The sequence below is a fragment of the Coregonus lavaretus genome, assembly GCF_964263955.1.
Source record: "Coregonus lavaretus genome assembly, chromosome: 20".
Lineage (NCBI taxonomy): Eukaryota > Metazoa > Chordata > Actinopteri > Salmoniformes > Salmonidae > Coregonus > Coregonus lavaretus.
Window position 1 is genome coordinate 13,254,648 of NC_140007.1, and position 72,089 is coordinate 13,326,736.

Below are 72,089 nucleotides of genomic sequence, written 5' to 3' on the forward strand. Positions count from 1 at the left end.
AACCAAAATACATATTCACACGAGATCCTTTAAACATAGAGGAGGACAAAGGGAAAGTGAAATCTAAACTTTGCACACAATACTTTTGTAATGGAAGAATTAATGGAAGTGCCCATCCTACTTCTTCATTAAGGTGCACATACAAACATTTAAAAAACAAATACCAACTGAGTCACGGAAACAAAGACTGCATGGAGCGGAAATCCAAAACAGTGAAAATGGCCGACATGATTCAGTGGCAATGGCAGCCTGTGATTCCCAGAAGAGAAAGAAACAATGACATGCACAGTACAGTACTTTTATATTATGGTTCATTTGGGCTGTTGGAAGTCATGTGTGTTCAAAGGTTTATAAAACATTAGAAACTTTTTTTTCAAGAGATTGGATGTGTAGGTAGGTAGCAAACAGAAATATAATCACCACAATTTTCAAACTGTCAAATGAGAGCATTATGCACAAGGACGGTAAGTTTGTTCTCACGGGACAGAATCTTCCCTAAGATTTCATTTCACATCCATACAGTCTATGGAACTGTATGGGAGTCTGACACTTGTCCTATTCACTATCCAGTACATCATACACTCCGTTCAGAGTACTGGTCATATTGTTAATGTCACTGCTACCCTCAGAATCTCATTGTGAAAGATGAGAGTAAAGTCATATGAAGTCTGGTCCCAACCTTCTCTTAATAGCCCTTTTAAAGGGCAGTCTGTTGATGAGTTTTAGTCTGGGGACTATTAGAAATCATATCCAACCAATAGACTGTAAACAATGTCTTACTACAAAAACAGGGAGGGGCTGCAGCCGTGCAATCAACACAGACAGACTGCAGTTGGAGACTGGACAAAGTGTGGACACAGTCATAGACTCAGCACAGCTAGAGACAGACTGAACATAGGAGGGGGCAGTGGTTGTGGACTGACCAGACTGACCATAATGTACGGGCTGCCGACTTGACTGAACACATGGGAGGGCGGTCTAGATAAGGGGGTCTGATGGGGGTGGGGGGTCAAAGTCTGACAGGGAGACCAGGCTGGGGGTCCAGTCCAGTGTCCTCCCCGTCTAGACATCAGAGGTCAGACCTCAACGGAGGTGATCTGATTCATCTGGGCCCGCATAGACTGGACACTGTTCAGGATCTTCTTCTGGTGGCCCGCTAGGGTCACCCCTACTCGGAGGATGTCCCTGTGGAGAGAGAGAGCAGTCAGTGACACAACACTGTGTCTATGACACATTTAGCACAGTCCAGGACACATTTAGTACAGTCCAGGACACATTTAGCACAGTCCAGGACACATTTAGTACAGTCCAGGACACATTTAGCACAGTCTAGGACACATTTAGTACAGTCCAGGACACATTTAGTACAGTCCAGGACACATTTAGTACAGTCCAGGACACATTTAGCACAGTCCAGGACACATTTAGTACAGTCCAGGACACATTTAGCACAGTCTGGGGAGGTTTACTTACTCCATGGTAATTTGGGAGACCACGTCGAAGCTGGTGAAGTCCTCGTTGGCAAAGTTCTCCTTGTACTGGCCCATCTTGATGGCATCCAGCCACTCGTCCACGGTGCTGAAGCTGGAGAAGTCAGGCGTGCTGCGGTCCAGCAGAGGTAGGTGAACACTAGGAACAGGAGAGGAACCCAGTGAGAACCCAAACAAACCCAATGACAACCCAGTAGAACCCAAACCCAATGACAACCCAGTGAGAACCCAAACAAACCCAATGACAACCCAGTGAGTACCCAAACAAACCCAATGACAACCCAGTGAGAACCCAAACAAACCCAATGACAACCCAGTGAGAACCCAAACAAACCAGTGAGAACCCAAACAAACCCAATGACAACCCAGTGAGAACCCAAACCCCAAAAGACAAAGAGAAAAGACTAATAAACAGTGAATCAAAGGACTGGATAGGCCTCTGAGATTAATGGTTGTCATTGAGGAAAGGAGATGAGGAAAAGGTAGATGCCATTTCAGATGACTGACATACAGCCTGTGAGTGCCTTACCTTGATGACAGCGGCGTCATGGCCTTCAGACTGTTGGGGTTGCGGATCATCTTGTCTAGGTTGTTGACAATCTGGCTGAACTTGGGCCGATTGTTGCGGTCCTTCTGCCAGCAGTCCAGCATGAGCTGGTGCAGGGCACTAGGGCAGTCCATGGGCGGGGGCAACCGGTAGTCCTGTTCTATGGCATTGATCACCTACAGGGCATTGGCACAGATTGATATGAACATTTATATCAATGATGATTTAGAAATCACAGAGGCCTTGGCCTAAGTTGTTGGTCTCCCCATGTGGTTTATACTGTCTGAATCAAATGTATAATAAGTATAGTGAGACTGTCTCTATCTGTATGTGTCTCGATCGCTCCCTCCCTCCAAAAGTGTTGGGACAGCGACATATTTTAAATGATACAATGACTATGAGGTTCAAGTGCAGACTGTCAGCTTTAATATGAGGGTATGTTCATCCATATCAGGTGAACAGTTGAGAAATTACAGTACATTTGTACATAGTCCCCCCATTTTAGGGAACCAAAAGTATTGGGACAAATTCACTTATGTGTTTTAAAGTCGTAGAAAGTTAAATATTTGGTCCCATATTCATAGCACGCAATGACTACATCAAGCTTGTGACTCTACAAATTGGTTGGATGCATTTGCTGTTTGTTTTGGTTGTGTTTCAGACTATTTTGGTAAATGATGTATTGTGTCATTTTGGAGTCACTTTTATTAGCAGACACTCTTATCCAGAGCGACTTACAGGTAGTGAGTGCATACATTATTCTTTTTTAATACTGGCCCCCTGTGGGAATCGAACCCACAACCCTGGCGTTGCAAACGCCATGCTCTACCAACTGAGCTACGTCCCTGCCGGCCATTCCCTCCCATACCCTGGACGAATTGTGCGCCGCCCCATGGGTCTCCCAGTCGCGGCTGGCTACGACAGAGCCTGGATTCAAACCAGGATCTCTAGTGGCACAGATGCAGTGCCTTAGACCACTGCACCACTCGGGAGACCAATAGCTTACGGATAGTCCTGAATTAATCGTGAATAATGATGAGTGAGAAAGTAACAGACATACAAATACAGTGCCTTGCAAAAGTATTCATCCCCCTTGGCATTTTTCTAATTTTGTTGCATTACAACCTGTAATTTAAATAAATTGTTATTTGGATTTCATGTAATGGACATACACAAAATAGTCAAAATTGGTGAAGTGAAATGAAAAAAATAACTAAAAAAATTCTAAAAAGTAAATAACGGAAAAGTGATGCGTGCATATGTATTCACCCCTTTGCTATGAAGCCCCTAAATAAGATGTGGTGCAACCAATTACCTTCAGAATTCACATAATTAGTTAAATAAAGTCCACCTGTGTGCAATCTAAGTGTCATATGATCTGTCACATGATCTCAGTATACAGTGAGGGAAAAAAGTATTTGATCCCCTCCTCATTTTGTACGTTTGCCCACTGACAAAGAAATTATCAGTCTATAATTTTAATGGTAGGTTTATTTGAACAGTGAGAGACAAAATAACAACAACAAAATCCAGAAAAACGCATGTCAAAAATGTTATAAATTGATTTGCATTTTAATGAGGGAAATAAGTATTTGACCCCCTCTCAATCAGAAAGATTTCTGCCTCCCAGGTGTCTTTTATACAGGTAACGAGCTGAGATTAGGAGCACACTCTTAAAGGGAGTGCTCCTAATCTCAGCTTGTTACCTGTATAAAAGACACCTGTCCACAGAAGCAATCAATCAATCAGATTCCAAACTCTCCACCATGGCCAAGACCAAAGAGCTCTCCAAGGACGTCAGGGACAAGACTGTAGACCTACACAAGGCTGGAATGGGCTACAAAACCATCGCCAAGCAGCTTGGTGAGAAGGTGACAACAGAAGAACTGTCAATCTCCCTCGGCCTGGGGCTCCATGCAAGATCTCACCTCGTGGAGTTGCAATGATCATGAGAACGGTGAGGAATCAGCCCAGAACTACACGGGAGGATCTTGTCAATGATCTCAAGGCAGCTGGGACCATAGTCACCAAGAAAACAATTGGTAACACACTACGCCGTGAAGGACTGAACTCCTGCAGCGCCCGCAAGGTCCCCCTGCTCAAGAAAGCACATATAGAGGCCCGTCTGAAGTTTGCCAATGAACATCTGAATGATTCAGAGGAGAACTGACCAAAATCGATCTCTTTGGCATCAACTCAACTCGCCGTGTTTGGAGGAGGAATGCTGCCTATGACCCCAAGAACACCATCCTCACTGTCAAACATGGAGGTGGAAACATTATGCTTTGGGGGTGTTTTTCTGCTAAGGGGACAGGACAACTTCACCGCATCAAAGGGACGATGGATGGGGCCATGTACCATCAAATCTTGGGTGAGAACCTCCTTCCCTCAGCCAGGGCATTGAAAATGGGTCGTGGATGGGTATTCCAGCATGACAATGACCCAAAACACACAGCCAAGGCAACAAAGGAGTGGCTCAAGAAGAAGCACATTAAGGTCCTGGAGTGGCCTAGCCAGTCTCCAGACCTTAATCCCATAGAAAATATGTGGAGGGAGCTGAAGGTTCGAGTTGCCAAACGTCAGCCTCGAAACCATAATGACTTGGAGAAGATCTGCAAAGAGGAGTGGAATGAAATCCCTCCTGAGATGTGTGTAAACCTGGTGGCCAACTACAAGAAACGTCTGACCTCTGTGATTGCCAACAAGGGTTTTTCCACCAAGTACTAAGTCATGTTTTGCAGAGGGGTCAAATACTTATTTCCCTCATTAAAATGCAAATGAATTTATAACATTTTTGACATGCTTTTTTCTGGATTTTTTTGTTGTTATTCTGTCTCTCACTGTTAAAATAAACCTACCATTAAAATTATAGACTGATCATGTCTTTGTCAGTGGGCAAACGTATAAAATCAGCAGGGGATCAAATACTTTTTTCCCTCACTGTACATACATTTGTTCTGAAAGGCCCCAGAGTCTGCAACACCACTACGCAAGGGGCACCACCAAGCAAGCGGCACCATGAAGACCAAGCAGCTCTCCAAACAGGTCAGGGACAAAGTTGTGGAGAAGTACAGATCAGGGTTGGGTTATAAAAAAATATCCAAAACTTTGAACATCCCACGGAGCAACATTAAATCCATTATTAAAAAATTGAAAGAATATGGCACCACAACAAACCTGCCAAGAGAGGGCCGCCCACCAAAACTCATGGACCAGGCAAGGAGGGCATTAATCAGAGAGGCAACAAAGAGACCAAAGATAACCCTGAAGGAGCTGCAAAGCTCTACAGCGGAGATTGGAGTATCTGTCCATATGACCACTTTAAGCCGTACACTCTACAGAGCTGGGCTTTACGGAAGAATGGCCAGAAAAAAAACATTGTTTAAAGAAAGAAATAAGCAAACATGTTTGGTGTTCGCCAAAAGACATGTGGGAGACTCCCCAAACATATGGAAGAAGGTACTCTGGTCAGATTAGACTAAAATTGAGCTTTTTGGCCATCAAGGAAAACGCTAACCCAACACCTCTCATCACCCCAAGAACACCATCCCTGTGCATCATGCTGTGGGGATGTTTTTCATTGGCAGGGACTGGGAAACATGTCAGAATTGAAGGAATGATGAATGGTGCTAAATACAGGGAAATTCTTGAGGGAAACCTGTTTCAGTCTTCCAGAGATTTGAGACTGGGATTGAGGTTCACCTTTCAGCAGGACAATGACCCTAAGCATACTGCTAAAGAAACACTCGAGTGGATTAAGGGGAAACATTTACATGTCTTGGAATGGCCTAGTCAAAGCCCAGACCTCAATCCAATTGAGAATCTGTGGTATGACTTAAAGATTGCTGTACACCAGCGGAACCCAACTTGAAGGAGCTGGAGCAGTTTTGCCTTGAAGAATGGGCAAAAATCCCAGTGGCTAGATGTGCCAAGCTTATAGAGACATACCCCAAAAGACTTTCAGCTGTAATTGCTGCAAAAGGTGGCTCTACAAGTTTTCTGTTTTTTTTGTCTTATTTCTTGTTTGTTTCACGGATAATATTCTGCATCTTCAAAGTGGTAGGCATATTGTGTAAATCATATGATACAAATCCCCCAAAAATCCATTTTAATTCCAGGTTGTAAGGCAACAAAATAGGAAAAATGCCAAGGGGGGTGAATACTTTCGCAAGCCACTGTATCATACCTCCAAGACATGGGGGGGGGGGGGGGGGGTATGATATTTGTGCATATGTAACTTTCTCACTCATCATTATTCACGATTCATTCAGGACTATCCGTAATCATGGAAGCAACCACTTTAATATAGATGCGTTTATAAACATTCTATTCTTATTTACAATAAAAGTGAGAGAGAGAGAGAGAGAGAGAGAGAGAGAGAGAGAGAGAGAGAGAGAGAGAGAGAGAGAGAGAGAGAGAGAGAGAGAGAGAGAGATGACGACCATGATGACTCCTGGATACTCACATCTTGATTACTCATATCCCAGTAAGGCCTCTCTCCGTATGACATCACCTCCCACATGACGATGCCGTAGCTCCACCCATCACTGGAGGAGGTGAACTTCCTGTACTGGATGGCTTCCGGAGCAGTCCATCGGATAGGGATCTTCGCTCCCTGGAAAGACAGACAAGTGTTGCGTACTAATTCTCTACCCTTCAGTCAGGACCGTGCACTTGGTCACTCTCCTCATCCATTTAGAAGTATTGGATTGGTGCAAGTAATTTAGCAGACACTCTTCTCCAGAGCGACTTAATGTCAGTTTCCACCATATTTCTTAAACCAGTCCATTTCTTTTAAAACTATAAGAAGGAGTACAAAAAAGGAGGAAGGAAGTGCTGCTGGATAATACACTAGTAGGTATTGGTAAATAAAAGGTGCTCTTTGGTAAAAAGCGGTTAAATAACACGTATTTAAAAACTCTGACACATTTCGGAGTACTCCATGATGAAGGCCATGCTGCCGAAACGCGTTTTAAAATATTTGTTCCATTGAACATGCCATACAAATAAAAGCTTTTTCATTATATGAAGAGTCCCTTGCTTTTTTTTTTTGAATGCACACTTCAGGAGTACGGTAGAAAATTGGACTGGAGCCTGCAAATAAATCCTAGGTTGTGGGTGGATCTTAATAGTCTCAAGAAGTGATAGTTGTTTCCTCATCTCCATTGTCTTCATCTGCACTGATCTGATAGCACTGGACAGGTGAAAGCAAATTCTTTGTTAAAGGGATACTTTGGGATTTTGGCAATGTTGACCTTTACTTCCCAGGTCAGATGAACTCGTGGATACCATTTTTATGTCTCTGCAGTTTGAAGGAAGTTGCTTACTAGCGTTAGTGCAATTGCTAACTAGCATTAGCGCAACGCTAGTTAGCGTTGGCTCGTGAAACTACCTCTAACTTCCTTCATACTGGATGCAGATACATAAAAATGGTATCCATGAGTTAATTTGACTCTGGGGAAGTAGATAAAGGCCATTGACAAAATCTCAAAGTATCCCTTCAAGCAACTGTGATATTGCTTTCCTGTGTCCATAACTTGCAAATCAGTGGCGATGAAAGGACGGAGACGAGAAGAAGCCACTTTAGACTATTAGGATGCATCCTGTATTTATCATCTTAAACCTGATACATTTCCATACTAGCATACCACTTACAATGCACGCCCAATACATTGCTTCATAATAAGTGGTATTCTAGTGTGTATATTGGAAGCATAGAAATATAATCTATTCCTATGATTGGTACAGAGCCATACTCACCAGGACACTGGTGTTTGTGGGGTCTAACATGCCCAAAATACATTGCTTCATACTACACAGTATGGAAGTATGGATATTGGGACAGAGCCACACTCACCAGGGCGCTGGTGTAAGTGGGATCTGATGTGTCATCCTCCAGAAAGCGTGAGAGCCCGAAGTCCGACACCTTACACACCAGGTTGCTATTGACCAGGATATTGCGGGCGGCCAGGTCCCGGTGCACGTAGTTCATGTCATTCAGGTACTTCATGCCCGCTGCTATGCCACGCAGCATGCCCACCAGTTGGATCACTGTGAACTGCCCATCATTTTGCTAAAGAAATACAGAAATGTTATATTGCTATATGTCTATACTATGCTATGTTATGTTATGTTATGTTTTATGCTATACTCTCTGATATGTGCTCAGGCGTGCAGTACACGTTCTCAAAAAATTATGCTGGTTCTCATATTAGTTTCCAGGCGTTGTTAGCCGCACAACATTTTGCGTCTGGTTGATCCTCATCTGGATCTGTGAGCTCGCCTGATCTAACTAAGCCAACTCTACACACCTCACACCTGGGCCCAGCCCGGAGGGACCCACTACAGCGAATCAAAAACAAGAAAGCTATAAAGTGTTGATGGGGAGGAGAGACAGCCACTGTGTTCTTGAATCCATTGTGTTCTTGATGTTGAAACGTAGTTGAAGTTGAAAAATCTGTAGTTGATAAGAGATACTTATCCACTGTCTGGTTACTGTGTTACAGTACCTTCAGAAAGTATTCATACCCCTTGACTTATTCCACATTTTGTTGTGTTACAGCCTGAATTCAAAATGGATTAAAAACAAATATCTCACCCATCTACACACAATACCCCATAATGACAAAGTGAAAACATGTTATTAGAAATGTTAGCACATTTATAGAAAATTAAATACAGAAATATCTAATTTACATAAGTATTCACACCCTTTTGCTATGACGCTCTAAATTGAGCTCAGGTGCATCCAATTTCCTTTGATCATCCTTGAGATGTCACTACAATTTGATTGGAGTCCACCTGTGGCCAATTCAATTGTTTGGACATGATTTAGAAAGAAACACACCTGTCTATTTAAGGTCCCACAGTTGACAGTGCATGTCAGAGCAGAAACTATACCATGAAATCCAAGGAACTGTCTATAGATCTCTGAGATAGAATTGTGATGAGGCATATATTTGGGGAAGGGTATAAAACAATTTATAGAGTGTTGGAAGTTTCCAAGAGCACAGTGGTCCCCATTATTGGGAAATGGAACAAATATGGAACTACCCAGACTCCGCCTAGAGCTGGCCGTCCGACCAAACTGAGCGTCCGACCAAACTGAGCAACTGGGCAAGAAGGACCTTGGTCAGGGAGGTGACCAAGAACCCAATGACCACTCTGACACTATAGAGTTCCTTGGCTGAGATGAGATAACCTGCCAGAAGGAAAACAGTCTCTATAGCACAACCAATCTAGGCTTTATGGGAGTGCAGCCAGACAGAAGGCACTCCTGAGAAAAAGGCACATGACAGCACGCCTGGAGTTTACAAAAAGGCAAGTGAAAGACTCTGGCAAAAGATTTTGTGGTCTGATGAGACAAAAATGTAACTCTTTGGCCTGAATGCAAAGCACTATGTCAGGAGAAAACCAGGCACAGCTCATCACCTGTCTAACGCCATCCCTTCTGTGAAGCATGGTGGTGGCAGCATCATGCAATGGGGATGCTTTTCAGCGGCAGGGACTGGGATAGAGGGAACAATGAATGGAGCCAAATACAGGCAAATCCTTGATGAGAACCTGCTTCAGAGTGCAAACAACCTTAGACTGGGGCAAATATTTATGTTCCAACTGGACAATGACCCCAAACATACATCCGAAGCAATGCTGGAATGGCTTCAGAACAAGGATGTGAAAGTCCTTGAGTGGCCCATCCAAAGCCCAGACTTGAAACCCAATGAAAATCTGTGGAAATACTCCCCATCTAACCTAACAGAGCTTGAGAAAATCTGCAGGGAAGAATGGGAGAAAATGCAGATGTGCAAAACTGATACAGACATACCCAAGATGACTCAAAGCTGTAATCACCACCAAAGGTGCTTCTACAAAGTATTGACTCAGAGGTGTGAATACTTATGTACATTTCCTCTTTCTGTATTTCATTTTCAATACATTTGCAAAAAAATATGTTTTCACTTTGTCATTATGGGGTATTCTTTGTAGATTAGTGATACTTTTGTTTTTTTAATTCATTTTGAATTCAGGCTATATCACAACAAAATGTGGAATAAGTCAAGGGGTATGAATACTTTCTGAATTTTAAATGCTGTCATATTCATTATCTCTGAAATTCACTCATGAGATTAGGCAGAGATCCAGCCCTTTCCTTTTATTTGCACTGATCCAAAAAGACAAGACAGGGGAAAGCCACCTACTGTGTATGAACCTGATAAGTGTCTGGAAGAAGGAAGGAAAGGAGAAAAGATCTCTCCAGAGTATTGAGATGCCCTACGTTAAGGCCCATTGACCTACTGACCCTGAGGAAGGAGTCCAGCGATCCGTTCTCCATGAACTCAGTGATGATCATGACGGGGGCGCTCTTGGTTACCACGCCCTCCAGGTGGATGATGTTGGGGTGGTCAAACTGGCCCATGATGGACGCCTCAGATAGGAAGTCCCGTCTCTGGCGCTCTGTGTAGCCAACCTTCAGGGTCTTGATGGCCACCAGGATCTCTCTCTTTCCCGGGAGATGCAGGTTCCCGCTGCACACCTCCCCAAACTCTCCTGAACAATAACATGTTCAGGTTTACTGTGCATCAGCAAAGGACTGTTGCAGAAAATTGTAGCGTATTCGAGGTTTAACAAGGCTTCTAAAGTTTGTAATTTCCACTTTAACATTTCAGACTTGATTTGCCCTAACGATTTTTTGTTTTTAAATGTCCATTAATTATAATCCACATAATAATTCACATTTCCTGTTGCTGCAGGATTATTTTCCTGCTGTAGCAAACTGGCTCAAATTAAGATCCTACATCTGTATAAGATTTATCCAAGTGCTATGATATGGGTCTGTAACTTGGATATATTAAATGTAAGACAATCTTACAAGATGAATTATTGGGTTTAATACACATGTGTATATCAATATCACACTTTATGGGCCAGTTTCCCATACACAGATTAAGTCAAGTCCTGGAATAAAAAGTGATTTCAATGGCGAATGTCCATTGAGAATGCTTTTTAGTCCAGGACTAAGTTTAAAATGTGTTATAATGTATATGTTGTAATGTATACAGTGCCTTGCAAAAGTATTCATCCCCCTTGGCGTTTTTCCTATTTTGTTGCATTACAACCTGTAATTTAAATTGATTTTTATTTGGATTTCATGTAATGAACATACCCAAAATAGTCCAAATTGGTGAAGTGAAATGAAAAAAATAACTTGTTTAAAAATATTCTAAAAAATAAATAACGGAAAAGTGGTGCGTGCATATGTATTCACCCCCTTTGCTATGAAGCCCCTAAATAAGATCTGGTGCAACCACCAAAACTCACGGACCAGGCAAGGAGGACATTAATCAGAGAGACAACAAAGAGACCAAAAATAACCCTGAAGGAGCTGCAAAGATCCACAGCGGAGATTGAAGTATCTGTCCATAGGACCACTTTAAGCCATACACTCCACAGAGCTGGGCTTTACGGAAGAGTGGCCAGAAAAAAGCCATTGCTTAAAGAAAAAAATAAGTAAACACGTTTGGTGTTCGCCAAAAGGCATGTGGGAGACTCTCCAAACATATGGAAGAAGGTACTCTGGTTAGATGAGACTAAAATTGAGCTTTTTGGCCATCAAGGAAAATGCTAGGTCTGGCGCAAACCCAACACCTCTCATCACCCCGAGAACACCACAGTGAAGCATGGTGGTGGCAGCATCATGCTGTGGGGATGTTTTTCATCGGCAGGGACTGGGAAACATGTCAGAATTGAAGGAATGATGGATGGCGCTAAATACAGGGAAATTCTTGAGGGAAACCTGTTTCAGTCTTCCAGAGATTTGAGACTGGGACGGAGGTTCACCTTTCAGCAGGACAATGACAGAGACATACCCAGCTGGTAGAGCACGGTGCTTGTAACGCCAGGGTAGTGGGTTCGATCCCCGGGACCACCCATACACAAAAATGTATGCACGCATGACAGTAAGTCGCTTTGGATAAAAGCGTCTGCTAAATGGCATATTATTATTATTATTATCCCAAGAGACTTACAAGCTGTAATTGCTGCAAAAGGTGGCTCTACAAAGTGTTGACTTTGAGGGGGGTGAATAGTTATGCACGCTCAAGTTCTGTTTTTTTGTCTTATTTCTTGTTAGTTTCACAATAAAAAATATTTTGCATCTTCAAAGTGGTAGGCATGTCGTGTAAATCAAATGATACAAACCCCCAAAAAATCCATTTAAATTCCAGGTTGTAAGGCAACAAAATAGGAAAAATGCCAAGGGGGGTGAATACTTTCGCAAGCCACTGTGTAGGGTTATCACCTTCACCGGTTGATTTTTTACCTGCGCCAATGACTTGCTCGATCTTGACACAGGAGGTGTCGATCTCTTTGGCAAACTCCCTCACCGCCTCGTTGGGGTCCTCATAAGTGAAGGGGTCGATATAGATCTTCATTCCTGGAGACACTTGGAAGGAGAAACAAAGAAAACAGAGGCTATGCATAATATACATCCTGGGGATACACATTGGGACTACATACAAGAGTAGCTAAAATGATGCCTGGGCTAAGACCTGATACAGGTAGTTAGGTACAGTAGTAACCCTGAACTCCCAGTATTCCACATCTAACCGTAATATCCCCACTGTCTCCAGGATGATAGTATTATTTCTAAACAAATGTTTCACTCCACCATTCAACACATTTCCCACGGATAGATGGTTGTCTGTTGGAAGGTGAATCTATATAAATCTAAATTAATCCTAGTTCAAAAAAAGATGATTAAAATTGTAAAGGCGTTACTCACTGTGGCCACTGGTGTAGTGCTGGGGCTTGTCTGTGTATTCAGATTCTGGTCTCTCAGAGCTTCTTCGATTGCAGACGATGACGAATACGACGACAGCGATGATGAAGACCACGCCTGCAGCGGCTGAGCCAATGATGAGGGGGAGCTTCTCCTGAAAGCTGGACTTGTACTCCTCTGCAAGTACACAACAAAATAAACCCCATTCCGCTTATTAACTTCTACTAGGTTGGCCTACTCTGCAATGTTGCACTTTTGGGACTATACCATATAGCGGGCAAGCTAAATCAAGTGTTTGAAAAACACTAAAACAAATACTATTCGATGGTTCGAGGTCTAGTTCGAACGGCATACCTTCGGTCATGGTCTGAAAGAACATCTTTCCGCTGAAGCGTCCGAATCCAGCTACGGTCCGAGCCCGCACCTGGAAGACGTATATAGCTCCGGGCTTCAGGCCATGGATAACTGCTGTGTTGGTCTGACTGTGCACCACCGATGAGTTCCATTCTGCCATGCTCTGGAACACACACATGCACATGCACACGCACACACAGAGTGTAAGACTGGATCTGCTCACTGTTTGAATGCTCCCCAAGCTTACAGTAATAGCAATTACAGCAGTAATACAGTAGTAACACCTGTCAACTGACTTTACCTTTTCATAGTACTGCAGCTCATAGTCCAGTATGAGGCCGTTGGGCTGGTCAGGTTGGGACCAGGAGAGAGTGATGCTGTCAGGGGTCCGGCTCACCTGGTGCATAATCGACACGGCCGATGGCGCTGAGAGAAAGAGAGCGAGAGAGAGAGAGAAGAGGGAAGAGAGAAGGAGATACAGGTTCAGATAGACAGGGATAGAAGGGTTAGGGTTAGTGACAATACCACAACACCAGGGAGCAGACAGCTTTAAAATTTCAACTGCCAATCAAGAGATAGACTAATGATGCAGCAGCCTGTACCTGGTCCTGCACCCTGTCTCTAAGGCTGACATCTGTACTCTGCTGAAGGAACGGAGAGCCAGGAACATCAGAGGCGGTTTATTAAGTACTATTACAGTCATCCATGCTCTGAAAATACTAATAGTAATATTGTATTTGTTTTCACTCTGAGGTGTGAAATATTCACTCAGTAGGCAAAGACACAGCCATCCGCACGCACGCACACACACACACACATTTCCTTAATGAGGGCTTAATGAGGCCCTGTTTATGTAATATTAGTGCTTGTCCTTATAGTCTGTAATTGCAGGTCCCAGCGGCCGCAGAGACACTGGGGCTCATGGGAACCTGAGTTTGGTATTTTTACAGTCCCAGCCCAGACAGTAATTGGGACTGACAGCTACTGCACTGGAGAAAAGACTACAGTTTCAAGGGCAGAGAGTTTCAACCGATAGCCTGACCCCAATAACAACACTGCCTAACACCCAGTTCATTGAAACTGGAACCTGAACAAATACGGTGTAAGTCATGTCTGAATACTGTATACCAAGCGCCCTAAATGCAATTCAACTTACTCAATACTAATAAAGGTCACAAATCATTCTGTCACTGAATTGTTCAGGAATATCCTCTATCTCATGCAGACATCATAAATATTACTTAAGCATCCTTACACAGACATGGTTTGTACTACATTAAGTATATATTTACTTATGCAGATCTTGCCCTTGCAAAACACCAGGATGATTGTTTCGTCCATCAAAATGTCTAAACCCATATTTGGTGTAATATTTCCTTTGGCACTCCTTGTCAGACTGGACACACTGCTGACCATTTCTCTCCACTGAACTTCACACTTGAACACAGTACTGTTGGAGAAGATTGAATGAATTGCTGTAGCGGACTGTGTCTATTGGTTCCTTACCGGCCTGGTTGGTGGTGATTTTGACCGAGGAGTACTGTGGCGAGTAGGGGCTCTGGTCGGAGACCCCGTTGACTGCCTGGATCTCAAAGGTGTATTGCGTGTGGGCCAGCAGGTCACTGATGTGGACCCTGGTTTCTGTCAGGCCCAGTTGGCGGGGGGCGAACTGGACGTTGTCCCCGCAGCGTGTGCAGCCTCCCCGGCCCCCTCCACAGTTCTTACAGATGACGTTGTAGACCACGTCCTCGCGGCCCCCGCCATCGCGCGGCGCGCTCCACTCCAGCCTCAGGGATGTCTCGTTCACGATGGAGATTACGCTCTGGGGCGCAGAGGGGATGGCTGTCAGGGAAGATGAGGGAGATGAAGAAGAGTTTAGGGAGGGTCACTGATAATAAGGTCTATACTCCAGACACTGGTCATCATCAACCTTGGTCCTGAGGAGCAACAGGGTGTCCAGCATTTGATTTCAACCCAAGCCACACCCTGTACTATAGCTCTCCAGGATCAGAGTTGTTGACAGCTGGTTAACTCTGTAATAAATTAACTCTATGTGGTTGGAGTAGTGTACAGTAGGTTACAAAACTACAGTCTCCACACTTCAACTGAACAGAAAGTATTCACCTTAGGTGATTATTCGGACACTAAATTCAAAGACCAAATAATTTTCATGAGCTCTATTCAACCCCATCAGGCTTCAGATACAAATTTCAATAGTAGGGAGCGAGAACAGTGAAAAGAGCAGTGAGCTAGCTAGCGTCCTATTGAAATCTGACAGACACAAAGAATGCCCATGCATGCTCATTTCTGCCTCTTCAATCAGAAAAAGACTGCTGAGGGCCACCTCGCCATTGTGGCCCTGGTTGCGTCCCAAATGGAACCCTATTGCCTTTATAGTGCACTACTTTTTACCAGGGCCCATAATAGGGTACCTATAGGGCTCTGGTCAAAAGTAGTCCACTATAAAGGCAATAGGGTTCCATTTGGGACGCAGACCATGTTTTCACATTCTAAACAGCTGCCCCCCTCATAAGGGACAGGCTTATGCAAATCTCTCAGGCTATTTTCTCTGAGGTCCTTGTCGGACTGTTGCACCAATGGAAGAGAATGGAAGGGACATTCCACCAGTTCAGTGCGTATACAAAAGAGGGCCACCACATACCAGGATGAAGCATAACCCGTGTTTTGCCCTCGGGTACGGGGCACCTAGAAGTATGCATTTTACTTCTGCTCTTTTTTTCTCAACACTTTTTTTGTTGTTGTTTTATTTTTACTTTTTTTGTTAAAATAAATGCACTGTTGGTTAAGGGCTGTAAGTAAGCATTTCACTGTTGTATTCGGCGCATGTGACCAATAAAATTTGATTTGATTTGATGTGAAAATAATATACAAGTGGAGCTGGAGTGTTGTTAAAAGAGTGAAAGTTGAATAGGTTAGCATAGGTTTGTTTGTGCTCATTGCATTATGCACAACATGTATCAGATTCATTCTGTCTTTGCTAGACAGGTGCTTTTATCTATAGTGAATGACACATTAGGCCTAAATTATTAGAGGAGAGGTGATGGATTCTGTTAGTAAATTCAAATAACAAATGAAAACTCAGTTCACGAATTGATAATGGTCCATTATGTCCTGAGAGCATTTGTCAATTCATTAGTCAAAATATCAATTTTGATACATGTTTGCATGCTACAAAACGCTATATTCTTAAATACATAAAAAACCTACTAAATAGGCTGTAGTATGAGAATCTCTACTGTCTTTCCTTAACACTGTGCTACAACACCCCCTATGGAGAGTGTGTGGTACTGTAAGGACCAGGAACCTACTGGTGCAGGGCATCAGTGGGGGATCTGAGTTGGTGCGGTAGTAACCGTTGCGGCACACACAGTTGGTGGCCCCTTCATTGGTGATGCGACTGTTGATGGGACACTGGAGACACTGGTGGTTGCCCTGGGAAGGCTTAAAGAACCCTGAGCCACATGCTGCAGAGGAGAAATAGAGAGAAGAAACAGAGGGAGTGGGAGAGAGAGGTTATGAATTAAGTTATTATACTTAAGAGTGACATAAATTCAATACCAGACATTTTACAATATGACGGCATGAGAGAAAAAATACATATTATAAAATGTTGGTCTTGAAATACACAGACACATTAGCTTTGGCATGTCTTTCCACATATGGTTAATAAAATACAACTTCCAGGAATCTGAGGCTTGCTATTCAGGTTTTTGTCTCATGGCATTTAAAACTCTGGGAGAACAGAGTGAGGCATAGTCAAAGAGACTTTGAAATCTGGAGGTCTGGAATTGAATGGCTATACGATAACAGGCGAAGGGTGTGTGATAGGGAGGGAAAGGTGGTTGAGTGTAGAGGACAATATATGGGGTTATACATATTCTACAACTGTATGCACTCACTAACTGTAAGTCGCTCTGGATAAGAGCGTCTGCTAAATGACTCAAATGTAAATGGAGTATGTGTTGAAATAGGGTTAAAGAGAAAGAGGAGAATCTATACCAAATCCTCATATCACTACCATAGGCTAATACACTCCATCATTTATTCTCCTCCATGATTGCCTACATTGAGAATGTCTATGTGTAGAAACCTTTGTTCCAATCAACAAATGCTGCTAACCAATATCCTACCAAAACCATGGAGTGTGTCTTCTAAAGGGGTAAGTGATGTGTGTGAAGGTTACTGCAGCCTCCGGCTTTGCAAGCTAATCCAATCAAAATGGTGTGAAAGTAATTAAATGCCTGTCTGCCACTTCATCAACTCTCTGGATGCGTCCCAAATGGCACGCTATTCCCTATATGGTGCGCTCCTTTTGACCAGGGCGGCAGGGCCCATAGGGCTCTGGTCAAAAGGAGCGCAAAGAGAATAGGGTGCCATTTGGGACACAAAAATTCTGACTGTCTGACACTGGCAGACACGTAGCAGTCTATGCCAGACCACTCTGGAGTGCATTTACCAGTCTGTGACATGACAGTGGGAACAAATATATACAGTAGTATATTTTTTACCCATTTTCGGAGGATAACTTTACATTCTTCTCTTGAATTGAAAGAGTGTTTGCCTCTTGTTGTTATTGAATTCATTTAGTTTTTGTCTCATTTACCAAGAGGTCCAAACCCATCCTTTACTAACTGTCCTATCTTCTTCTTGCCACAATGAGAAGCTATAGGAATCGCAGGCAGTCAAAGGACAGCCAGTGTGATGAAACAAAAGGAAGAGTCTGTTGACAGAGGGACCCAGGGAACACCCATGGCTAGACCCAGACAGAGAGGAGAGGGGATTGACAATTCTATAATAAGGGGTAATTCAATAAATAAATCAACTGTGATACTCAGATATCAATGTTTCAGGCCAGTGCCTTCGTTCCAGCCCCTGGATCCTACCACCATAGAAATAAAATTACTAGAATGGGTTTCCCCATTGCAGTCAATGAGGGTGCACTCCCCTTAAACTGCCTCTAATTGACAATTTTTTTGCTACATCTTCCGAATCCGTTGGAGAGGATCAGCTTGAGCAAAGTGAGATGTAGAATCACTGATCTAAAATAGCATTCCCTGCCAAATAATAAGCGTTGTGCAATTCAGATTTGTAGAGCTACACCTCCACTGTCTTATGGCCCTGCTAAACTACAGCCATCGGGCGTCCAACATTGCCATCAGCCATCAGCCATTGAGGGAACGCTTCCTTTGAAATCAATGAAAGCTGCTATACTGCCCGCGTTGTGTCACGTCCAACGACAGCGTCCAAGCTCAAGAATCGCAGAGGTTCAATTCTCGATGGCTGACGCATTCTATCTTCTATCTTGTTAATGGGAATTTAAAAAAAGTGGATTTTCGGTTGGTTTCTGGTCTAGCAGGTAGAACGTCACATTGACACAATGCTGATGGCAACATGTGTAGCGTAGCTGACTTGTTAGGCGATCCCCCCACCAAACACTCACATACAACCAGACATTGATTGACTGATTGGAGACAGCTTGTGTCAATTAAATAACATTTCCTAGGATTTTCTACCTGTAGCAAACCTAGTGGATAATGCTGGAAATACTGGTAAAAAACAAAACATAAACAACCAAAACAACTGGCCCTAATAATGATAAGGTGCATGTGATACTAAAGAGCCTGATAAGGTTTCTATGTTAAGGTAGCCAATGCTTGGTTACAATATTGTGGCTACTAAATGTGGAATTCTTGTGTAAAGAATTTGTTTGGAAACATTATTTTAAGTTATTGAACCAACTTAATGTCTTGATTCACAGGGAATTTATTTAATATCTTGTAACGCAATTTAAAAAAATGTGAATAGGTAATTCCAAATTAAAAAGTGAACTTCGAACAAGATGAAAAAATGGGTTGTATTTACATAAAATATTGTATTGTATTTGTTATTTATTAGGTTTAACCGAAAAGGAAAAGAGTGTTGAAAGAAATAGGTTGCAACTTGAAATATCAGTTTGGTAATAATCAAATAAACAGTATTTTTCAATTGAGAAAACCTAACTCATTTACTTGTGACCAGTTGAATAACTTTTTTGTTGTTGTTGATTCAAATAGTATTTGTTTTGTGTATATCTATTCATCTGTGTTTGGCATTCTCCAGCGCCTGAAACATTGGTAAGAGGGGGGAGATGCATGGCCATCATATTTCTAATGTTTATCATAGACAGAATGTAACCAGCTACATTTCCTAATGTTTTGTTTAAAATTAATCTTGCATTTTACCAGAGAAAAGTAGGCTGGCCCCCGAGAAAAGTACTGGAGAAAAGTAGCTACACATCAGTCAGAGCGATGTCTTTTGATAGAATGCCCATTCGTGAATTCTCGTTAGTTCTATATATGTATAACTTTATGAGCTGGGTTGTCTGTCTTTGCAATTTGTGTATTTTCGTATGCGCTCGTTAGCATATTTAGCTAGCAGCCTCCATGGAAATTCTCTATTACAAAGTGCTAATTCTGTTACCATTCTGGTAATAGACCCCCTTATGTACTAAGCCGGTAATACCGTAAATCCCGGTGTGAGAGAAGGAACATATGAGGATATGAAAATCTGGATACCTCCCAACCCTAGATTCAAGCATGGCACTATAAAATATCTATAGATTGAAAACAATTTAAAAGTGTTTACACTTTTACACTCTCAAGAGTTGGCTTACATTTTGTGATACTACAGTAGTAGAATATGAAACTGAAAACACCAAAATAATCATGTTCTTTGAGACAATTCTTCTTGACAAAACAAAATAATTATTGAGTCAGCCTGATGTGTCATACTATTGTGGAGCAGTGGAATTTAACTTTGACCTTATCAAGGGCTTAACAAAACTGGACACGCGTAGCAAAGGTCAATTTGTAAACAGTGCCTGACTTTCATCCAGTAGCAGGTAGAGACAACCCAGTGCCATGTATTGACACTGACAACATCGCTAACATTCTGAGGAGCCATTCTCCTAATTAGGGCCAGAAGCTGTTTGTGCTTCCCGACCATATATGCTATAAATAGGACCACGCACACGCATGGACGAGTGCACACATGCATGCACACACAGTCTGCATAAAGAGGCTCTGTCAGAGATGAAGAAGAGACACTTGTATAAGAGAGGCTGAGTTCAGGAGTGGCAGAGGGACTGAAAGCAATATCCCAATATGAGGTCGCCCAACAACATTCCCACTATGTCTCCTCTACACAGCCCTGTGAATCTTTTTAAATTGTGGTTAAGTAAAAATAACATATCAACTGTGTGTGTGTGAGAGGGGGAGGACAAAGAGGGAGAGAGAGAGAGAGAGAGAGAGAGAGAGAGAGGCGGGAGAGGGAGAGGAAGAGGGAAAGGGAAAGGGAAAGGGAGAGGGAGAGACAGGGAGAAAGAGAGAGAGCGAGCGAGAGAGAGAGAGAGAGAGAGAGAGAGAGAGCGTTGTGGATGACTCAGTTTCTGAGGGAATCTAATGCACCATGTTTGTAGGACTGGCGGTAAATTGAGAGGACAGTCTTTTCCCCTCATGCGTTTACAGACCTCCTGACCCATTAGTAAATGCTTGAGCTTGGGGGTCTGCCCTAAAATAGCCCAGAATTCTATTCTCAGAAGACTTCATTTGCAGTGGCTTGATTCAAATGACTCTTTTACACGCAAGAACCATGATGTCCCAATAATCTGAGTGTGGCCCAGCATTACATAGGACCATGTGTCTGCTGGAGGTGGAGAGAGAGAGGGGTAAATACTACAGGGTGTTGCTTATGTTACATGTACAGAGTCATGCACATCTAATCTCTCACATAAAGCTGAGTGTACTCTCTTTGCAAATAACATTACAAATGTTTTTTTTTTTTTTTTTTTACAGAATTGTCATTGTAATTTACAATGTAAGAGTTGTAAATCTGGTGTTGAATACACTGGGGGCAGCAGGTGAGTTCTCTCTCTCTCATTATGTTTAATGACCATTGAATTCTCAAAAGAAGCCAAAACCCAGAAGACAACATCCACTGTTCAGGACATAACTATGGCTTCCCCACTGGACAGAGTAAATGCCTACAGTGTATGTTTACCCAACAAAACAGTGTCTATGTAGCAAATCAGTTAACAATGTGCACAATCCAAACCCATCTAAAGCATGTTGGTACTTTTTTTTAAAGGGACTGGCATTTGTTTGAACTTTGGAAGTTTGGAAAAGGTGCTTTGTACAAGCAAGAGTTTGAGTGTTTGCTTCTTCCTTTTGAAAGAAATCGATACAGCAACAAATATGTGACTAATGAATTTACTCCTCACAAATACAGCAATTATGACTGGAAAGGGGGGAAGTCAGAGATGGGCTGAGCATGAGCGTTGCTAATTTCTCCACCTTGCATTTTCATTCATCCAACTAGACAAATGCATGTAGCTAGTGAATGTATTGTTACAGCAATAAGGTCCCTCTTTTCCCTGCAGGCTATCAGGTCTTGACATTAATCCAAAGGGCTATACTCCCATGATTCACTGCTCTCCATGGGAGAGAGGAAGAGAGGCGAGGTTAGAGGGCTTGACCCTAGAGCATGTTGGTAATCACTAGAGGTGTTATGCCGTTTTTGCTGTGCTATTGTCTTTGGGACCGAGAAGTGGGGGTAATGCAATCTCTAATCAGGTCATTCCCCAGAGCTTAGGGCATTTCTGGTCATAACATGGCTTACATAAACCAGGAAGCATAGGTTATTAATAGATCAGTCAGTTATGGGCTATATATAAAAGTTGGGTGAGTATGAATGTGCCTGGTGATATGAAGTCACTGTCCTCATCCAATCGTCAAATTACAATCAAAATGGACTCTGGAATAATGATTTCCTGAATGACTAAACCAAATGTAACGATATAGGGGAGTCACTGCTGGGTCTGTGTGACAGTATGACTACAGCTCAGTGATATCATTGACTACCTCTGGTTATTTAAGTGTTCCTCCTCCCCAAAGACACAAACCTTCACACCGTGAAACACGGCAGAACAGGTCGTTGAGGGCTTCATTAGCAGTACTTGATATTTCTAATCAAATCGCCAGGGATTTATGTGTGTAAGGTTGTGTGTGTGTGTGTGTCGGACATTTTCCTTGTCTCTTCCTTTCTTCACTCATCACAGAAATACATTAGGGTAAGGGAAGACACTAGGATAGTGCTTTCTTGGCATAAAGTGATATCTCTCTGAATGTAAGGCTGGGACACAGGTCTACGGTTTAAAGACACCTCTAATTACCCTCAACACTCTCCCCCCTACAGCACGTTCTTGACCCATCTTTCCTGGCACTAATTGCGTTCCCTTAGTGATTCTACTGTAGTTAGTAGACCAAAGTAATTATATGCATTAAAGATGTAGGATCTTAATTTAAATCACCCTGTTGAAGGAGAACTTTCTTGCAATGCAGGAAATGTGAAACTTGTAGTGTATTTGACATTTAAAAAGGCTTCTGAAGTTCGTTTTACGAAAAATATATCAGCTGCTACAGAAATGTCCATTCATTATAATAATTCACATTTCCTGTTGCTGCAGGATTATTTTCCGGCTGTAGCAAACTGGCTCAAATTAAGATCCTACATCTGTCCAAGTCTCTATCCTGTGGCTTATCACTAGTCTCAATAAGTAAGTGACCCCAAGGCAAAACGTCCACAGTAGCAGTAAACACATTATATCAGCAGCTCTCACCTCGACACACGGTGCCGTTCTCCACCGCCTCGTGCCCAGCCTTGCACATACAGCGCCCGATGGGCACCATCCACTCCCCGTCCCCATTACAGTAGAGCTTGATGGGCACATCCACCTCCTCCCCATTGGGCACACACACGCCCCGCGCCGCCACCAGGGAGGTGCTCTCCGCCCCCGACAGGGTCTCAGGGAACACAGCGCCATTCTCGACGACGCGGGGGCACTTCCTGTAGAAGACGCGCACGGCGATGAGCGACATGCAGCCGCCGTAGTCCTGGAAGGCCAGGTAGAAACCCTGGCGTGACACGGGGCCGAAGCTCCGTACCTCCCTGTTGATTTTCATCACCCGGCCGCCCAGGTCCACCTGGGAGAAGCTCTCGTCTGCAGCGATGGTGTCCACTTTAATCCAGGGGTTCTCCATCCAGGCCGGGGACACCTTATTGGCCGTGTCAGAGTCCGTCTCGTAGTAGTACAGGTTAAACGTCTCTTTACAGGAGCCGGGGACGCTGGGGATGGAGCTGCAGTCGCGCACCGAGAACTTCATCTCCACGTGGATACGCTGGGAGCCGCGCCGGCGGATGTACTTGGTGCGGACCCAGTTGTTCTGGTTGTTGTCGAAGACGTTGCACACCTGGTAGGTGCGGATGGTATTCATATTCTCGTCGTAGCCACTCACCTCCTCCCACTGCCAGGGACAGACAGAGCAAGAGGTCAGTTTAACATCCATGACCAGTGAAAACAAGTAATCAGTCAACAAATTATTTTAATGGGACATTTGATTACTGATCGTAAAAAACCCAAGAACCCATATCATATGATTAATGTCAAAATAAACGTGGTAACAATATGATATGGCCTCCCGAGTGGCGCAGTGGTCTAAGGCACTGCATTGCAGTGATAGCTGTGCCACTAGAGATCCTGGTTAGAATCCAGGCTCTGTTGTAGCCGGCCGCGACCGGGAGACCCATAGGGCGGCGCACAATTGGCCCAGGGTAGGGGAGGGAATGGCCGGCAGGGATGTAGCTCAGTTGGTTGTGGGTTCGATTCCCACGGGGGGTATGAAAAAAATAAAAAATAATAATATTGTATGCACTCACTAACTGTAAGTCGCTCTGGATAAGAGCATCTGCTAAATATGTAAAATGTAAATGTAATGATATGATTAAATAATATAATTGAAATACATATAAATTATCCAATTGGACACTATTGGACAAGCTTTAAAGTGACCAAATCCAATTGAATATACTGTCAGGTAACATTGTTATCAAAATAACATTGTTATATTTCTGCTTGTATTTTAGACCTTTGTCTATGTAACTTTGTCTGCATGAGACCCCATGTGGAATTACAAACACAGTCCATAGACAATAAATATAAAAGTGGACATTTCCATGTCAGACATTTGTCTTCCTGGGCTGCCTTGTTCTGAGGCCTACACAACGAGCTGACAGTCAGACTATTCAGATGATGTATCACTTGGCTCACGGCTTTCACACTGTTTATCTTCCTGACACCACACACACTTCATGAATTATTGATTTCACTATGACAAGACAATCTTCCTTCAGCAGAGTTAATAAAACAACCTTGCAATTCGTCAGACAGCTCCCACTTTTACATTTTACATGAAAGGCATACGTAAGCAAATTTACCACATTCCACTTTGCTTAGAAGTTTATTTTATGAAATAAATGATTAACTCTAACCACTACATCAGGGGGGTTTCACACATGCTGTTTTGGGGCCTTTTGCAACCTATGACCGGATATATTGCTGCCCCTAATTGTATTCCTAACAACAATGGTGTATGAACATGATGGTAAACAAATAAGGGTATTGATTCCTGATTTACTGTTGTTGTTCTAAATTGGCCTTCTCATGTTGCTGCAGCTAGAGATGATAAAAAAAATGGTTCTGCAAAATGACTAAAAGTTTTTAAAAGGTTTCCAAACTGGTGTGTCATGTAATGAGATGCTTTGTTCTACTGACCCCCAATGCTGGATAGACAGTCCATCCCAGCTCTGCTGTTGCCGTTGTAGAGTCCATGAGCATTTCTACAGAGAAATCAAGAGGAACAAGTTAATGTACTATTAAAAATCCCAACTGCAAAACAGGGCAACCCATACAGCATAGTGAAATATTACTGTCATTGTGAAATATTGTGGTGAGAAAATAGTATTAACTGTGTATGACTGAACCATGTCCAAACAAGGATAATAATTAAAAATCTATTTCTCTAGCCACATATGTACATTCATCCTCATCGCTAGAGGGTTGCAACAATGCTGCCTTCCCTCCCCTCTGTTCTTAGCTCTATATTTGGAGTCTATACCTGTACATCTCTCTCATAAGATAAGATAATGACTTAATTATCCCCATGGGGAAATGTTGGTTGTGGCACTGTGCATACATACAAACACATAATCAAACATAGAGAAGGGCATATGCAGACAATAAATACAGGTTCATGAGCGATCAATGATTAATCTGTACACTATATACACTATACACATCAGTACGCTGTCATTTAAAATGTTGCCATGTGGTGTTTCATGATGCAGTCGTGACACTTCTATTGGTTAATTAGGATACTTCTAACATGGTGTTGACTGAATGGCACAATTATGATCATAACCCACTTTTGGGACTTGATGTAGACTGATATTACAGTGAGGGAAAAAAGTATTAGATCCCCTGCTGATTTTGTACGTTTGCCCACTGACAAAGACATGATCAGTCTATAATTTTAATGGTAGGTTTATTTGAACAGTGAGAGAAAAACAAAAAAATACAGAAAAACGCATGTCAAAAAATGTTATGAATTGATTTGCATTTTAATGAGGGAAATAAGTATTTGACCCCTCTGCAAAACATGACTTAGTACTTGGTGGCAAAACCCTTGTTGGCAATCACAGAGGTCAGACGTTTCTTGTAGTTGGCCAACAGGTTTGCACACATCTCAGGAGGGATTTTGTCACACTTTGCAGATCTTCTCCAAGTCATTAAGGTTTCGAGGCTGACGTTTGGCAACTCGAACCTTCAGCTCCCTCCACAGATTTTCTATGGGATTAAGGTCTGGAGACTGGCTAGGCCACTCCAGTACCTTAATGTGCTTCTTCTTGAGCCACTCCTTTGTTGCCTTGGCCGTGTGTTTTGGGTCATTGTCATGCTGGAATCCCCATCCACAACCTATTTTCAATGCCCTGGCTGAGGGAAGGAGGTTCTCACCCAAGATTTGACAGTACATGGCGCCGTCAATCGTCCCTTTGATGCGGTGAAGTTGTCCTGTCCCCTTAGCAGAAAAACACCCCCAAAGCATAATGTTTCCACCTCCATGTTTGACGGTGGGGATGGTGTTCTTGGGGTCATAGGCAGCATTCCTCCTCCTCCAAACACGGCGAGTTGAGTTGATGCCAAAGAGCTCGATTTTGGTCTCATCTGACCACAACACTTTCACCCAGTTCTCCTCTGAATCATTCAGATGTTCATTGGCAAACTTCAGACGGGCCTGTATATGTGCTTTCTTGAGCAGGGGGACCTTGCGGGCGCTGCAGGATTTCAGTCCTTCATGGCGTAGTGTGTTACCAATTGTTTTCTTGGTGACTATGGTCCCAGCTGCCTTGAGATCATTGACAAGATCCTCCCGTGTAGTTCTGGGCTGATTCCTCACCGTTCTCATGATCATTGCAACTCCACGAGGTGAGATCTTGCATGGAGCCCCAGGCCGAGAGAGATTTACAGTTATTTTGTGTTTCTTCCATTTGCGAATAATCGTACCAACTGTTGTCACCTTCTCACCAAGCTGCAGGGCGATGGTCTTGTAGCCCATTCCAGCCTTGTGTAGGTCTACAATCTTGTCCCTGACATCCTTGGAGAGCTCTTTGGTCTTGGCCATGGTGGAGAGTTTGGAATCTGATTGATTGATTGCTTCTGTGGACAGGTGTCTTTTATACAGGTAACAAACTGAGATTAGGAGCACTCCCTTTAAGAGTGTGCTCCTAATCTCAGCTCGTTACCTGTATAAAAGACACCTGGGAGCCAGAAATCTTTCTGATTGAGAGGGGGTCAAATATTTATTTCCCTCATTAAAATGCAAATCAATTTATAACATTTTTGACATGCGTTTTTGTGGATTTTTTTGTTGTTATTCTGTCTCTCACTGAAAAATAAACCTAACATTAAAATTATAGACTGATCATTTCTTTGTCAGTGGGCAAACGTACAAAATCAGCAGGGGATCAAATACTTTTTTCCCCTCACTGTATATACAGTGGGGAGAACAAATATTTGATACACTGCCGATTTTGCAGGTTTTCCTACTTACAAAGCATGTAGAGGTCTGTCATTTTTATCATAGGTACACTTCAACTGTGAGAGACGGAATCTAAAACAAAAATCCAGAAAATCACATTGTATGATTTTTAAGTAATTAATTTGCATTTTATTGCATGACATAAGTATTTGATACATCAGAAAAGCAGAACTTAATATTTGGTACAGAAACCTTTGTTTGCAATTACAGAGATCATACGTTTCCTGTAGGTCTTGACCAGGTTTGCACACACTGCAGCAGGGATTTTGGCCCACTCCTCCATACAGACCTTCTCCAGATCCTTCAGGTTTCGGGGCTGTCGCTGGGCAATACGGTCTTTCAGCTCCCTCCAAAGATTTTCTATTGGGTTCAGGTCTGGAGACTGGCTAGGCCACTCCAGGACCTTGAGATGCTTCTTACGGAGCCACTCCTTAGTTGCCCTGGCTGTGTGTTTCGGGTCGTTGTCATGCTGGAAGACCCAGCCACGACCCATCTTCAATGCTCTTACTGAGGGAAGGAGGTTGTTGGCCCCATCCATCCTCCCCTCAATACGGTGCAGTCGTCCTGTCCCCTTTGCAGAAAAGCATCCCCAAAGAATGATGTTTCCACTTCCATGCTACACGGTTGGGATGGTGTTCTTGGGGTTGTACTCATCCTTCTTCTTCCTCCAAACACGGCGAGTGGAGTTTAGACCAAAAAGCTCTATTTTTGTCTCATCAGACCACATGACCTTCTCCCATTCCTCCTCTGGATCATCCAGATGGTCATTGGCAAACTTCAGACGGGCCTGGATATGCGCTGGCTTGAGCAGGGGGACCTTGCGTGCGCTGCAGGATTTTAATCCATGACGGCGTAGTGTGTTACTAATGGTTTTCTTTGAGACTGTGGTCCCAGCTCTCTTCAGTACAATTTTATCCCTGATGTCCTTACATAGCTCTCTGGTCTTGGCCATTGTGGAGAGGTTGGAGTCTGTTTGATTGAGTGTGTGGACAGGTGTCTTTTATACAGCTAACGAGTTCAAACAGGTGCAGTTAATACAGGTAATGAGTGGAGAACAGGAGGGCTTCTTAAAGAAAAACTAACAGGTCTGTGAGAGCCGGAATTCTTACTGGTTGGTAGGTGATCAAATACTTATGTCATGCAATAAAATGCAAATTAATTACTTAAAAATCATACAATGTGATTTTCTGGATTTTTGTTTTAGATTCCGTCTCTCACAGTTGAAGTGTACCTATGATAAAAATTACAGACCTCTTCATGCTTTGTAAGTAGGAAAACTTGCAAAATCGGCAGTGTATCAAATACTTGTTCTCCCCACTGTAAGTATTGTGTTATGACCCATGCCCCTGATTTGTGTTGTTTCAGTGATGGTGTGTGTGCAGTCACGCAATGGGGGGCACAGTGACCACACTTAATACACAAGGAACGGTAATGGATGACATCTGCTGTCCCTCTCCCTCTCTCTCTCTCTCTCCCACTCTGTCTCTCTCACTCTTCCTCACACACATCATCACCAAAACACACAAACAGCATCACCAGTCCATAACCAATCCATAATAACCAAACTTCAGTATCCGGACACACACGCACACAGTGAAGCCCATAATATCTCCTCTCACCACCCCTACCAGAAGGGGAAGGGCAAGTAGGCTGTAAGTTGCCCCACTCTGCCTGTGTAGACTGACACATTCTCAATTATTCACAGGGTCCTATCAGTGAAGTAGAGAGATGGTATGAACAAGTATATGTAAGCCTTATATGCTGGTAGGGAATACAGGAAGGCGGACAGGCCACAACCTACTCATACAGTGGTAAAACATGGGTTGGGCCCTGATTATGTAGACTGAGCACAATTCTGTCTCTAGTACCACCGGCAACCACATAACCCGAGCAGGAAAATCTCCTGCTTTTAAATATTTGCTCCCTAACAATTTTTCCCCAGTCAGGTCACATGGTCAGGAAAAAAACAGCCCACGATGCTCTCTCTAGCACACATCTGTCTTCAACCCCCCTACTGATAGACAGAGAGGAACGATGGGACAAACTGTTCAGTACATCATGATATCCAGTATCAGAGGAACCTCTGAATCTGGTTTCTCTCCAGATTTTTTCAGTCTAGGGAGTTTTTCCTTGCCATTGTGCTGCTGCTTGGTCTTTGGGATCTAGGCTGGGTTATTGTCGATGTAAGAATGATATATAAATAGAATTTGATTATTGGATTGATGGATTGATTTGTCACACCATTGGTTGCTGAAAGGGCGGAGACCGTAGATGACCCCCCAGCAAACAGGGTACATCCTAAGGACATTAGCCAACGTTCCCTTAAGGTTTCTTTTAGGGTTTCGGCGAGAAGTTATCCCACTGATGTTCTAAGAACGTTCTAGGAACATGAAAACTTGACGTTATCCTCTGGACCATAAAAGGATGTTCAGTACAGTAGAAATGGAACGTAAATCACAGAAAATAGATGTTGTGGTGTCAGCTGCAGAGAAGTACTTTGGTGTACGAGATTTTACTGCAGAAGAGTTACAAGGTGTGTTGAACGATAGTGTCCCATCCTCCCAGGCTGTCGGCCTGGTGTAGGATCAGATAGGGCCAAGTAGTGGAATAGTGGTGAGGTTTTAATGGGTGTGGAGTTAGTTGGTAGGGACATTTTTCTTCCATTTTCCCCGTCCTTTTCCCCTTCCCTGTTGTGCTAGTTCCCGGTTTGTTCCGGGGACGTCCCCAGGGACGTTTATAGGACGCTCTCAGGAAGTTGTGTCATGGACATGGTCCTGTGGAGGTTTTGTGTAGTTACCGGTTTGTTCTGGGGACGTCCCCAAGGACAATTTTAGGACGCTTTTAGAATGTACTGTCATGGTTTCCTGGAGGTTTTTGTATTGTTCCTGGCTTGTTCTGGCGACGTCCCTAGATACGTTTTTAGTACGTTCCCAATAAAATAAAATAATCTGTCATCGGGACGTCGTGTGATGGTGCCAAGGGAACATTCTCTGGGGGACCTTTGTGTAGTTCCCTGTAAGTTACTAAGACGTCACTGAGGACCATGTCAACACTTTTATAGGACGTTCTCAGGACTTTAATTTTACTAGTCATTAGGTTGTCGTGTGATGGTCCCAAAGGAACTTTCTTTGGGGGACCTTTGTGTAGTTCCCTGTAAGTTACCAGGATGTCATTGAGGACCATGTTATGAAGTTTGTAAGATGTTCTCAAGACATTTGTTTTACCAGTCGTCAGGACTTCACGTGATGGTCCCAGGTGTCCCAAACCAAAGTTTGTATCGTAATGAATTGGTATGGGGGTTTTTGAGGTAAGTGCGATGCTGTTCAGCTAAAATACTGTATAAACTCTAATCAATGACAATATGATTACATTTGACATGATTACTTAGTACTGAATAAGTCTGTAGCATTCTCAAAAGTCCCCTACATAATCATTACATCTCTACACTTAGCAAAAGAGTGCCATCTGCACTGCTATTTTAGTTAATCTCAAATTCATAATATTAATATCAAATTCACTCATCATTGATTTCATTTACTTATCTCGGTAATTTGAGGATTTTCTGTATAGTTGTCTAATGTTGGTGGGGCATATTATTCTGTTTTAATGTTACTCCTGAATTCCTATGATAAATAAAAGTGTATTATTTATTTTAGCCCTTTTTCATGATATCCAATTAGTAGTCTTGTCCCATCGCTGCAGCTCCAGTACGGACTCAGGAGAGGCATGCATCCTCTAAAACACGACCCTGCCAAGCCGCACTGCTCGCTTACCCCAGAAGCCAACCACACCAATGTGTTGGACAAAACACCGTACAACCGAAGTAAACACGCATGCACACAGCTCGCCACAATGGGACAAGGACACCCTGGCCAGCCAACCCCTCCCCTCCCCTCCCCAGACAACGATGAGACAATTGTGCATCGCCACATGGGTCTCCCGGTCACAGCCTGGGATTGAACCCGGGTCTGTAGTGACACCTCTAGCACTGCAATGCACTGCCTTAGACCACTGCGCCTTGAGTGTATGTTTAACCGAGCTGAGATTTATTTTGAAGTGCAAAGTGTAGAAATACAGGTGAAATCAGTCATGGATATGGTGGCGTAGCAGCAAGCTCGGAATGCTGTGAACCAAGATTGTGAGTTCAAATTGTCTCCTGAGTGGCGCAGTGGTCTAAGGCACTGCATCGCAGTGCTAGCTGTGCCACTAGAGATCCTGGTTCAAATCCAGGCTCTGTCGTAGCCGGCCGTGACTGGGAGACCCATGGGGCGGCGCGCAATTGGCCCAGCGTCGTCCAGGGTAGGGGAGGGAATGGCCGGCAGGGATATAGCTCAGTTGATAGAGCATGGTGTTTGCAACGCCAGGGTTGTGGGTTTGATTCCCACAGGGGGTATGAAAAAAATTATAATAATGTAAGTCGCTCTGGATAAGAGCGTCCGCTAAATGACGTAAAATGTAAAAATGTAAAAAATCCCAGGTAGGAATGTTGAATAATAATGACAGTATAAATAAACATACACAATGTAATTTAAAAGCACTATGTGGGTGTCCCTAACCAGTGGTGTAAAGTACTACTTAAGTCATTTTTGGGGGTATCTGTACTTAACTTTACTATTTATATTTTTGACTACTTTTACTTTTACTCAACTGCATTCCTAAAGAAAATAATGTACTTTTTACTCCATACATTTTCCCTGACATTCAAAAGTACTTGTTACATTTTGAATGCTTAGCAGGACACGAAAATGGTCCAATTCACACACTTATCAAGAGAACATCCCTGGTGGTCAGCCCAACTGCCTCTGATCTGGCGGACTCAATAAACACAAATGTTTTGTTTGTAAATGACACCTCTTTAAGGAATACCTGGGATAGGATAAAGTAATCCTTCTACCCCCCCTTACCCTACCCCAAAGAAAGAAAAAATAAATAAATTGTAAAGTGGTTATCCCACTGGCTATAAGATGAATGCACCAATTTCGTCGCTCTGTCGCTCTGGATAAGAGCGTCTGCTAAATGACGTAAATGTAAACATTTAATGTAAATTATGTCTGAGTGTTGGAGCGTGCCCCTGGCTGTCCGTACATTTTTTAAAATCTATATACAGTACCAGTCAAAACTTTGGACACACCTACTCATTCAAGGGTTTTTCTTTATTTTTTACTATTTTTTACATTGTAGAATAATAGTGAAGACATCAAAACTATGAAAAAAAACACATATGGAATCATGTAGTAAACAAAAAAGTGTTAAACAAATCAAAATACATTTTATATTTGAGATTCTTCAAATAGCCACCCTTTGCCTTGATGACAGCTTTGCACACTCTTGGCATTCTCTCAACCAGCTTCACCTGGAATGCTTTTCCAACAGTCTTGAAGGAGTTCCCACATATGCTGAGCACTTGTTGGCTGCTTTTCCTTCACTCTGCAGTCCAACTCATCCCAAACCACCTCAATTGGGTTGAGGTCGGGGGATTGTGGAGGCCAGGTCATCTGATGCAGCACTCCATCACTCTCCTTCTTGGTCAAATAGCCCTTACACAGCCTGGAGGTGTGTTGTGTCATTGTCCTGTTGAAAAACAAATTATAGTCTCGCTAAACGCAAACCAGATGGGATGGCGTATCACTGCAGAATGTTGTGGTAGCCATGCTGGTTAAGTGTGCCTTGAATTCTAAATAAATCACAGACAGCAAAGCACCCCCACACCATCACACCTCCTCCTCCATAACTCACGGTGGGAACCACACATGCGGAGATCATCCATTCACCTACTCTGAGTCTCACAAAGACACGGCGGTTGGAACCAAAAATCTCAAATCTGGACTCATCAGACCAAAGGACAGATTTCACCGGTCTAATGTCCATTGCTCATGTTTCTTGGCCCATGCTAGTCTCTTCTTCTTATTGGTGTCCTTCAGTAGTGGTTTCTTTGCAGCAATTCGACCATGAAGGCCTGATTCACACGGTCTCCTCTGAACAGTTGATGTTTCTGTTACTTGAACTCTGTGAAGCATTTCTTTGTGCTGCAATTTCTGAGGCTGGTAACTCTAATGAACTTATCCTCTGCAGCAGACGTAACTCTGGGTCTTCCTTTCCTGTGGCAGTCCTCATGAGAGCCAGTTTCATCATAGCGCTTCATGGTTTTTGCGACTGCACTTGAAGAAACCTTCCGTATTGACTGACCTTCATGTCTTAAAGTAATGATGGCCTGTCATTTCTCTTTGCTTATTTGAGCTGTTCTTGCCATAATATGGACTTGGCCTTTTACCAAATAGGGCTATCTTCTGTATACCACCCCTACCTTGTCACAACACAACTGATTGGCTGAAACGCATTAAGAAGGAAAGAAATTCCACAAATTAACTTTTAAGAAGGCACACCTGTTAATTGAAATACATTCCAGGTGATTACCTCATGAAGCTGGTTGAGAGAATGCCAAGAGTGTGCAAAGCTGTCATCAAGGCAAAGGGTAGCTACTTTGAAGAATCTCAAATATAACATATATTTTGATTTGTTTAACACTTTTGTGGTTACTACATGATTCCATATGTGTTATTTCATAGTTTTGATGTCTTCACTATTATTCTACAATGTAGAAAATAGTAAAAATAAAGAAAAACCCTTGAATGAGTTGGCGTGTACAAACTTTTGACTGGTACTGTATATATTTATTATTATTTTTGGACAAAAAACAAGATAATTGTGCCGTCTGGTTTGCTTAATATAAAGAATGTGAAATGATTTATACTTTTACTTTTGATACTTAAGCATATTTTAGCAATTACATTTACTTTTGATACTTAAGTATATTTAAAACCAAATACTTTTATTCAAGTAGTATTTTACTGGGTGACTTTCTCTTTTACTTCAGTAATCTCTATTAACGTATCTTTACTTTTACTCAAGTATGACAACTGGGTACTTTTTCCACCAGTGTCCCTAACATTGCCAACAAACAAAGAGCTGTGAATGGATCAGTGGTCACCAATCAGGGCCTTAATGGGCTTGGCAAGAGTGACAGTGGGTGATGTGTCATGAAACGTGGGTGTGTGCACCCTGGGTAGAACTTTTCTTTGCGACCATCAGGTGACGTCCCTGGAACAAGCCGGGAACTAGACAAACACCTCCAGAGGACCATGACAGAACGTTTCTAAGAGCGTCCTATAATCGTCCTTGGGGACGTCCCCGGGACAAACCGGGTACTAGCCAAAACCATCCAGAGGACCATGACAAAACGTTCTAAGAACGTCCTATAAACATCCTTGGGGGTGTTCCCAGAACAAACCGGGAAATAGACAACAACCTTCGCACGTTCAGTACCAGTCAAAAGTTTGGACACGCCTACTCATTCATTTACATTTACATTTTAGTCATTTAGCAGACGCTCTTATCCAGAGCGACTTACAGGAGCAATTAGGGTTAAGTGCCTTGCTTAAGGGCACATCGACAGATTTTTCACCTAGTCGGTTCGGGGATTAGAACCAGCGACCTTTCGGTTACTGGCACAACGCTCTTACCCACTAAGCTACCTGCCGCCCCATTCAAGGGTTTTTCTATATTTTTACTATTTTCTACATTGTAGAATAATAGTGAAGACATCAAAACTATGAAATAACACATATGGAATCATGTATTAACCAAAAAAGTGTTCAACAAATCAAAATATATTTTATATTTGAGATTCTTCAAATAGCCACCCTTTGCCTTGATGACAGCTTTGCACACTCTTGGCATTCTCTCAACCAGCTTCATGAGGTAGTCCCCTGGAATGCATTTCAATTAACATGTGTGCCTTCTTAAAAGTTAATTTGTGGAATTTCTTTCCTTCTTAATGCGTTTGAGCCAATGTCACGAACGTTGAGAGACGGGTCAGACCAAGGTGCAGCGTGGTATGCAAACATGTTTATTAAACAGGATAAACACTAGACAAAATAACAAACTCAACGAAACCGTGAAGTCCTATGGGCTATACACGAAACAAGCCTAACAGGAACACAAACAAGATCCCACAACTAAGGTAGGCAAACAGGCTACTAAAGTATGATCCCCAATCAGAGACAACGAGCGACAGCTGCCTCTGATTGGGAGTCACACCCGGCCAAACCTAGGAATACACATCTAGATCCTAAACATAGAAATACTAACATAGATCCTCACGCCCTGACCAAACCAACTAAAGACAACCGGCCTCTCAAGGCCAGGGCGTGACAGTACCCCCCCCCCCCCAAAGGTGCGTACTCCGGCCGCACCAACCTGACTCATTAGGGAAGGGTCCAGGTGGGCATTCAGCTTCGGAGGCGGATCCAGCTCCGGGCGTGACGACCTCTCCCTCTCTGCCTCCCCGTTGCGCCCCTGGTCTGGACCTCGGCGCGATGCTTCCCCTTTCCTTCCTCCCACGATGCACCAAGCCCTGTCTGGACCCTGGTGTGGGAGACCCCGAACCTGGAGAGGGGCGGACGTCTGGGCCTGGATCGGCAATTCTCCCGCGATACACCAAGCCCTGTCTGGACCCTGGTGTGGGAGACCCCGAACCTGGAGAGGGGCTGACGTCTGGGCCTGGATCGGCAATCCCCCCACGATGCACCAAGCCCTGTCTGGACCCTGGTGTGGGAGGCCCCGACCCTGGAGAGGGGCTGACTTCTGGCTCCGAAGTGGAGCAGCTGACCGGAGCTGGACTGGGCACCGGTGGAGCGGACTGCTCTGGCTCTGGAGTGGAGCTGCTGACCGGAGCTGGACTGGGCACCGGTGGAACGGGCACGGGCCGTGTCAGACTGGGAACACGCACCACTGGTCTGGTGCGAGGAGCAGGAACGGGCTGGGCCGGACTGGAGACACGCACCACTGGGCTGGTGCGGGGAGCAGGTACGGGTCATACTGGGCTGGCGACACGCACCACTGGTTTGGTGCGAGGAGCAGGGCCGGGCCGTACTGGACTGGGAACACGCACCACTGGCTTGGTGCGGGGAGCAGGTATGGGGCATACCGGGTAGGCGACACACACCACTGGTTTGGTGCGAGGAGCAGGGAAGGGCCGTACTGGACTGGGAACACGCACCCCTGGCTTGGTGCGGGGAGCAGGTACAGGGCGTACCGGGCTGGCGACACGCACCACTGGTTTGGTGCGAGGAGCAGGCACGGGCCGTACCAGACTGGGAACACGCACCACTAGCTTGGTGCGAGACGCAGGCACGAGGTGACTGGGAACTGTTGTTAGAGATCTCCGACTGTACCAGTCTTTTACTCTCCGCGCCCAGTCCTCCTCCAGTGAGGACTCCTCCTTGAGCCCCCACGAGTGCAGTGGTCAGGGCTCTTCTCTATCGATACCCGACCACCCTTTTAGCCCCCCCCCCGAACATTTTCTTGGGGCTGTCTCTCGGGCTTCCTCCTCGGCCGGCGCCTTCTGTGTTGCTGTTGCTCCTCTCTAACCCGGGCCTCCTCTGTCTGTTCCCAAGGACGGCGATCCATCCCAGCCTGGATCTCCTCCCATGTCCAAGATCCCTTACCGTCCAGGATCTCCTCCCATGTCCAGGATGTCTGCTCCTGGGCACGCTGCTTGGTCCATTGTTGGTGGGATCTTCTGTCACGATCGTTGAGAGATGGGTCAGACCAAGGTGCAGCGTGGTATGTGAACATGTTTATTAAACAGGATAAACACTAGACAAAACAACAAACTCAACGAAACCGTGAAGTCCTATGGGCTATACACGAAACAAGCCTAACAGGAACACAAACAAGATCCCACAACTAAGGTAGGCAAACAGGCTACTAAAGTATGATCCCCAATCAGAGACAACGAGCGACAGCTACCTCTGATTGGGAATCACACCCGGCCAAACCTAGGAATACACATCTAGATCCTAAACATAGAAATACTAACATAGATCCTCACGCCCTGACCAAACCAACTAAAGACAACCGGCCTCTCAAGGCCAGGGCGTGACAGCCAACCAGTTGTGTTGTGACAATAGCCCTATTTGGTAAAAGACCAAGTCCATATTATGGCAAGAACAGCTCAAATAAGCAAAGAGAAACGAAAGTTCATTATTACTTTCAGACATGAAGGTCAGTCAATACGGAACATTTCAAAAACGTTGAAAGTTTCTTCAAGTGCAGTCGCAAAAACCATCAAGCCCTATAATGAAACTGGCTCTCATGAGGACCGCGACAAAAATGCAAGACCCAGAGTTAACTCTGCTGCAGAGGATAAGTTAATTAGAGTTACCAGCCTCAGAAATTGCAGCCCAAGTAAATGCTTCACAGAGTTCAAGTAACAGACACATCTCAACATCAACTGTTCAGAGGAGACTGTGTGAATCAGGCCTTCATGGTCGAATTGCTGCAAAGAAACCACTACTAAAGGACACCAATAAGAAGAAGAGACCTGCTTGGGCCAAGAAACACGAGCAATGGACATTAGACCGGTGGAAATGTGTCCTTTGGTCTGGAGTCCAAATTAGAGATTTTTGGTTCCAACCGGCGTGTCTTTGTGAGACGCAGTGTGGGTGAACGGATGATCTCCACATGTGTATTTCCCACTATAAAGCGTGGAGGAGGACGTGTTATGGTGTGAGGGTGCTTTGCTGGTGACACTGTCTGTGATTTATTTAGAATTCAAGGCACACTTAACCAGCATGGCTACCACAGCATTCTACCACAGCATTATACGCCATGCCATCTGGTTTGGGCATAGTGGGACTATCATTTGTTTTTCAACAGGACAATGACACAACACACCTCCAGGCTGTGTAAGGGATATTTTACCAAGAAGGAGAATGATGGAGTTCTGCATCAGATGACCTGGCCTCCACAATCCCCCAACCTCTACCCAATTGAGATGGTTTGGGATGAGTCGGACTGCAGAGTGAAGGAAAAGCAGCCAAAAAGTGCTCAGCATATGTGAGAACTCCTTCAAGACTGTTGGAAAAGCATTCCATGTGAAGCTGGTTGAGAGAATGCCAAGAGTGTGCAAAGCTGTCATCAAGGCAAAGGGTGGCTATTTGAAGGTTCCAAATATAAAATATACTTTGATTTGTTTAACAATTTTTGGTTTACCACATGATTCCATTTACATTACATTTACGTCATTTAGCAGACGCTCTTATCCAGAGGGACTTACAAATTGGTGCATTCACCTTATAGCCAGTGGGATAACCACTTTTTTTTGGGGGGGGGGAACGTCCTAAAATCGTCCTTGAGGACATCCCCGGAACAAACCAGCAACTAGACAAAACCTCCACAGGACCATGACACAACGTCTTGACAACTTTTCATGACCAGCCGGGGACGTCCTAACGACTCATTTCTGGTGGCAGGGCTGGTTTCTTAGAGATGGATCACTACATTTTACTATATACTACTTTACATATAATGATCATTGATCTGAGATTTTTCTAACATTGTTTTAACATTGTTCTTACTTAGACATTACGTGTGAATCAATATGTACCCTACTGTACTAGCCTATTTGATTACAGTGAAAGCACAGAGGCAGAGTGAGGTGCAAACAGATAGACAAACCTTCTGGCTGCCAAGCAAAGCCAGCTCAGAGTGCCCGGTCATGACATTTAACAACAAGCCAGCTAGCTAACTGCATCGTAATGCCCACAATAACAAAAGTGGGATGCCAGCAGGTCCTGAGCACTTGTTGAACTACAGTACGCATCATTAACTATGCTATTCAATATGTAACTACCATGTAAATACTCTGGGACCAACATTGTTCTCCAAAAGAATGCATCTCTCAACAGTTGAGAACTAACATATTGATGTTAAATTATTAGATCTACTTCTAATAAGCAGAAATGACCAGAAAGTCTTTATAACCAGCATTGGCACAAAACATTCCTTACTGGAAGTTAAAATGACAGCAACATGTCAGCAAACATCTGGAAAAATAACCAAGGATCTCTGTTCTACAGCTGCACCATCGAGAGCATCCTGACTGGTTCCATCACTGCCTGGTATGGCAACTGCTCAGCCTCCGACCGCAAGGCACTACAGAGGGTAGTGCGTACGGCCCAGTACATCACTGGGGCCAAGCTTCCTGCCATCCAGGACCTCTATACCAGGCGGTGTCAGAGGAAGGCCATAAAAATGGTCAAAGACTCCAGCCACCCTAGTCATAGACTGTTCTCTCTGCTACCGCACGGCAAGCGGTACCGGAGCGCCAAGTCTAGGTCCAAAAGCCTTCTTAACAGCTTCTAACCCCAAGCCATAAGACTCCTGAACAGCTAATAAAATGGCTAACCTGTCACGGTTCAGACAGACGACCAGAGGACCACAATTGCGTCACACCAGAAAGTTTATTAAAACTTAAGGGAAAAGGGAAGTAGGGAGTGAGTGAAGGCTCCAGGGGTAACAGGGATCCCGTCCAATGTGCTGGGTCTGTGCCCCCCCCAGTGGCAGCGATGCGTCCTATGACGCCGGTGGTGGGTGGTCCAGAAGTCCTGGGGGGGGGGAAACACAGACACAACGGGGCGGATGAAACAAGGCAGCAGTACAGTTCAAGGGAAATCCAAATACGTTGTAGCAAGGCAGAAGGCTGGTCAGAGTTACCGGGATTGAAGAGTAGTCAGGAGTCGTTATGGCAGAAAGCAGGTCTGGTTTTCCTGGGGCAGAAGAGTATCCAAGGATCAGGCAGGTCCGGGGTCACAAAACAAGGGTGAGCCAGAAGCGTGAGCAAACAGGTTCCGGGTATGAGCTTTACAGACGATCTGACAAAGGAGAGCTGAAAGACAGGGCTTTAAATACTGGGAGAGGTTAGTGGGTAATGCAGCGCAGCTGGCAGAGTAATTAGAGCAGAGCAGAGCAGGGACAGGTGGAGCTAGTTAGGCTGAGTAGAGAGAGTGGTGAGCAGAGTGGAAGATAGTGGAAACAAATTAAGGTGGTAACCCGGTGGAGTGAGAGGGCTCATGACAGAAACCCCCCCCAAGGGACGGCCCCAGAAGTCCCAAGAGCAACACCACGCCGGGCGGGAGGAGGGGAGCCGGAGGAGGGCTAGAACTCCTCCGAACTGTCCGAGTGAACGTCCTCATCCTCGGAGGAAGCCGGAGGGCCGTGGTCGGGAGATGGGACAGGTCCCGAGACAGGATCAGGCACAGGACAGGAAGCCGAGCGGGCAGGACGGTTAGGGACCCCTCTGGGGCGGCCCCTACGGATTGCAGGTTGATCAGGATGCCGTTGGTGGAAGGCGGTGATGAGAGTCCTATCCACAATCCGACTAGCTGGCACCCAGGTCCTTTCCTCAGGTCCATAACCCTCCCAGTCAATGAGGTACTGGAGACCCCTACCCCTCCGTCTGGACCGAAGCAGGCGGCGGACGGTGTAAACCAGACCACCATCGACGAGCCGTGGAGGAGGAGGACAAGGCGCAGCAGGGACCAGCGGACTCTCATGAATGGGCTTAATCTTAGACACATGGAAAGTGGGGTGCACCCTCATGGAATTAGGCAGTTGGAGCCGGACAGCAGTTGGGCTAATCACTCTTATAATAGGGAATGGGCCAATGAACCGAGGTGCCAGCTTTTGCGACTCCACCCTGAGTGGCAGGTTCTTCGATGACAACCACACCCTTTGACCAACATGGTAGGTGGGAGCAGGAATTCTCCGACGGTTGGCCCCGGTAGTGTAGCTGGCAACGGATCTGAGGAGTGTGGCTCGGGCTTGTGACCAGGTGCGGCGACATCGACGGGCAAAAGCAAGTGCAGATGGGCAAGTAACCTCTCCTTCCTGGCTGGCAAATAGAGGAGGCTGGTATCCATAAACACATTGGAAAGGGGACATACCGATGGCAGAGCAGGTCAGAGAATTGTGTGCGTACTCCACCCATGTCAATTGCTGCGACCAGGAGTGGGGGTTGCGTGAAGTCATGCATCGCAGTGCCTTCTCGAGCTCCTGATTTGCCCGCTCTGACTGCCCATTGGATTGGGGATGGAATCCGGAAGTCAGACTGACTGTGGCTCCCAGCAGGTGACAGAACTCCTTCCAAAAAGCGGAGGAGAATTGTGGACCACGGTCAGAAACTACATCCTTTGGCAGTCCGTGGATCCGGAAGACGTGTTCCAGGACCACCTGGGCGGTCTCCTTGGCGGTTGGGAGCTTGGGGAGGGGAATGAAGTGTGCCATCTTGCTGAATCGGTCAACTATGGTGAGAATGACGGTCATGCCACTTGAAGGGGGCAGCCCCGTGACAAAGTCAAGGGCGATGTGAGACCAGGGACGTCTGGGCACAGGCAGGGGCTGCAGCAATCCGGCTGGGGGCTGGCAGGACGACTTGTGTTGGTTGCAGATGGGGCAGGCTTGGACGAATTCCCGTACATCCTTTCTCAGAGAGGGCCACCAGAACCTCTGGGCGAGCAGGTTGTAAGTGCGGGTGGAGCCAGGGTGACAAGCTAGGCGGGAGTCATGTCCCCACTGAACGACCTGGGACCTCAGGTTTTCGGGGACAAAAAGGCGGTCAGCTGGGCAAGTGCTGGGACCTGGCTGGTTACGGAGAGCTTCCAGCACCTGTTCCTCAACATCCCAGGTCAGAGCTGCTACGATGCAGGGACTTGGCAGAATCGACACAGGATCCTTGGAGGGGGTGTCATCCTTCTGGAATTGACGGGAGAGGGCGTCTGGCTTGGTGTTGCGTGATCCAGGCCGGTATGACAGAGTGAAATTAAACCTGGTGAAGAACAGGGCCCAGCGGGACTGCCTGGAGTTCAACCGTTTGGCCGTGCGGATGTACTCCAAGTTCTTATGATCGGTCCAAACGAGAAATGGAATGGTGGACCCCTCCAGCCAGTGACGCCACTCCTCCAAGGCAAGCTTCACAGCCAGCAGCTCTCGGTTCCCTATGTCGTAATTGCACTCAGAGGGGGACAACCGACGTGAGAAAAAGGCACAGGGATGGAGCTTCCTATCCTCCGCAGCCCACTGAGAAATCACAGCACCAACTCCCACATCCGAGGCGTCCACCTCCACAATGAATTGCCGGTCCACATCAGGCATCTGGAGGATGGGAGCGGAGGTGAACCTTACCTTGAGGGTACTGAAGGCTTTGTCGGCTGCTGGGGTCCAGGTGAAGGGTTGCTTGGTGCTGGTTAGAGCAGTGAGAGGGGCAGCAACGGTACTGTAGTTCCGGATAAACTTTCTATAGAAGTTAGCAAACCCCAGAAACTGTTGCAGCTTCTTTCTGTTCTCCGGAACTGGCCATGAAGTGACTGCTGATACTTTGGCAGGATCCATTTGGATACTTCCCTCTGCCACTATGTACCCCAGGAAGGCCACTGTCTTGACGTGAAACTCACATTTCTCTGCCTTGGCGTAGAGGGAATTCTCCAGAAGACGATGAAGGACTTGCTGGACATGGCGGGTGTGTTCAGACAGGTTTCTGGAGTAGATTAAGATGTCATCCAGGTAAACGAAGACAAACTTGTTTAACATGTCCCGCAGTACATCATTCACTAGAGCCTGGAACACAGCAGGAGCATTGGTGAGGCCAAAAGGCATAACCAGATACTCGTAGTGGCCTGTTGGTGTATTGAATGCGGTTTTCCATTCATCTCCCTCCCGGATCCGCACTAGGTGGTAAGCGTTTCTGAGATCCAACTTGGTAAAAACAGTGGCTCCCTGGAGCAACTCAAAAGCGGAGGTGAGCAGAGGCAGAGGGTAACGGTTTTTCACTGTGATGTCGTTGAGTCCCCTGTAGTCGATGCAGGGGCGAAGAGATCCGTCCCTCTTCCCCACAAAGAAGAAGCCAGCACCAGCAGGAGATGAAGATGAACGGATTAATCCTGCGGACAGAGAGTCATTGATGTAGTCCTCCATGGACTTTCTTTCAGGAGCAGACAACGAATAAAGACGGCCCTTTGGAGGGGCTGTTCCAGGGAGGAGGTCGATGGCACAGTCGTACGGTCGGTGAGGGGGCAGAGATGTGGCTCTTGCTTTGTTAAACACTTCTCTGAGACCATGGTAGCATTCTGGGACATTGGAGAGGTCAGGAGCGGAGTTAGTAGGTACTGGCCGAGGGGGTAGTGCGGCAGCAAGCAGGCAGGTTCGGTGGCAGTCCTCTCCCCACTCCCTGATCACCCCGGTCACCCAGTCGAGCTGAGGGTTGTGCCGGCGGAGCCATGGGTAACCCAGGATGAGGGGTTGGCCTGGAGAGGGGAGCAGGTGAAACTGGATAGTTTCTTGATGGTTTCCGGACAGACCCATCGAGACCGGGGCCGTGACATGAGTGACCGACCCGAGTAAGTGTCCGTCCAGTGCCCGGGCAGGAATAGGAGGTGTCAAACGGAGGTTCTCCAGTCCCAGTTGGCGTGCCAGCTTGATGTCCATTATGTTGGCTTCGGCGCCAGAATCCACCAGAGCAGCCAGGGTGTGAGTTGAGTCAGAGAGGCGGAGGTGAACTTGCAGCAGGGGTTTGCGGTCGGAGGACTGGATGGTCATTGAGCTCAACCGGACTCCCCCTATGCCCGGTGAGCTTCGGCTTTTAAAGGGCAGGTTACCACACGATGTCCATCACCTCCACAATAGAGGCAGAGGTTTGAGGTGAAGCGGCGCTGGCGCTCTGCAGGAGTGAGAGAGGCTCGCCCAATCTCCATAGGCTCAGACTGATCAAGCTGACTTGGGTGAGTGGCAGTAGATGACAGGAGCCCAGTCGGATCTCTCCGAATGCCGGTAGTTGGTGGACCTTGGCGCCCCCTCTCACGACGACGGGTCTGTATCCTTCTGTCGATCCGGACAGTCAGTGCGATGGCTTCATCAAGAGTGGAAGGCAGTTCATGGGAGACCAACTCGTCCTTGATATAGTCAGCCAAGCTATGGAAGAACGCGTCCACCAACGATGGTGTGTTCCAAGAACTTCGTCTTGCCAGGGTTCGGAAGTCGATGGAATGGTCTGCGACTGTACGTCTGCCTTGTCGAATACTGAACAGTTCACGAGACGCCTCTGCGGTTGGTGAATCCAGGTCAAACACCTTCAGCATCTCCTCAGCAAACAGGTCGAAGGTTGCACATGCGGGGGTTTGACGTTCGAACTCTGCTGTTCCCCAGAGTCGAGCTCGGCCCGTCAGGTGAGTGATGGCATACCCAACCTTAGCCCCCTCCGTGGCGAAGGTCCTTGGCTGCAAGGAGAACTGAAGTCGGCAGCTAGTCAGGAATGGCCGGACCTGGGTAGAATCGCTGTTGAACCGCTCGGGGTTACCAATCTTGGGTTCCGGAGCAGCGGCTGCAATGACCGGGGCAGGTAACTCGGAGGCAGGGCTGGTGGGCAGACTGCCTGGAAACGGGCCGGTGGGCGGAGTGGCTGGGGTAAGGTTGGTGAGGAGTTGGATGATCATGGCGAGTTGTTGTTGCTGCTGCTGGAACTGCTGCTGGTGCTGCTGGAACTGCTGATGCTGTTGGTGGCCGACCTGAAGCAGAGAGGTGATGTCGCCGCTCATGCGGGCTAGCCCTCTCTCAGTGTGTTCCAGGCGTAGCATGGCAGTGGGTTGCTCAGGTTCGTCGGTTTCCATGTCGGGGGAAGTGTGCGCTGAGTCCATGATGGTCAGATCGTACTGTCACGGTTCAGACAGACGACCAGAGGACCACAATTGCGTCACACCAGAAAGTTTATTAAAACTTAAGGGAAAAGGGAAGTAGGGAGTGAGTGAAGGCTCCAGGGGTAACAGGGATCCCGTCCAATGTGCTGGGTCTGTGCCCCCCCCAGTGGCAGCGATGCGTCCTATGACGCCGGTGGTGGGTGGTCCAGAAGTCCTGGGGGGGGGGAAACACAGACACAACGGGGCGGATGAAACAAGGCAGCAGTACAGTTCAAGGGAAATCCAAATACGTTGTAGCAAGGCAGAAGGCTGGTCAGAGTTACCGGGATTGAAGAGTAGTCAGGAGTCGTTATGGCAGAAAGCAGGTCTGGTTTTCCTGGGGCAGAAGAGTATCCAAGGATCAGGCAGGTCCGGGGTCACAAAACAAGGGTGAGCCAGAAGCGTGAGCAAACAGGTTCCGGGTGTGAGCTTTGCAGACGATCTGACAAAGGAGAGCTGAAAGACAGGGCTTTAAATACTGGGAGAGGTTAATGGGTAATGCAGCGCAGCTGGCAGAGTAATTAGAGCAGAGCAGAGCAGGGACAGGTGGAGCTAGTTAGGCTGAGTAGAGAGAGTGGTGAGCAGAGTGGAAGATAGTGGAAACAAATTAAGGTGGTAACCCGGTGGAGTGAGAGGGCTCATGACATAACCGGACTATTTGCATTCTCTCCCCCCCCCCCCCTCTCTTTTACGCTGCTGCTACTCTCAGTTTATTATCTATGCATAGTCACTTTAACTCTACCTACATGTACATATTACCTCAATTACCACACATTGACTCTGTACCGGTACCCCCTGTATATAGCCTCGCTACTGTTATTTTACTGCTGCTCTTTAATTATTTTTTATTTTCTACTTATCTATTTTTTAGTTAACACTTATTTTTCTTAAAACTACATTGTTGGTTAAGGGCTTGTAAGTAAGCATTTCACTGAAAGGTCTACACCTGTTGTATTCGGCGCATGTGACAAATATAATTTGATTTGATTTGATTTATTAAACTAGATCAATGTGAACCAGGATCTAGTGTCCATTACTATGTGTCTGTGTCATTTACATTCCCACAAATATTCAATTTAATTCAAGTCAATTGCAGGTCACCTCTGAAAGAATCCCTAAATACTTAGGGGAGTCTGAGCCATATACAATCTCTAGGGAAGTATGCTATAATGAGCCAATTACAGAACCATGGTCCTCTGTAGCTTAGCTGCTAGAGCACGGCGCTTGTAACGCCAAGGTAGTGGGTTCGATCCCCGGGACCACCCATACACAAAAAAAAAAAAAAAAAAATGTATGCACGCATGACTGTAAGTCGCTTTGGATAAAAGCGTCTGCTAAATGGCATATTATTATTATTATTATAATGGCCGATGATTCCAGTTTCATGTAAGCCACCTGTCGTAGAGAGGCAGTGGAATAACCATAGTGGAATAACCACATGATTCATCCCCATTATAAACTGACCAGAGAGGCTAAATGACATACTGTATATGGCATTACAACAGTAGGCATTTTATAGTCAAGTTCAGACAAAACGATAGGTCTCCAAATCAGCTCTGAACACTGGGAACCACTGTTGCTTCCAATTGGGCCATTTTCCGGGTGATCAGTTCCTGTTAGTATCAGTGTGGATTAATGAGTAGCTGTGAGGGAGGGCGAGCCAGGTGTTGGTGCTGCCGCTAAACGGAAATAACGAGGCCGGGGGCAGTGACCCGCTAAGAATTCCCATGGACTGAGCCTAGAGGGATTGGGAGGGGAGCGAGAGTCTGAGTGGAAAGGATGAAGAAGGGGAAGGACGGGTCTATGTGGATACTAGCTACAGCTCTCCAAGTCATACAGTAGGCTCAAACTAACACACAACAAGGCTCAAAGTGAAAGGCATGCACAATCAGATGTACTGTAGCTGCAACAGGGGACAAAAGGAATGGGGGTGACATTAGTTACTGCATGATGCCCTCCTTTCGTGACTAGACATGTCATCAAAGCACTTCAGTTCCTGCTTGAGCCCAACCGAGTGTGCACAGTATGTCGCAGAGATCTTGTCACACACGACACATGGAAGGCTATATTAAAGCTGAGTATTAAAAATACTGTAAGAGATAAAGAGGTTGTCTAGAAAATGTAATTTAGGAAATAACAGAGCTCTACCAGGCAGTTGAGAGTGTCATGCCAACAACGCCATATTAGAATGGCAATTTGCATAGCATTTTTACTCATCTCAACAATATTACAAAAATGACTTTAGGTCGGCTTCAATTGCTTTCATTGGTAGGTAAGCATTGTTAAATGAGGACTGATGTCAAATTTTGACAAATTATGGTAATCCCACATGAATATTCAATTACATTGAAATGAATCTGTTTTCAGGTTTGGTTTAGTTTAATTTATTAGGATCCCCATTAGCTACTGCATATGCAGCAGCTACTCTTCCTGGGGTCCACATAAAACATACAAATACATGACAAAGTACAGAACAGTAATAGACAAGAACAACATAAGATATTACAATAAATTCAAAATAAAAAATAAAAATAAAAGTTATGTATAGGAAAGACACCAAGAGACAACAAAAATACTATTTACACACTATTCATATATACATATTATTATTCTTACATAGAAAGAGGAGAGGCACTGTGATACAATATGTTTTTTAAAATCTGTTTTTTAAAGCTAAACTGGCTTTTTGCCTGAGTAACCTCTGGTGGCAGAGCATTCCACGATGACATGGCTCTATACATAACTGAGCGATTTATTAAATCTGTTTTTGGTTTGAGTACCATGAAGAAACCCACAGTGGAGTGTATGCAGATAGATTATACATGTGGTTAGGCATTTCCAACACACAAATGTTTCTTAAAAAGACAAGAAGAGGAGTAGTCAATTTCTCCTCAACCCTCAACCATGAAAGACTATTACGCATGTTGGTGGTGTACATGTACATTGCAATGTCCCTGAAAATGGTTTTCTTACATTTCAAATTATTCCAGGATCTTCCACCATGTTTTCCACATCTTCAGACTATATTTCAAGATAATATATGACAGAGTGCAGTTTTTTATTACTATTAAAGTTATTATTTTATAGGTGACCTTAAGTCTGATTATTGATTAATTGACGCCATGGGTCATGAAATGTGGTTTAACCAATTTCTGTTGCCTAATAATTAAATCATATCTTTCACCAAAATAAGTATTTTTAATATTATAATATTTTTACCCTATTCTTAGTCCACCATACTTTTTACTGATATATCAACCGCCTGGTTGAGCACATTGTTACAAAATTCTAGCTTTTTAGCCTTTTTACATTTTAACTATTTATTTTCATATTCCTACTCATCTCTACTAACAGGAATGGTGCAATATTAATTCCTCACTAACTGAATTCCTGCCTTTTATCCCATATCTTCGGTGACTGATTTTGAGTTTTCTTACAGCCCTCTGAGTGGGCAAAGTTAGAGTGCCACAACACTGAACTGCAGCAACCAAAAAGTATACAAATTATGTTAATTGATGCAGGAGGGCTGGGGAAGTTGACCAATCAAGTTCAAGTGAAGATTTTTTTCATACCCACTTCTAAATCCATTGTCAAAACATGCTCTACCGGCCGGTTGAGAATATGGTTAAAGGGATAGACAAATCCCCCATTATCTACCAACCCATAAGTATTCTTAAACCAGAATTAACCATGTGAGAGGCAGAGGGGAATAAAGTTGTAGTGGTCTCTCTCCCTCTCTCTGGCTCCATGTTGCCCTCCCCACCCCCTGACTCCATCTGTCCCTGCATTCCTGCAATATAGAGCTCTCTCTTTTCTTCTCTCGCTCTCTTTCTCTCCATATTTCAATGAAAAGTAGGGCAACGAGGAGGAAAGAGTAGGGCAACTTAGTCCAGCACATATAATCCTCGCAGGCTGCGCCACGCTCTGTACGCCACACTGGATTAAACCCAAGGGACACATCGCTGGGCTTCACTCAATGGGTTTTATGTCAATGTGCCTCCCGCCGCACTGCAATTCTCAGTCCCACATTTCTTATTTATCAATTTTATGGCCCTGCTTCTTCTGCTGCTTTTATATTAGCACTGCAAGGGAACATCCCAGGGTTGTGGCATTTTCCACTAAAGCACACACAGAGACCAGCCTGCATTGCAGAATGCAGAGAGAGGTGGCACATTTGGACTAAATGGTTCAAATCATCTTAGCTCATGCATGTTCTGCCAAGGCTATAAATCGAAGCAAAGTGCAATATCTATTTGCTCAGGTTGATAACAACAACACATTATTAATCCTGATGATGCTCATTCAATATCTTGGTGCATCCTGAAAGATTATGATGGTAAGAAATTGTGAAACTGTGCAATTGACAAGTTTGCGAGATTTTTACAGGCCGAAGAATGGGGTCTCTAATATCTAAATAAATGAATGACCTCTAAGCATGTGATATTGCATTATTCGGAGTAGACATTCTCAAGACCACAGCCTGTGAATTTATACTGGCAGGTACTCAGCTAAGAATAAAAACAGTTTTACGCAATTTGACATCTTTAAAATCATTGTCTGTTTTCCCAAATGGAACAATGGGAAATGTCATGGATAAAACTTCCTGAATAATTCATGGCGGGTTAATTATTTCACAGCATAGCTTTGAGCAGACATGAAATGCTCCAGTTGAAAAGCCTTCACCACCTGCCTGCCTGACCAAGTGGCCATACTCTCAAAGGAATACAGTAGGCTACCGTTCCACTGTGTCAAGACCTAGACACATTTCTTCAATTGTCTCTGGTTTTGGCATTTGTGTGAAAAAGCACATTGGACACGTCCATTGCCCCATATCAAGCCATGCCAGGAAAAGAGTTCTGCGCATATGTAGCAGATGTGGGAATGCTTACATTGAAGTGAATATTGGAAAACAAAAGTAATTTTATCCCAAATAAAATGAGCATTTTATCAATGTGGTAATTCTGGACCCATGTTGGACTCCAATTCCTTTGGAAAATAAAGTTGATTTTGTTGACCTATCCCCTAAGAACCAGGTGCACTCAACAGGTAACAACCAGGCACTTCTCACAAAAACTGCCATTTTTGTTTGTGTGTATGTAACAGCTGTCCAGCGAAGACAAGAAGACTGATCTCGGCACCATTGTAACAGCTGTGATTGTACTTCGTAACTCTCTTGCATTGTGTTTTTAAAGAAAGGACTGTCCAGCCAGTGAGAATCCGTGTACGGTGCAGCGAGCCCAGTTGATTTGTAGTTTATTCTGATGATAGATTTGTGATTCGTCTGTTAGCATGGAAATAACTGAATTAGCAGGGGCTAATGCGACCATTACAATTAGAGCATGCTAGCTAACTCACTCTTACAGCAATAACATACAAAAGCAAATCCCAGGATGCCCCCAATATCTAGCAGGTACCGTACACATATATATAAATCAGGACATGTACATAGTGAACTCGTAAACATTGTAAATATGAAAACAGAATACAGTATTTCAGAACGTGACCTAACGCTTGCATGTCAATATCAGACTGGGAAGAGTTGATGTTCGCGATCTCCCCCTATCTGCAAGCATGACCAATGGCATAAAACCTTAGTGACATGTAAATTCAACCAACCAATAGGAATCGATAAACATCAAATACATATTTCTGCAGTGTCAAGTGGAAACATAACCAACCCTGTTACACGTACTCCAGCCCTCAAAGGACATCCAACAAAACATTTCTCCCGGCTCCCTTATCCCACTTTTGCTGAACAAGTTAAATGTTTATGAAATAACTCCTACATAATGAATGAACCCAAGCCATCCCAAAGTTTGCAAACAAAACAAGCATGACGTAAAAGTTATGTAAGTATCCAGGCGGCAAAAAGAGACTGGAATTGAATGCAGCACATAGCTTATCTGCGTTTTTTCAAGTCCTTTCAGTTTTTGGTATGTGGAGGCAATATACCGTAACAAAACAAAATAAGTTGAGAAATTATGTGGGTTTTTTCAAATGAGGCTAAAGTACTGTATATCCATTTTCATTCCATGGACAGACAGATGCTGCTGCATCCACTAATGTATTAGGATTGTCCCAGTAAATTACCTTCTTTCGTATGCTACTGCTCATGGAAGCAGCATTGAATATTTTCTATGGGGGAATTGGGACCCACTAATGGGGGAATTGGGACCCAATCAATTGGGACCCATTGATTTTCTAGTGCTCCAGTTCTGTCACTCTCTCTGTACTGTGAGTTGGTTTATGATATATTGGGTGGGAAGACACTTGACTGGTGATGCTTACAGCACTGACACAATACACTGGATCAAGTACATTGAACTCAAATTAATTTGCAGTTAAAGCTGCTAACCTGTGTTACCCTGGCAACAAAAAATGTAGGGCTCGATTCCATCAAAACCTGAAATTATTTTCTGCCTGAGAAACCGTGTGTGTGTGCACTCTCCTTCCAATCAGTAACATTCATCGAGTCAAGAAAACATAGTGACTGCATAACGTAAAGGGTTTAGATGTGCAAACTTTAAATCGTATTTATCTTATGTTCTCCTGTTTTCCACACTACTGATTTAGATTACTCTATGTCTGAATGTTCACACACAGGTACCTCAAGTCAGGATGTATCCTTGTAAGGTCATATAAACAATACCTGTCCTTGGAATGAATTGATAGAATGATGTAAAAAATATAAAAGAAATGGCAAGTAAACCAGTAGGCCCACTCTGGAAATATGGGAGTTCAGTAAAGTTGATAAGCGTAAAGTAATAGGGAGTTTTACAGCTCTTCTGCTGATCTTTACAGTTAGCCCTCCCTGTCCTGACCAAGATCTCCCCTCCCCATGGTTATTTGGGGCACGGGCGAGACAGCGACCAGGGTGGATCCTGCCTCTGTCACTGGAGTGCTCACCTTAGTAAACCTCAGAACAGCGTCATTCATCAGGGTTTCCCACTCTCCAATGTCAATTACTTTTCAATTACTTTTCAAGGACGAAAGTTTTTCACCCACTGGTGATCATATCAAGTTACAAATGGACCACATCCTGATCCTGTTCCAATTCAAAAATGAGTGCTAAGCCATGTATAAAGACAAATATTTACTAAGCCTTTGCCACAGTGAAAAGTTACACCTGCCTTAAGCAAAATTAAGGAATAAAGCATTTTACATACAACAGGTGTCATTGTCCCACAGGTGCAAACCCTTAATAAATCTGGCCAAGAGACAGATGTGCTTGCAGTTACAGAATGGGTTCATTCACTGTACCCGATGTCCATCCTATCTGGTGAATGGTTGTCTGGCTATAATCCAACCTGGTAACAAGGATAAACTCATAACAAATCTATAACCATAACTATGGTATATATAGCTTGTAACATTTACATGTCACACACTGTTAAGTGTCTCAGTCATGTACAGTTGAAGTCGGAAGTTTACATACACTTAGGTTGGAGTCATTAAAACTCGTTTTTCAACCACTCCACAAATTTCTTGTTAACAAACTATAGTTTTGGCAAGTCAGTTAGGACATCTATTTTGTGCATGACACAAGTAATTTTTCCAACAATTGTTTACAGACAGATTATTTCACTTATAATTCACTGTATCACAATTCCAGTGGGTCAGAAGTTTACATACACTAAATTGACTGTGCCTATAAACAGCTTGGAAAATTCCAGAAAATGGTGTCATGGCTTTAGAAGCTTCTGATAGGCTAATTGACATAATTTGAGTCAATTGGAGGTGTACCTGTGGATGTATTTCAAGACCTACCTTCAAACTCAGTGCCTCTTCGCTTGACATCATGGGAAAATCTAAAGAAATCAGCCAAGACCTCAGAATAAATATTGTAGACCTCCACAAGTCTGGTTCATCCTTGGGAGCAATTTCCAAATGCCTGAAGGTACCACGTTCATCTGTACAAACAATAGTACGCAAGTATAAACACCATGGGACCATGCAGCCGTCATACCGCTCAGGAAGGAGATGCGTTCTGTCTCCTAGAGATGAACATACTTTGGTGCGAAAAGTGCAAATCAATCCCAGAACAACAGCAAAGGACCTTGTGAAGATGCTGGAGGAAACAGGTACAAAAGTATCTATATCCACAGTAAAACTAGTCCTATATCGACATAACCTGAAATGCCGCTCAGTAAGGAAGAAGCCACTGCTCCAAAACCGCCATAAAAAAGCCAGACTACGGTTTGCAACTGCACATGGGGACAAAGACCGTACTTTTTGGAGAAATGTCCTCTGGTCTGATGAAACAAAAATAGAACTGTTTGGCCATAATGACCATCGTTATGTTTGGAGGAAAAAGGGGGTCCTTGCAAGCCAAAGAACACCATCCCAACCGTGAAGCACGGGGGTGGAAGCATCATGCTGTGGGGGTGCTTTGCTGCAGGAGGGACTGGTGCACTTCACAAAATAGATGGCATCATGAGGAAGGAAAATGATGTGGATATATTGAAGCAACATCTCAATACATCAGTCAGGAAGTTAAAGCTTGGTCGCAAATGGGTCTTCCAAATGGACAATGACCCCAAGCATCCTTCCAAAGTTGTGGCAAAATGGCTTAAGTACAACAAAGTCAAGGTATTGGAGTGGCCATCACAAACCCCTGACCTCGATCCTATAGAAATTGGTGGGCAGAACTGAAAAGGCGTGTGCGAGCAAGGAGGCCTACAAACCTGACTCAGTTATACCAGCTCTGTCAGGAGGAATGGGCCAAAATTCACCCAATTTATTGTGGGAAGCTTGTGGAAGGCTACCCGAAACGTTTGACCGAAGTTAAACAATTTAAAGGCAATGCTACCAAATACTAATTGAGTGTATGTAAACTTCTGACCCACTGGGAATGTGATGAAAGAAATAAAAGCTGAAATAAGTCATTCTCTCTACTATTATTCTGACATTTCACATTCTTAAAATAAAGTGGTGATCCTAACTGACCTAAGACAGGGAATTCTTACTAGGATTAAATGTCAGGAATTGTGAAAAACTGAGTTTAAATGTATTTGGCTAAGGTGTATGTAAACTTCCGACTTCAACTATAAGTGTAAGCAAGTTTTGCAACCCCACCATAGGGAAGAATTGAGAAGTAGGTCATTGGCTGTTTTGACGCTCAATATTTTCTGTCACTGCTCCCAGAGGGGAAAGAGTGCTGCACTGAAGAGCAGCGTTACGCTGAATATTGATTGACTTCCAAAACAAAATGTCTGCAAAGAGCAGAAAGGCTTATTTTGGAAGCAAAATGTAAAGGTGCAATGTCAACACTTTGGTTTGTACTGAATACATAAGTGAAGAAAATATGATTCAGGGATTTTTATTGAACTTATGTTTAAAATAAGTGGTGTGTTTTGTCTGGAACTAATGGCCAGGTAAGGGCTTAAGGTGGACCAAAATGGACTCAGTCAGTCGCAAGTCGCAAGACATTGCTAAAAAACGTCAAAGGATATAGAAATAGATCATCATAACAAACAGTTAACCACCATATTGTATAATCATCCAAACCTCCCCCCCCCCCCCCAACAAAAAAAAACCAGCTAACTAATGCATGGCATGACTATTTGCGGCAGAGTTGTTGTGATATTTTACAACTGTACTTGGGTGGCTCTGCTGTTCCAAATTTGAACACTACTCTTTTATTATTTTTTCACTAATGGTTTTTGCTTTTATGAAACATACAGTAGGCTCTCTTCCTGTCCATGTCTACTGGCTAGGACTGTATGATACAGAATGTATTGTTCACAGCAGCAGTAGGCTATTGTTTGATGGTTCTCCTTTCCATCCACCTCTTTGGTCTATCTATACAAAGAACCCACTCAGTCAGGTAAAGAAAACAAAAATAAAACATGTCTGTAGTGTGACAGAACATAACGGGGAGCGAGAGAGAGATAGAGAGAGAGAGAGATCCTATATGATTTCTCAGCCAGACTATGCAGGCCAATGCTGAGCCAACAGCTCTTGACGTGGCTGAAATCGGTCAGGTCTGCCCCGCTTACATAAAGGCTTGGGAACATGGACGCTGTGCAGCCCAACAAGGGGGAGGGAGGTCTCACTGCTGAAACAGAGGGGCAGGAGGGGACAGCCGGCTGGGAGAGCAGAGCAGAGCAAGCAGACGTCACATGGTTCCAGAGCAGACAGACAGACATCACGTGATCCCACACAACTCAGGTATTTTGACTGACGGAAGCAATTGAGGGGGATTATTAAAAGGCATCTAGACATATTGATTTTTTGACCGTTTTTGTCAGAAGGTTGGTGACATCGTAATAGGCCTCGGACATGCATGATGTTATGGACATAAGCACAACAGTCACAGTTAGGCAGCCATACTGTTAACCAGTAACACATTTGTTAAGTAATTTTCTGTGATTTCTTATCACATATCTTGCTGTGCATGAACCATGTAAGTAAGGTAGCATTTCACATGAAGGCCTAGTAGTTACTCTATACTGTAACTACCTCAGTGACTGCAGAGATAGATAAGTAACAATTCTTCTTAATAACTTAAAATGTCCTTTCAATGTTAATTACAGGTTTAGTTAGTATGTCATTACAACTTGTTACACTGTTGTTACCAAAGCAGTAAAATGAGTAGCCTGACGACTCACACTAAATTCTGTGTTCGCGACATACTTTAGTCTGAGACTACCATCATTGAAGTCGTTTGTAGTGACGAAGGGCACGAGGGGTGTTGTACAAAACAAAGTCATCAGAGATTGGATCGTCTCTAACCAATCAGATTACAAAGCCAATGACACATATTCAAACTGCCGCCTTACCCACATGTGTTCTTGCTCTGGCCCAATCCATCAGTTTCTGGACCAAACAGATGGCCCCAAATGTGTTCGCATTCGGTGAACGGTCGGGGAGGTACTCAGATCCAGACTCATTGCGGAGAAGAAAATAACGTCAGTGGGTGTGACGTAGCGTTTGGCCGGAGTAAGGACTCTGGGTAGCCAGGCAAGTAAATGAGGGAATCCTGAATCTCTAAGTTCTTCTGCTATAAAATGTTCAAAACTCAGAATAAGTAGCTTTAACTCTCAACTCCTGAAAATCCAAAAGACAGGCCAAACACACCACAGGGCCAGATAAGCTTTTCAATCCAAAAGACAGGCCAAACACAGCGCAGGGCCGGATCAGCTTTTCAATCCAAAAGACAGGCCAAACACACCGCAGGGCCGGATCAGCTTTTCAATCCAAAAGACAGGCCAAACACAGCGCAGGGCCGGATCAGCTTTTCAATCCAAACGACAGGCCAAACACACCGCAGGGCCGGATCAGCTTTTCAATCCAAAAGACAGGCCAAACACAGCGCAGGGCCGGATCAGCTTTTCAATCCAAAAGACAGGCCAAACATACCACAAGGCCGGATCAGCTTTTCAATCCAAAAAGCCTTTCCAAGCAAAACAGATCTGATTGTTTTTGCGCTGGATTTAACCATCATGGGTCAGTTATGCATACCCACATCCAACTCATCTTTCATTAAATACAGAAGACACCTGAAGTGTTGTGGAATGACTGAGGGAGCATATAACTCAACACCACACCAACATATCCCATGGACTGCTGTTCAGAGTGAATGCTTGCTTGTTTTAAAATGACACTAGTACAAACAATAGGATAAACCTGTATCATAAAGATCTATTACCATGTTATTGATGTACTGTATGTATGTGTGTGTGTGTGTGTGTGTGTGTGTGTGTGTGTGTATGTATGTATGTGTGTGTGTGTCCGCGTGCGTGTGAGTGTGTGTGTGCGTGTGTGATTAAATTGCATGCAAGGCCATTCATACTGATGATTCAAAATTGCATTTAACATATAGGTAGACTATTTGACATAGCCTACCAATTTTTTTCTCTTTTTTTTTGTCATTTAGCAGACATAGCCTACCTACATTGTATTATTAAAGAAATAGCACAAACGACTCGAGATGGGGTTGGGGTTAAACACACACACACACAGGCAGTTGTCTAAACCACATTTGTTACAATTTTATATGCTATGAAACAGATACATTTCTTCAACATACTGTATACTGTATACTGTATACTGACTACAGGTAGTTTAGGAGTCAAAACATGTGGTTTGAACCATTAAAATGACTGTAGCAATGTTTTACCTATCATTGCTAAAGATATACTGTATTTTCTTGGAGTATTATATCTAGTTTTTTCTCTCAACAGCATTTCATCAGACTTTGATTCATACAAAATACCGGCGTTACAATGTGACAGTCCCCCAGAAAGCATTTACTGTTGTCACATAAAAAAATACAATAAAAACGACTTATTTACTTTTACACTACCATCACAATACCACACCACTCCTAGATGTACATGATATTTGCGCTATATCTTACGTAATGAATATCTGATAGTGTATAATTAATGGATTTATGCTGAGAGCTTATTCACAATGACAGTCATCCATGCACGTTTTAATTATGCATTCAGACGAGATAAAGAAAAAAGCAGCATTCTCTCTTACCTTCGACAGCCCCTACCATTGGAAATATCCATAAACAATATAAGATATCCATAACAACGGAAATACTTGGCATTTTGGCTGTAAAAAGCCAAGGCATTCATAGAAAACAGGTCCACCAGCGGGCCATTGACAGCGAATTCATCTACAGAAGCGCAAACCCTCACAGCCAATGGTTAGAACGAACCGCTTTTGAAGGGAGAACACGCGTCTAAACCTAAATTTGGGCGAAACCAAAGGGAATCATACAAGGGGTGGGGGGGGGGGGGGGGGGGGGGGTAATCTGTTGTTTGGAGATGGCTGCAATTTTCCTTTGCAAGATCCCTCTGAAATGCGAATGTAATAATTGTTGTATTTAATAATTGTTGTAATTAAATAATATCAAAGCACACTATTATACTGTGGATATCATTATTTTTGTGTACATATATCACCAACTAGCAACATATTACCACCAACACCACCATAGCCTACCACCAGCTGCAGCTACATGATAAAATTGTTTTTTATTGATTGACTAAGTCTTTATAAGGCATGTTTTGATCATTTATCAATGCATCATCAACAAGTGAAACACACACTGTTGAGAGGAGATAGAAGCTGCACAGTGCTTATTTCACTAATGGTCAATCAAGTCACTGGCTCTTTGAAGCAACTGCATGAACATTTATTGTATTATTTAACTTCTCTGCTCAAATATTATGGGTTTTCAAATGCATGAGCTGTAAATATAACTTAGTGTATATATTTAGCTATACTAATGATAATCTGCAGGAGAATAAATAAACAAAACAATCTCAGGCATTTCAACTACTTTCAAATGAAAAGATTAGGCATGTTTGGTGCTTCTCCTGAACACTATGTCATTCAAGAACAATGGTGCCACCCCAAGTAGGAAACAGAAACTACATGACATGAGTAGTGTCTTAGGCATAAAGGTTTCTGGAGAGGATGAGAGTCAGGTAGGTTGTCTGCTGGAAACAGAAATTACAGATTGGGGCTTTAAAATCATAGAGACGGTAGGCTATCAGGCTAAATCTGCCTAATGTGATGGATCATCCAATTGTAATGCTAGGATGTTGTATGGTCAGTAAGAAACAAGTGGCCCATTGTGAAGTGCACACTTGATCTTTGAATCTAACCTGAGAACATCAACAAAGCAATTTATCCTGGAATTAACCCCCATTTAGTCATGGATTAGCACCCTCCATTACTCTAATCAACTGCACTTAAAGCAATGCTACAGACATGGAGCCAAGTGCACCTGATATCGAGCCCCCCCCACACACACACACACACACACACACACACACTAAAGACAGTAGGTGCATATCCCAACAACCCCTTAATTAAGATCTGCCCATCAAAAAATGACAATAAAATAAAATGTAACTATATCTGTTTCTGCATTGATGTCACGGATTCTGCCGAGGCTGCCCCTCCTCCTTGCTCGGGCAGGCTTCGGCGTTCGTCGTCACCAGAATACTAGCTGCTGCCGATCTATGTTCTATGTTTCTATGTTGCACCTGTTGTCTATTGTTACACACCTGTTGCCCATTATGTGATTACCCCTTCCCTATTTAACCCAGTGGCTCCCAATGTGTTTTGTGCGTGTTTGTTTTTAGTTTCGTGTGTCGTTGGTGAGCGGGTTTGTTCCTCCCTGTGTCGAGGTATTCTGTATTGTTGTCTTTACTTCTTTTCAGTAAAGTACATTTCATAGAGTTCTGTGTCCTGCGCCTGACTTCGATCCACCGCATTACACTGACACTCGTGACAATTGCATAAAGACAGAATAACATAGAATAAAATAAAATAAAACTATACAAAATGAAAACAATTCAACCACCCACTGGCCATTGCATTGATATGTACAGTGTCCTACATCTGAATATATATTTGGGCCTTGAACACTGGGATTTGAAAACACTGAGTAAAGTTGAATTAGCATAATTTAATGGCTAGGTGGATCTAGCACATCACATTTGTTGGAATGACACGTGTTAAAATGACACAAACCATATGCATTTCTGGCGTCACTGTACACTCAGAGAGTACACAGCAGGCTGGCCCTGCATCTGTGTTCCTGTACTGCCTGTCAAGACCCCTTAAATGAATGACGAAATTAGGACAAAGCATCCCAGTCAAGCTGTGTTCAATATTTACATCTAGAATATTTATAGAAATTAATTATACCATGTGTGTTGTGGAAAAATAGATATCGAAGATTATGCCATCAATCATTTATATTTCGATTAAATTATTTTCTGATCAGTTCCCATTGCAGATGAATGTGAAACATGCCGCTTGGATTTCAGTGGGGAAACCAGGCTGATTCACTGCAAATGCTTATAGTAGACAAAGATGTAAGGAGGATAAACTAAAGCAGAGTGCCTGCCGACAGGAGAGGGAAAGAGGGAGTGAGTGAGAGGGAGGTGGGGGCGTGGGGAGGCAAAGAGGGAGTGGTTCTAGGGTAAGGAAATAGAGCAGAAGAATATGGGACTGACATAAAGGAATCCAGCATAACTCAGCCTCAAGATGAGTGAGGGCTGCAAAACAGCAGATTAGAGGAGCCAGGGGTCGTTCCCATGGAAACCTTTGCCCAGGGAGATCAGCGACCAAATGCGAGCTGAGCACAGATTGTAGGTCACACATGGCACCAACGACCCAATCAGGTCTAATCTGTCTTGACTTGTGGGTCATAAATTGAACTGGAAAGCTGGTTTGTTTCACAGACAACACTCATCTCTTTATAAAATTCGACTCAGTCACATAGCCAAATTTAGCTAAGCAACCAGGCTAGACAGGGAAGTAACTAAGTCGGCCACGGATTTTTTTATGAATGTTATGTATATATATATATATATATTTAAAAAAAAAAATAATAATAAAAAAATAATAATAATAATAATATATATATATATATATATACAGTTGAAGTCGGAAGTTTACATACACTTAGGTTGGACTCATTAAAACTTGTTTTTCAACCACTCCACAAATTTCTTGTTAACAAACTATCGTTTTGGCAAGTCGGTTAGGACATCTACTTTGTGCATGACACAAGTAATTTTTCCAACAATTGTTTACAGACAGATTATTTCACTTATTTCACTTCACTTTCACAATTCCAGTGGGTCAGAAGTTTACATACCTGAAGTTGACTGCACCTTTAAACAGCTTGGAAAATTCCAGAAAATGATGTCATGGCTTTAGAAGCTTCTGATAGGCTAATTGACATCATTTGAGTCAATTGGAGGTATACCTGTGGATTTATTTCAAGGCCTACCTTCAAACTCAGTGCCTCTTTGCTTGACATCATGGGAAAATCAAAAGAAATCAGCCAAGACCTCAGAAACAAAATTACAGACCTCCACAAGTCTGGTTCATCCTTGGGAGCAATTTCCAAACACCTGAAGGTACCACGTTCATCTGTACAAACAATAGTACGCAAGTATAAACACCATGGGACCACGCAGCCGTCATACCGCTCAGGACGGAGACTCATTCTGTCTCCTAGAGATGAACGTACTTTGGTGCGAAAAGTGCAAATCAATCCCAGAACAACAGCAAAGGACCTTGTGAAGATGCTGGAGGAAACAGGTACAAAAGTATCTATATCCACAGTAAAACAAGTCTTATATCGACATAACCTGAAAGGCCGCTCAGCAAGGAAGAAGCCACTGCTCCAAAACCGCCATAAAAAAGCCAGACTACGGTTTGCAACTGCACATGGGGACAAAGAGCGTACTTTTTGGAGAAATGTCCTCTGGTCTGATTAAACAAAAATATAACTGTTTGGCCATAATGACCATTGTTATGTTTGGAGGAAAAAGGGGGTAGCTTGCAAGCCGAAGAACACCACGGGGGTGGCAGCATCATTCTGTGGGGGTGCTTTGCTGCAGGAGGGACTGGTGCACTTCACAAAATAGATGGCATCATGAGGAAGGAAAATTATGCAGATATATTGAAGCAACATCTCAAGACATCAGTCAGGAAGTTAAAGCTTGGTCGCAAATGGGTCTTCCAAATGGACAATGACCCCAAGCATACTTCCAAAGTTGTGACAAAATGGCTTAAGGACAACAAAGTCAAGGTATTGGAGTGGCCATCACAAAGCCCTGACCTCAATCCTATAGAAAATTTGTGAACAGAACTGAAAAAGCGTGTGAAAGCAAGGAGGCCTACAAACCTGACTCAGTAACACCAGCTCTGTCAGGAGAAATGGGCCAAAATTCACCCAATTTATTGTGGGAAGCTTGTGGAAGGCTACCCGAAACATTTGACCCAAGTTAAAGAATTTAAAGGCAATGCTACCAAATACTAATTGAGTGTATGTAAACTTCTGACCCACTGGGAATGTGATGAAAGTAATAAAAGCTGAAATAAGTAATTCTCTCTACTATTATTCTGTCATTTCCCATTCTTAAAATAAAGTGGTGATCCTAACTGACCTAAGACAGGGCATTTTTACTAGGATTAAATGTCAGGAATTGTGAAAAACTGAGTTTAAATGTATTTGGCTAAGGTGTATGTAAACTTCCGACTTCTACTGTACAGTGGGGAGAACAAGTATTTGATACACTGCCGATTTTGCAGGTTTTCCTACTTACAAAGCATGTAGAGGTCTGTAATTTTTATCATAGGTACACTTCAACTGTGAGAGACGGAGTCTAAAACAAAAATCCAGAAAATCACATTGTATGATTTTAAAGTAATTAATTTGCATTTTATTGCATGACATAAGTAGTTTTATACATCAGAAAAGCAGAACTTAATATTTGGTACAGAAACCTTTGTTTGCAGTTACAGAGATCATACGTTTCCTGTAGGTCTTGACCAGGTTTGCACACACTGCAGCAGGGATTTTGGCCCACTCCTCCATACAGACCTTCTCCAGATCCTTCAGGTTTCGGGGCTATCGCTGGGCAATACGGACTTTCAGCTCCCTCCAAAGATTTTCTATTGGGTTCAGGTCTGGAGACTGGCTAGGCCACTCCAGGACCTTGAGATGCTTCTTACGGAGCCACTCCTTAGTTGCCCTGGCTGTGTGTTTCGGGTCATTGTCATGCTGGAAGACCCAGCCACGACCCATTTTCAATGCTCTTACTGAGGGAAGGAGGTTGTTGGCCAAGATCTCGCGTTACATGGCCACATCCATCCTCCCCTCAATACGGTGCAGTCGTCCTGTCCCCTTTGCAGAAAAGCATCCCCAAAGAATGATGTTTCCACCTCCATGCTTCACGGTTGGGATGGTGCTCTTGGGGTTGTACTCATCCTTCTTCTTCCTCCAAACACGGCGAGTGGAGTTTAGACCAAAAAGCTCTATTTTTGTCTCATCAGACCACATGACCTTCTCCCATTCCTCCTCTGGATCATCCAGATGGTCATTGGCAAAGTTCAGACGGGCCTGGACATGCGCTGGCTTGAGCAGGGGGACCTTGCGTGCGCTGCAGGATTTTAATCCATGACGGCGTAGTGTGTTACTAATGGTTTTCTTTGAGACTGTGGTCCCAGCTCTCTCCAGGTCATTGACCAGGTCCTGCCGTGTAGTTCTAGGCTGATCCCTCACCTTCCTCATGATCATTGATGCCCCACGAGGTGAGATCTTGCATGGAGCCCCAGACCGAGGGTGATTGACCGTCATCTTGAACTTCTTCCATTTTCTAATAATTGCGCCAACAGTTGTTGCCTTCTCACCAAGCTGCTTGCCTATTGTCCTGTAGCCCATCCCAGCCTTGTGCAGGTCTACAATTTTATCCCTGATGTCCTTACACAGCTCTCTGGTCTTGGCCATTGTGGAGAGGTTGGAGTCTGTTTGATTGAGTGTGTGGACAGGTGTCTTTTATACAGGTAACGAGTTCAAACAGGTGTAGTTAATACAGGTAATGAGTGGAGAACAGGAGGGCTTCTTAAAGAAAAACTAACAGGTCTGTGAGAGCCAGAATTCTTACTGGTTGGTAGGTGATCAAATACTTATGTCATGCAATAAAATGCAAATTAATTACTTAAAAATCATACAATGTGATTTTCTGGATTTTTGTTTTAGATTCCGTCTCTCACAGTTGAAGTGTACCTATGATAAAAATTACAGAACTCTACATGCTTTGTAAGTAGGAAGACCTGCAAAATCGGCAGTGTATCAAATACTTGTTCTCCCCAATGTATCAGCTCATACCCTAAAAAATAAAGGGGTAAAGCACACAAACATGTACACACACACAGATAAGCACACGCATGGTAACAAAGTAAAACATTTTTACAGTGTACAATAGAGCTACACAACTAACGTGGTCATAGATAAAGGTATTTTTTAGAATTCAATATTCTATGGGCTTACATCATGCGTTAGGAAAAAACGCACACCCACTCGCTTCCCTGATTTGGCAAATGCAGCAGACTCAGACTATGATCAAACAGCACCACTGGCCCTTTCCTGTCTTTAATGACACAACAAAGGGATTACAGTGCATTCGGAAAGTATTCAGACCCCTTGACTTTTTCCACAGTTTGTTTCTAAAATGGATTACAGTTACAGTCTTATTCTAAAATGGATTAAATTGTTTTTTTCCCTCATCACACACAATACCCCATAATGACAAAGCAAAAACAGGTTTAGACATTTGTGCAAATGTATTAAAAATAAAAAACTGAAATATCACATTTACATAAGTATTCAGACCCTTTCCTCAGTACTTTGTTCAAACACCTTTGGCAGCGATTGCAGCCTCGAGTCTTCTTGGGCATGACGCTACAAGCTTGGCACACCTGTATTTGGGGAGTTTTTCCCATTCTTCTCTGCAGATCCTCTCAAGCTTCTATTAGGTTGGATGGGGAGCATCGCTGCACAGCTATTTTGAAGTCTCTCCAGAGATGTTCGATCGGGTTCAAGTCCGGGCTCTGGCTGGGCCACTCAAGGACATTCAGAGACTTGTCCCGAAGCCACTCCTGCATTGTCTTAGCTGTGTACTTAGGGTCGTTGTCCTGTTGGAAGTTGAACCTTCATCCCAGTCTAAGGTCCTGAGTGCTCTGGAGCAGGTTTTCATCAAGGATCGCTCTGTACTTCACGCCGTTAACCTTTCCCTCGATCCTGACTATTCTCCCAGTCCCTGCCGCTGAAAAACATCCCCACAGCATGATGCTGCCTTCACCGTAGAGATGGTGCCAGGTTTCCTCCAGATGGAACAATTGGCATTTAGGCCATAGATTTTAATCTTGGTTTCATCAGACCAGAGAATCTTGTTTCTCATGGTCTGAGAGTCCTTTAGGTGCCTTTTGGCAAACTCTTAAGCGGGCGATCATATGCCTTTTACTGAGGAGTGGCTTCCGTCCGTCCACTCTATCATAAAGGCCTGATTGGTGGAGTGCTGCAGAGATGGTTGTCCTTCTGGAAGGTTCTCCTATCTCCACAGAGGAACTCTGGAGCTCTGTCAGAGTGACCATTGGGTTCTGACCAAGGTCCTTCTCCCCTGATTGCTCAGTGTAGCCGGGCGGCAAGCTCTAGGAAGAGTCTTGGTGGTTCCTAACTTCTTACATTTAAGAATGATGGAGGCCACTGTGTTCTTGGGAACCTTCAATGCTGCAGACATTTTTGGTACCCTTCCCCAGATCTGTGACTCGACACAATCCTGTCTCGGAGCTCTACGGACAATTCCTTCGACCTCATGGCTTGGTTTTTGCTCTGACATGCACTGTCAAATGTGGGACCTTATATAGACAGGTGTGTGCCTTTCCAAATCATGTCCAATCAATTGAATTTGCCACAGGTGTACTCCAATCAAGTTGTTGAAACATCTCAAGGATGATCAATGGAAACAGGATGCACCTGAGCTCAATTTCGAGTCTCATAGCAAAGGGTCTGAATACTTATGTAAATAAGGTATTTCTGTTTTTTGCAAGAATTTCTAAAAGCCTGTTTTTGCTTTGTCATTATGGGGTATTGTGTGTAGATTGATGAGGGGAAAAAATCATTTAACCCATTTTAGAATAAGTCTGTAATTTAACAAAATGTTGAAAAAGTCAACGGGTCTGAATATTTTCTGAATGCACTGTATGTCGGAAACTATGTTAAAAATGTGACCTCCAGGCAAAAACCAGTGCTTGGGAAATAAGACTTTACTAGAGAAGAAAGCATTATTACAGCCATAGAAATTAATAGCAAAGAATAGGGTAAAAATGGTCAGTGTAGCTATTCGGTGAGATGAACCGAGGCGGGGGTGTCTCCTGAATAGTGCAGGGCTGAGGGAGATAAGTCAGGGTGTGGCATGATGTGGAGCGGTGATGAGGTCCAAGGTGGATGTCTGAAGATGTCCTAATATGGATGTCGTACTATATAGAAAATGAGTTCAATATTTCACCACCACAAATCATAAATGTTTCCTGAAATGACTATTCCCAGTCCCACGCACCCAGTGAACTTGTCCTTGATAATGATGCGTACTGAAGTGTGGCTGGCCTTTCGGGCCTCTGCACTAAATTGTAAAAATTGACCTTGCTGGCGGAGGTGACACAAGCCTGCTCTGGAAGACATTTCTGGAGACAAACTGAGTGAACTACCACACATCTGCAGGGAAAAGCAAATAGTTAATGAGTAATTTAATATCTGGAGCATGTGCCAGACATTGTTCTTTGGCGAATTCACCATCTCTTTATTTTAGACTTTTCATAAATGCTTGGTATTGTCTCTGTTTGAAGAGACTAGCAGAAATTGGTGAATATTCAAACATCTTGATAAAAATGTTAATCATTAAGAAATTATATAAAACATATCAATGTCAAGAGCATTGTGATTGACATCTCACTTTGACTCCTGTATGATGCCATTGTGAAGAGAAGACTATTCATTCTGGATGGGGTTAATGTCTGTCTTTCTGTGAGTCCACTGCACTGCTCAGTGACCTTTCACTCTCTCCTGCCTGGCTGCAGTGATGATGTCAAAGCAAAGATGGGAGGGGTCAGATATGGACGTCAAATAACAGCTTCCTTTTTTCACTCCATCCGGAAGCGGCTTGTGTGAGCGAAGGTGGAAAGGTGTCTTGAAAAGCTTTCGTTTGCACTCTCCCTCACTCTTGCATTTTGGTACAGTCCATAATCAGACACATAAGCACATCTAACACACATTTTGAGTATAAGACAGGCTCTGAAACGTAGGAGCAACAAGGATTTCCTCCTCCACCCACATGCAGTAGTCCATTCTGAGGATGGGTTCCGCTTTCACTTTGTGTTTTGTCTGTACTGTTTGGCCGACTGCCTGGGATACAAACAAAATTCCAAACGGATACTAATGAAGTCAAGTCAGGAAGTTGGAGGACCTTTGCTCCGGTGAGCAGCACTTCCTGCACAGGGTGACGTTTTTAAACAAAGACACTGGGTAAACATCGCTATGGGGGTTTTGATTAAATCCCAGCCTGTAAAGAGGTTCTAGGATAAGACAGGGTCAATAAATACCTGAACTGGGTACTGGTATGGAAGCATGCAAAAGTTGTCACTAAATAGAGATTAAATATAACATAAAGACTAAAGTGCTACATGCATATAATTAAGTCAAGCCATTAAATGTACTGATCAACACAATATAAAAAACACAAGAAATACATTCGCTGGCTGTCTCCAAGTCCACCAGATACCAAACAAGTTGTATTCAGAATAATTACAATTAACCTTACAAAAAACACACAGACAGAAATAGGATTGTTAACTGCAACTGAAATGTTCACAGACTATAGATGGAGTGGGGCCTTGGAGAAAGCAGGACTGTCCCTGGGTTTCCCTCTCCTGTGGATCATTTTCTTGCGTCCTCTCTTCCATCCTCTCCTCGCCTGCTTTTGAAAAAGGTCAAAGGTAATCGACTAGATGTGGCAAGGAGAGGAAACGTGGAAACAAATGCGCTTGTATGAAATGAGACTCTCCTTATCTACTCGCATGTCATCAGGCTAATTATGTTTACAGAGGAGGAATCCCAAAATATATGTTTACAGTGAGGGAAAAAAGTATTTGATCCCCTGCTGATTTTGTATGTTTGCCGACTGACAAAGACATGATCAGTCTATAATTTTAATGGTAGGTTTATTTGAACAGTGAGACAGAATAACAACAACAAAATCCAGAAAAACGCATGTCAAAAATATTATGAATTGATTTGCATTTTAATGAGGGAAATAAGTATTTGACCCCCTCTCAAAGATTTCTGGCTCCCAGGTGTCTTTTATACAGGTAACGAGCTGAGATTAGGAGCACACTCTTAAAGGGAGTGCTCCTAATCTCAGTTTGTTACCTGTATAAAAGACACCTGTCCACAGAAGCAATCAATCAATCAGATTCCAAACTGTCCACCATGGCCAAGACCAAAGAGCTCTCTAAGGATGTCAGGGACAAGATTGTAGACCTACACAAGGCTGGAATGGGCTACAAGACCATCGCCAAGCAGCTTTGTGAGAAGGTGACAACAGTTGGTGCGATTATTCGCAAATGTAAGAAACACAAAATAACTGTCAATCTCCCTCAGCCTGGGGCTCCATGCAAGATCTCACCTCGTGGAGTTGCAATGATCATGAGAACGGTGAGGAATCCGCCCAGAACTACATGGGAGGATCTTGTCAATGATCTCAAGGCAGCTGGGACCATAGTCACCAATAAAACAATTGGTAACACACTACGCCTTGAAGGACTGAAATCCTGCAGCGCCCGCAAGGTCCCCCTGCTCAAGAAAGCACATATACAGGGCCGTCTGAAGTTTGCCAATGAACATCTGAATGATTCAGAGGAGAACTGGGTGAAAGTGTTGTGGTCAGATGAGACCAAAATCGAGCTCTTTGGAATCAACTCAACTCGCGTGTTTGGAGGAGGAGGAATGCTGCCTATGACCCCAAGAACACCATCCCCACCGTCAAACATGGAGGTGGAAACATTATGCTTTGGGGGTGTTTTTCTACTAAGGGGACAGGACAACTTCACCGCATCAAAGGGACGATGGATGGGGCCATGTACCGTCAAATCTTGGGTGAGAACCTCCTTCCCTCAGCCAGGGCATTGAAAATGGGTCGTGGATGGGTATTCCAGCATGACAATGACCCAAAACACACGGCCAAGGCAACAAAGGAGTGGCTCAAGAAGAAGCACATTAAGGTCCTGGAGTGGCCTAGCCAGTCTCCAGACCTTAATCCCATAGCAAATCTGTGGAGGGAGCTGAAGATTCGAGTTGCCAAACGTCAGCCTCGAAACCATAATGACTTGGAGAAGATCTGCAAAGAGGAGTGGAATGAAATCCCTCCTGAGATGTGTGTAAACCTGGTGACCAACTACAAGAAACGTCTGACCTCTGTGATTGCCAACAAGGGTTTTGCCACCAAGTACTAAGTCATGTTTTGCAGAGGGGTCAAATACTTATTTCCCTCATTAAAATGCAAATGAATTAATGACATTTTTGACATGCGTTTATCTGGATTTGTTTGTTGTTATTCTGTCTCTCACTGCTCAAATAAACCTACCATTAAAATTATAGACTGATCATGTCTTTGTCAGTGGGCAAACGTACAAAATCAGCAGGGGATCAAATACTTTTTTCCCTCACTGTAAGTAGTAAAAATAAATGTAGCTGGTTGTGCCAGACATTTTATAGATAAAAGATAAGTAGCTTATGGATTTTAAACATGTGCATGCTTTTTTCCTCCAAGAAAACAACAGCTGATTGCTATAACATATGATGTGGATAGCTGATACGTAAAATACCTATCCAGGTGTTGTAAGATCTGGCATGCATGTGTCAGCAATGTCTGCTCATTCTCCATAGTCACACCTGGAACCAATCAGAGCACAGAAACAATTAATTCAAATGGACCAATGGGAGAGCATACACAGTTCAGATGATTGCCATAGTTACTCTAACTAGGGCACCTCCACCCCTTTACAAGCCTAACTTTAGCCCTCCTCTAAAAGCATACATTCGTTTGGATTCTGTAAGAGCTGTCAAGTATATCTAGAACCTACTCTGTGTAAACTAATAGAGGAAAATGTTTTGTTTTTTTACACAATCAATTTATATATATATATATTATATATATATATATATCAGTGCATTCAAAACTCCAAATTGTAATGCTAATATTGTTGCTGGCTTTACTCGGATCCTGGAGAAATCCAATCAATCCTTTGTGGTGCTTAGTGTTGCTATCATGGTTGCTATTATCAAATCCAGTGGCAATCCTGTATGATGTGATGAGTGTGCCACGGCCCGGCTAAAGCCACAGTATCTACTGCCCTCTTGTGGTCTGATTGGAAAGCATTACGGTTATGACCTGAAAGCCACATAACTCTTGTGTGGCTTTTGGGTCATAGCCTTAAGGTGATTCTTCATACAACAGAGGATAATTATGATATGGGCAGACATTTATCATTTCTGATAAAGTGTATGAGGGCATATGGTGGAGCTGACTTCCCATGTCCATATCACAGTCATAGCTCCTACTCTATGTCAGTACTGTTATATCATGCGTCATAACTTCATTATGTGTGCAGCTACAGTATCTGTCTCTCTTAGGTATTTGAGCTTCCTACCCATCAAAAGAGGACCATCGCACTCTCCCCCAAAAAATGTGGTGCGTAAAATCCCGGAATTCAGATAAGTAAAACATTTGAGATGGGTCCGCACTCAAAAAGATGTCAAGGAAAGCTTACTTCTTCATTTTTCATCTGCATCAGGTTGCTAACATACACAGATGTTGCGGCTTTCGCCTTCTTCAGTGTGCAGCTTCCTACCCATCTGCTTGCTAAAGATATAGGATCTTAATTTGACCGTTTCTCACAGCAGAAAAATAATCCTGCAGCACATTATAATGAATGAACATTTCTTGTAGGGGTTGCTACATTTTCTGTTAGGGCAAATCAAGTCTGACATAAAGTGGAAATAACAAACTTAAGAAGCCTTTTTAAACCTTGAATACACTACAAGTTTGCATTTCGAGAGCTTGGGACTATAAGGTTATATCTGCAAAAAGATGATTCTGAGATAATTGGCTTTAAAGTTCCGAAACCTCATTGGTTTGAATGGTGTCAGCAATTTTTATCTTGCATTCTTTTGAACTTCACAACATGAATTGGGGTATTTAGAGTACTATATAGTTAGAGAACATTGAACAGAACAAGGCTATGTCAATAACTTAATTTTGACAAAAATGCAGATAGAACCTCATGTTCCCAAATTCTCGATTTCCTGCTGTGCAGGAAATTTCCTGCAACAACATGGTGATCAAGTTAAGATCCGATATCTGTACCTGTTCTTATATAACTCATAAACAGTATGAAAAATGTATGCACTCACTAAATGTAAGTTGCTCTGGATAAGAGCGTCTGCTAAATGACTAAAATGTAAATGTAAATAAACTCTTCCTCATACATACATACTTATTTACATTTACATTTTCGTCATTTAGCAGACGCTCTTATCCAGAGCGACTTACAAATTGGTGCATTCACCTTATGATAGCCAGTGGGACAACCACTTTACAATATATACATATATCTTTTTTTTAAATCTTTTTTTTTTGGGGGGGGGGGGGGGTAGGGGGGGTAGAATGATTACTTTTATCCTATCCCAGGTATTCCTTAAAGAGGTTGGGTTTCAAGTGTCTCCGGAAGGTGGTGAGTGACTCCGCTGTCCTGGCGTCGTGAGGGAGCTTGTTCCACCATTGGGGTGCCAGAGCAGCGAACAGTTTTGACTGGGCTGAGCGGGAACTGTGCTTCCGCAGAGGTAGGGGGGCCAGCAGGCCAGAGGTGGATGAACGCAATGCCCTCGTTTGGGTGTAGGGACTGATCAGAGCCTGAAGGTACGGAGGTGCCGTTCCCCTCACAGCTCCGTAGGCAAGCACCATGGTCTTGTAGCAGATGCAGGCTTCAACTGGAAGCCAGTGGAGTGTGCGGAGGAGCGGGGTGATGTGAGAGAACTTGGGAAGGTTGAACACCAGACGGGCTGCAGCATTCTAGATGAGTTGTAGGGGTTTAATGGCACAGGCAGGGAGCCCAGCCAACAGCGAGTTGCAGTAATCCAGACGGGAGATGACAAGTGCCTGGATTAGGACCTGTGCCGCTTCCTGTGTAAGGTAGGGTCGTACTCTGCAAATGTTGTAGAGCATGAACCTACAGGATCGGGTCACCGCTTTGATGTTAGCGGAGAACGACAGGGTGTTGTCCAGGGTCACGCCAAGGTTCTTTGCACTCTGGGAGGAGGACACAACGGAGTTGTCAACCGTGATGGCGAGATCATGGAGCGGGCAGTCCTTCCCCGGGAGGAAGAGCAGCTCCGTCTTGCCGAGGTTCAGCTTGAGGTGGTGATCCGTCATCCACACTGATATCTCTGCCAGACATGCAGAGATGCGATTCGCCACCTGGTTATCAGAAGGGGGAAAGGAGAAGATTAATTGTGTGTCGTCTGCGTAGCAATGATAGGAGAGACCATGTGAGGATATGACAGAGCCAAGTGACTTGGTGTAATTTTTTCCTTGGTGTAATATCTTATGATATCTATTGCTTTCATAAACCTTCTGCAGACAGCATATGAAATGCCATGACATAATAACAGAGTAAATTGTGTAAATGTCATCATCAATAAATCTCACCAGTAAATATCATTCATTTCTACTGCAGTGACTTGAACCAATTTAAGTTTGGCGTGTGATGTGTTTGCCCTATAGTGTGTTTGAATCTGTAGTGTTTGATGGTGGAAGATCACTGAAAATTATAGTGGTCCATTACTAGCCTTTATACTTCATCTTGAGGATAAATCATAATCAGTTTCTAAAGTTACACTTGAGTTAGAGTGAAACTAGTATTTCCAGACACACATACATTTTCCACTTCTCTGTAAGAGGGTAAAGTAAGCTGAGATAT

At 43.8% G+C, this 72,089-nt stretch overlaps 1 protein-coding gene across 1 annotated transcript; it reads right to left on the minus strand.

The window, feature by feature from the left end:
* Nucleotides 1-1,076: 1,076 nt before the first annotated feature.
* On the minus strand, nucleotides 1,077-57,267 carry LOC311147362 (ephrin type-B receptor 2-like; the record flags this gene model as incomplete). Its single annotated transcript, XM_084184049.1, has 15 exons — nucleotides 1,077-1,185; nucleotides 1,474-1,629; nucleotides 2,020-2,213; nucleotides 6,503-6,652; nucleotides 7,895-8,110; nucleotides 10,337-10,584; nucleotides 12,356-12,478; nucleotides 12,818-12,991; nucleotides 13,169-13,331; nucleotides 13,470-13,594; nucleotides 14,675-15,010; nucleotides 16,498-16,653; nucleotides 22,845-23,529; nucleotides 24,822-24,901; nucleotides 57,216-57,267. 15 exons carry the CDS (start codon nucleotides 57,265-57,267, stop codon nucleotides 1,077-1,079), a joined length of 2,967 nt encoding a protein of 988 aa, XP_084040175.1.
* Between the last annotated feature and the right edge of the window lie 14,822 nt (nucleotides 57,268-72,089).